At 31.9% G+C, this 72,089-nt stretch overlaps 3 protein-coding genes and 2 long non-coding RNA genes across 9 annotated transcripts; 4 read left to right on the forward strand and 1 right to left on the reverse strand.

Annotated features, from left to right (window-relative positions):
• Positions 1-2,312: 2,312 nt before the first annotated feature.
• Positions 2,313-4,119, reverse strand: LOC139527192 (uncharacterized). Its single transcript, XR_011665292.1, has 2 exons — positions 3,870-4,119; positions 2,313-2,929 (listed from the first exon to the last, which is right to left on the reverse strand). It is a non-coding gene; the product is annotated as an uncharacterized lncRNA (long non-coding RNA).
• Positions 4,120-15,162: 11,043 nt separating this feature from the next.
• LOC139527208 (uncharacterized) lies at positions 15,163-23,497 on the forward strand. 2 transcript variants are annotated; one of them, XM_071322534.1, is made up of 3 exons: positions 15,163-16,433; positions 16,814-16,861; positions 22,488-23,497. In XM_071322534.1, exons 1-3 carry the CDS (start codon positions 16,157-16,159, stop codon positions 22,847-22,849), a joined length of 687 nt encoding a protein of 228 aa, XP_071178635.1. In that variant the 5' UTR covers positions 15,163-16,156; the 3' UTR covers positions 22,850-23,497. The 2 variants fall into 2 exon arrangements, with proteins under 2 accessions (XP_071178635.1, XP_071178636.1); XM_071322535.1 differs by lacking the exon at positions 16,814-16,861 and having other exon boundaries at positions 15,267-16,433; positions 22,488-23,492.
• Positions 23,498-30,530: 7,033 nt separating this feature from the next.
• Positions 30,531-45,490, forward strand: LOC139527209 (uncharacterized). The gene is made up of 3 exons (XR_011665297.1): positions 30,531-31,738; positions 35,165-37,156; positions 45,302-45,490. It is a non-coding gene; the product is annotated as an uncharacterized lncRNA (long non-coding RNA).
• On the forward strand, positions 38,609-43,340 carry LOC139525990 (uncharacterized). 2 transcript variants are annotated; one of them, XM_071321176.1, is made up of 3 exons: positions 38,609-39,770; positions 40,673-40,720; positions 43,115-43,340. In XM_071321176.1, exons 1-3 carry the CDS (start codon positions 39,161-39,163, stop codon positions 43,144-43,146), a joined length of 690 nt encoding a protein of 229 aa, XP_071177277.1. In that variant the 5' UTR covers positions 38,609-39,160; the 3' UTR covers positions 43,147-43,340. The 2 variants fall into 2 exon arrangements, 1 of the variants encoding a protein (XP_071177277.1); XR_011665076.1 differs by lacking the exon at positions 40,673-40,720.
• Positions 45,491-51,461: 5,971 nt separating the features above from the next.
• On the forward strand, positions 51,462-65,961 carry LOC139527210 (uncharacterized). 3 transcript variants are annotated; one of them, XM_071322538.1, is made up of 2 exons: positions 51,462-52,671; positions 65,800-65,961. In XM_071322538.1, exons 1-2 carry the CDS (start codon positions 51,498-51,500, stop codon positions 65,871-65,873), a joined length of 1,248 nt encoding a protein of 415 aa, XP_071178639.1. In that variant the 5' UTR covers positions 51,462-51,497; the 3' UTR covers positions 65,874-65,961. The 3 variants fall into 3 exon arrangements, with proteins under 3 accessions (XP_071178639.1, XP_071178638.1, XP_071178640.1); XM_071322537.1 differs by lacking the exon at positions 65,800-65,961 and adding an exon at positions 53,611-54,104; XM_071322539.1 differs by lacking the exon at positions 65,800-65,961 and adding an exon at positions 54,761-55,942 and having other exon boundaries at positions 51,464-52,671.
• The last annotated feature ends 6,128 nt before the right edge of the window (positions 65,962-72,089 follow it).

The raw sequence follows: 72,089 nt of genomic DNA on the forward strand, positions 1-72,089 counted from the left end.
GAGACCTGATTGTGATGACTTTTTCTCAGTGTCCAGTTAAAGTTGTTACGTTTAGCCTTAATGGAATTCATGATTATTTTGAAGTTATGGTTCCAATTGATGAGTTGGGTTTCTAGGAGATAAAATATTACCTTTCAGAGATGTTTATGTTTAATTGTGTTCAAATCCGCAGTAATAACATGACCAGAGGGGCTGATAATGTAAGTCGAGTAGGAACAGTGGTCTGTCGGTTGGTTTTGTAGGTATTGTTCTTAAGTTAAAAAGATATCCTTAGTGCAATGGTGTTTGTGTAACTGTTGGATACAACAGGAACAGACTGGACAGTTAGGTACTTCCTCTTTTCACCATGTGAAGGTTCCGATCTTACCGGGTTAAAAAGGCAGAAAACAGCTACGCGGTATGGGGTTTGCTCATTGTTGAAGGCTTTATGATGACATACAGTTGTTAATTTCTGTGTCATTTTGGTCTCTTGTGGAGAGTTGTTTTATTGGCAAACATACCACGTCTTCTTTTTTTTATACATCACAAATTATACTGATAAGTCTGTATATTAGAGAAAATATATTCATAAATCCTTTGTCAAGCGAATGATCTCTCAAACATTTCCAATAATTAGCATGTACTGAAAAAAAATAACTATATATATAGTTAATCCATAGCGGATGATGAAGATAAGAAAGAAGGTCACCAAAGCTCTTAGAGGACGATCTACAATTTGCCGAAGGTAATGTTTTTTCAAATGACTACGTTTGAGTCTTTAGATAAGATAAGATAAGCTCATTTCATTTACATCACTACAGACAAATTTTCTACTGCTTTGATGTAATCATTGCAACCATATGACATTGCAGTACCTCGATTTCTTTTCAACATATTTCTCTATCTTTTCATAAAAGATCACTTAATATACGGTACTTAATATTGTGCTAATGGTGTGGTGATAATTTCTCCCGATGATGCGTACTGTCATAGATATAGACGGATGAGGTGAATTATTTATTGTAAAAGATCCTACAAATTAATGCAAGTGTCTACCGTTCAGTGTCAAACATTACATGTATGTTAAAGGACAAGAACATGGTAATGATAAATGTACATTAAACATACTTCGTATTTGTCACGTGATAGGCAAACAGAAACAAGCAAGCACAGTTTTAAGTCCATGGATTAAACTAAATACTTCCTATTTTGGAATACTTGATGCTTCCATGAGACCATTGAGATGACTGATGCACAATTTGACATTGATGAAAATATAAAAGACAATTATATGTCGGAAACTCCTTTTTCAAAATTAATTAATAAGAAGAGGAAATTTTGTTTCAGGCAAATCAGAATGAGGGAAAAAGACTGGATTATACGTCAATGACATAGCAAGTTAACATAGGCCGTTTTTACTATAAAAAAAAAACAAACATATTTTCGATTTCGACAAGTAATTTCAAGTGGGGAACAGTGTTTAAAAAAGATAAAAACAGCAAATAAACATCTAAAACTTGAAAACCATCATTTTAGAAGAAAAAGTACTGACAGTATTATGCTTTATATTTTGTATATGTTATGGTAGTATATGGGGACACCTTCCCAATTAAAAATGTCCGAACAAAGATTATGTTCCATTTATGGAGAGCCGTTTGAAGTAAAGTATATATATATTTTGCAATGGAAATACAGGTTTACATATCGGTATCTTTACTTCAAATAGATATTTTGCTAGTCTTTTTTCTACATGTTATATTTTTAATTATTTTAAACATGTAAAGATGTTTTTGTTGATAATAAATAGGTTTCGCCCAAACGCTGGGCAAAGGGTGCGTTAAGTTTTTTCCTTGCCAACCCGTCCGTCAGTCATTCTCTCCATCCTAAATTAAGTATTTTCACACAGTATAAGCAAGGTTTAGCACAGGCGTTCGTGTCATAATGCAGACTCTTTCTTCCTATATTTAGTATATATAAAAAATGATGATGTGGTATGATTGCCAATGAGACAACTCTCCACAAGAGACCTTATGAAACAGAAATTAACAACTATAGGTCACCATACTGCCTTAAACAATGAACAAAGACCATACCGCATGATTAACTATAAAAGGCCCCGGAATGACAAATGGAAAACAATTCAATCGAAAAACTAACGGCCTGATGTATGTACAATAAATGAACGAAAAACATATATGTAACACATAAACAAACGGCAACCACTGAGTTATAGGCTCCTAACAGGCAGAATATAAAAGAAGGGAAATCATTCAAAGAATGGACTGATAAACGTATTCGCTTTTAAGGGCCGAATGGCACATGAAAACAAAATCTGCTCATAACGATTGGTTTATTAAAATAAAACAATAAGTAAAGTGTTTTGATTATCAATTTTTAATTTCTAAATAGTTTCAAAAGTTCATTAGATGAATTTTCTAAGGAAAAATGTATGTATATGCCAGAATAATGCCTGAAATATATTTTAGCAAAAAACTTAAGATTTGCATTTCAAATTAAAGAAATAAATTCTGTAGTTAGGTGTGTAACAGTACTCCTGAAAAACTATTTCCATGGTCTGCTATAACGATAACGTCTCCAGAAGAACTAGCACTGGTACAGTATATCCAGGCCTGTTCACCTCTGGACAAAAAATCTACTCCATTTGCAGATACACATTGCCTACCAATTTGGTTTTTAAAATTCAGATCCCCGATCACATGTCCAGATTTTCTTACTTTGATGTGCATATGAATAGATGCCTTCGGTTCAGGACACAACTGCAAGCTGAAAAGATATACTCCGGAAACCGGAGCTGTAAAAACACCTGTGCGTCGGTTGTATCCACTACCATGGTTTACTATCATGTTTGGGAATACAAGACGTTTACCAATTAAATTACCATCAGTTCTCAAATCCCGCGCCTTAAACACAACAGTTGGTGTTTTGACTGCTGAAAAATTAAATAAATAAATTATGACAAAAATATTTTCAAAATGTTTCATAAAAACATTAAAATCTTGACATAATAAGTACATATAAATTTAATAATCTCACTTACGAAGCATCCAAAAAATTAACTATCTGAACTGTATAACAAGGTTTGGAATGGGATATTCAATGTGAAATGTGAGTTGTATATTTAAATCTGTGGTTTACCCTAGGAAACATATTCTGCGAAAATTGTTATCAAGCGAATAATAATGACTCTAAAGTACCTAATCAAATTATATTAAAAACGTACAAATTCTCCTAACATGTCAAAAAGAAGATCACAAAATGCAACTTTTAAATACTGAAGGACAATGAAAGAAAAGGATTAAAACGGTAGATAAATATACATATAATGAGTATCTGTTTTAGATACCTGTGTTATAAATAGAATTTATATGATGAGAATCACCAGGAACACTCAAAAGATTTTAAACCAGTGACTGTATTTTCCGAGACACATTTCCTAAAAAAATATTTTGTTATTACTTTGGATCGAAATTGTGTAGCTCATCTAGATGACCGTGACGTCATCAACGTTTTTTCATGGTTTTCTACGGTTTAAAATGGAATTTTGAATTAAATTATAAGAAACGACTGTAATATTTTTTCTGTCTATTCGAAATAACATAAAAAATGTGGTGCACACTGTGAAATAACCCGCTACGCGCGTTATTCAGTGTGCACTAAATGTTTTATGTTATTTCGAATAGACAGAAAAAAATATTACAGTCATTTCTTAAATATATCGCACATTTTCATGTCAAACAGAATGAATGATGCAACAAATGATTATCATCGTTCATTAAAACACATATATTTTCAAATTGATTTTTTCAATTGTGTTTATTATTAAGTGCATTTATTCATTATTAGCTTGTCAACTATTCTTGAAAACCTACCATCAAACTTTTTACTTTGTAATATTTTCTTAATCGTTTCAATTTCCTTATCCTTGCTGTTGTATTGTTTCTGGATGTCTTGGACTTTGTCTTCCAATCGGGCCAATTGTTTTGCAATAATCCACAGGAAACTGTTTCCTGAAGTTTCCCTCTGAACTTTTGCATTCTGTACACCGGAACAAAAACTCAAACCGCAAAATAGAATTAACAGGAACATAACTAGAATGTAGAATTTACCAGTCACTGATGTGTTTTTGCCAACCTGAGCGATCTTTATATAATAACACCTGTCGACAACCACGTGAAAATGTCGAAATACAATCTAAAATCAATTTCATTTTTTCCAACTATTGCATTTTAAATTTTGGGCAAAAACAATTTTTTTGTACTTTGAAATTTAGTTGTTCTATTTATCATGTGTATTAAAAAATTCAAGTTCGTTATATTTTACATTAAATTAAACTGAAAAAAAGATATTCAGATTTAGGTCGGGATTTGAATAATTCAGTTTTTCAGCATTTCCGTAACGTTTTTGTATCAAAACAGAGTTTGCTTCAAGCAAACCTGAAGAGCCACTTATTGTCTTAATGCCTATCTGGTATAATAGAATTGGAACTTCAAACAATTCTTGTTTTGGTTAGAATATCCTGTTTTTATACCGGACTACAAATAGGAGGATACTCGAAATACATAGATTAAAAATTTATAGATGTAGGCCATTATTGTTGAATTTTTCGTACGCGTTATTAATTCAGTGAACTCAATATGTGAGATTTGTCGATTTCTAAACAGTTATATTTATAGTAAAATAGTTTGAAAATCAATATTCTATATTTTGAACTCAGTTTACTTAAGATGGATATCCCAAAATGGGATCAGACAGAGAAAATGATAACAGTTTCACATTTGTTAGTAAAACACACTTTATTTTATCGACATTTTTTGTTTATTTTATCAGTTTTAACAATTTTCACCTCAACATAACATGTAAATAACTAAAAGTCATTACATATTTTTCAAAGAAATTTTTTTTAGTAACAAATACGATAATTCAAGATTATATATCAGTCAGCGGCGTTACTTAAACAAGTAACCTTTTTTAGTTACTTATATAGGTAATTTTTGTTTTAAAAAAATATTAAATTACTCAATAGAGTTATTTTTAATTTCAATAGAAGCAGGGACTAAATGTAGTTTTCATGAAATTTTACATCATTTTATATCATAAATTAAAGAATTTGTAGGATTTGAGAGGAGAATACACATAAAGGGTTACTTGAAAAATAATGACAACAATGTTACCTGAATAAGTTATTTTGTACATCTTTGAAAGAATTATTAATAACACTTTTTTAAGGAACATATGTAATTGTTTTGGGTTACAAATTATAAATAACTTCAAGTCTTAATTAATTCATAAGTTTCTATCTATTTATATCTGTCTACCTTCAAGATTTTGAAGGAAAACGTTATTTTGATAGTCCCAAGAGCAAGAAGCGTCGATATCAAAGATAAGTGCGTCAGAAAAGCAATTAGTGTTTCAGAAGGATTAGATTTTGTATTTCATGGGAAAAATAACCAGATGACTAAAAATTTGTTAAAACTAGTAAAATTTGTATAATTAGTCACCTATAAGTATTAGATTTTATATTTCATGGGAAAAATAACCAGATGACTAACAATTTGTTAAAACTAGTAAAATTTGTATAATTGGTCACCTATAAAAATAATATTTAGAAAAGTTACTTATATAAGTAATTTTCAAAATAGCCTCGTTTTCAACATAACTTATATAGGTAATTTTAAAAGTTACTTGTTTAAGGAATGCCCCTGACTGTATATTATGCAGTTTAGGGGGATTGTTGGGATCCCTTTAACATGTTTGACCCCGCCACATTCTGTATGTGTGTGCCTGTCCAAACTCAGGAGCATGTAATTAAGTGGTTGCCGTTTGTAGATGTGTAACATCATTTTTTTTCGTTTTTTTTTATAAACAAATTAGCTTGTTTGTATTGTTTAACATTTGTCATTTCGAAGCTTTTTATAGCTGACTATGCGGTATGAGGTTTGCTCATTATTGAAGGAAGAACAGTACCTATAGTTGTTAATTTCTGTGTCATTTGATAACCTATAGAGAGTAGCTCATAGGCAATCATACCACATCTTCTTTTTTTTATATACAAATGTTTAGCTCTTGTTTTAAGCGTTGAAACATACCCAGTTATCGTTTAATGTTACATAAAACTAAATAAGTCATTAACTAAATGTTGGAACATTTTCATAGTAGCATACTATATACCGTTTGTTGATGTGTTACATATTTGTTTTTCGTTCTTATTTTTTTGTACATAAATTAGGCCGTTAGTTTTCTCGTTTGAATTGTTTTACATGATCATTGTTGGGCCTTTTATAGCTGACTTTGCGGAATGAGGTTTGCTCATTGTTGAAGGCCGTACGGGGACCTATAGTTGTTAATTTCCGTGTCATTTTGGTCTCTTGTGGAGAGTTGTCTCATTGGAAATCATACCACATCTTCATTTTTTATATAGATTAGATTTCCAAATAATAAAAAAAAATCAAACAACGTATATAACTTCACAACTTAAAAATGAAATACTTGGTGAATCTGATCATACTCTTATACAAAATATGGGCTGTAATTATTATTACGAAACTGGAGACAACATCAAATTGTTCTTCGTAAAGACTATCACTCAGGAAATTGCTTTGAAAAGAGATGTCAGGGTGTTCAACCAAATGTCTTAACGAAGATGTACACCTCTGAGGAGCCAAAAATTGCTAGAATTAAACTTTTTTTCTTAACTTCAATTTTGGGTTTATATAACTGTAAGAAAAAATTGGGAAGAAAAAAATCATATGGTGGTCTACTTCTTTTTTTGCTACACCCTTTGAAAGAACCAAATTGTGATAACTTTCCAATTTTACATCAATGTATAACGATTTTTAAAATCATTTTCCTTACCCCTCAAAATTTTGACGAAAAAGACTGACTTGATTGGTAATGAAATTTCAAAAAATTAATAACTCAAGAACTATTCCTTATAAATACACATTTTTTTCACAGAGTTAAGTTTGATTATAACTTTTTTAACAAGTTTGTTTTTTGTTTCAAGTTCTAAGTATCTATATTATTTATATACTTCATTGCGAGGGCATGCAAAAAAATTAAAACTTTTCATTAGTAAGAATGCATGTCCGTGTATAGCCCTCACTCATTTTCTCTAATGAGGCTTAATGATAAATTTGTAGATTTATAATTGTTTGAATGGGCAGTGCAAGCATTATTTTAAGTGGAATAATATGATAATCAATGGGATATTTTGGGTTAACGTATATGTCTTTTAAAATAATCTTATTTTTTTCGTAGAAATCAGTGATTAATTCCCTATTGTAACTTTTGCACGCATATTAGAAATTTGAAAGTTGACATATAGATTCAGGATTTTTGTACAACCAATATTTTGTCCCCAACATGAAATACAAAACCGTAAATGTCATTCGATTGCAGACTTTAGAATTAGTTAAATATCCGGCTTTGTATTTTTTACAGCATTTATTTTAATGGTTCTTTCAAATCACCAAAATAAAACAGAAGCTACATCAAGATAGTATAGACAGTGTCTTGTCTTAAATATTCTGAATTATATCGAGATTTGCACAGGATTTGGTATTTTTTTATTTTAATTCTTTGAACGGTTTTAAAGTAGCTGGAGTATCTAAATTTTCGATGAAGATTTAAAAAAAAATTAAAAAAGATTCAGTAATGTACCTCTAAATTTCAATATAAAACTTTGGTTGACTGATATTTATTTGTTTAAATACATTGAAATTAAGGAAAATGTGGTTATTTTATTTTTTTTGCTTAAAGAAGAGATTTTTTCCTATTGAGATGAGACATAAAGCGATAGAATTAGCTTAAATTGACGAGGAATTGCTCTTCAATAATATTGTGAAACATCAAATAAAAAAGGGGATCACGAACCTTATTTTTTTGTAAACCCCCCCCCCCCACCCCCACCAAAACACAAATTGTCCTTTAAAATCAAATGTAATTATCTGACCTTGATTTTAAAGGGATTTTTTTTTCTGAATATCTTTAATATACTTTATCACAATTTATATATTAAGAAATGGATGTTTAAATTCAGGTTTCAGGTATTTTGTTGTACACCGAATAATGCCTGGTAAATATTTGTAAAAACCACAAAAGTATTTTTGCAACATGCACAAAAATCATCCTCGGAATAAGATATCCTCTCTACCTTTAAGAAGATGGAATTTTTGATAATTTTAAAATGTTTTATTTGGAGAGAAAATGAATCTGGTTGACATGTATAAGACAATAAACAATATGAAATCAAGTATTTAAAATCTACTATTTTGAAGTTCATCATAGTCAAAACACGATAATAACGATGATAATTAGACTCCGCAATATAATTTATGAGGACAAATGTTAAAATTTGTGAATTATGGAAATTCTAATTATTTTTAATCGGAGGGGCAAAAGATACCACAGGGATATTCAAACTCATAAATGGAAAATAAACTGACAACTCCATTGTTGAAAAAAAAGATAACCGACAAACAATTGTACACAAACCACCACTTAGAAAAAAAAATAATAAGGAACACAAACCTAACCAAAAATTGGAGTGATCTTAGTGGCTGCTGAAGGTTGAGCAGATCCTGCTCTACACGTTGAGCCCATCGTGTTCGTCAAGTAAGTACAAACCCGGTAATAAGTCGGTACGTCAAATTCATGAAAAGTGACGGATTGTCACTTTATAATTTCAAGCGACCCTCATTGTCAATACCACATCTTCTTTTTTATATTGTAGTTACGACATTAGTAACACATCTGCTATCAACTGTGAAACAGCTGGTGATGGCGTCTATCAAATTAACGAAGGAATAATTTCAACGTCACAATTTGTAACATTTAATTTGATAGCTTTCTTTTTAGCAGCAACCCACTATCAGGGAAATCAGGATGAGAAATAAACGCCCTGGAATATCGTTTCAATTGGGAGATATAGCTGAAATATTGGTACATAGAATAGAAACGTGCAACAATAGAAAGCTGCAATCATCTCTTTTGTCGATTTTATTTTATTTTCAAGCGACCCTCATTGTTAATGTCAAAATATAAGTTAATATATAAGTCAGATTTAACTGTATCTGTGGTGTCTTTTATCTCTAGTTTGATGTGATATATGCGTTCAACACAATCACCAAATTTATAAATTATTTAGTGTGGGATCATAATCTTTATAGGATACTTCTAAATTCTTTTTCTTTCTTCTTAAAAAGTTCATGAATGAAGTCAGTCTTATAAGAATACGGGAACTAGTGGAAATGAAGGAGGCAATGTTGGTTCCTATGTGAATGCCGATAGTTTATTTAAAAACGCGTCCTCAAAACAGGACAAATATGTTGTCAATTCAGAAATCGAAAAAAAGGTGGTATGATTGCCAATGAGACAACTCTCCAAAAGAGTCCAAAATGACACAGAAATTAACAACTATCGGTCACCGAATGGCCTTCAACAATGAGCGAAGCCCATACCGCATAATCAGCTATAAAGAAAACTAACGGCCTAATTCGAGCACCTGAGATCATCCCTAGTTTTTGGTGGGGTTCGTGTTGTTAATTCTTTAGTTTTCTATGTTGTGTCATGTTTACTATTGTTTGTCCGTTTGTCCTTTTAATTTTTAGCCATGGCGTTGTCAGTTTATTTTCGATTTATGAGTTTGACTCTCCCTCTGGTATCTTTCGTCCCTCTTTTATATAATTTATGTCAGTTTCAGAGAATTATGTCTTTGAATCAGATTAAATTTTTACAAAGTAGGATTTATCTTGTATCTACGTTGGGCAGTTTTTTTATGAAACAAAGCAATACCAAATCTTTCAATTTGTCTTATGGTTTCGAATTCGGAATACTTGTGTAAAGTATAGAAAAGTCAAATGTTTAAATATTATTACAAGATGAAAGAGTTTGGATGTGCTACTAGTCATGGTCTTCCCTGCAATAATAGTTACCAGGATTATAATTTAGTACGCCAGACGCGCGTTTCGTCCACATAAGACTCATCAGTGACGATCATATCAAAATAGTTATAAAGCCAAACAAGTACAAAGTTGAAAGCATTGCGGACCCAAATTTCAAAAAGTTGTGCCAATTACGGCTAAGGTATTTTCTTCCTGGGATAAGAAAATCCTTAGGTTTTCGAAAAATTCAAAGTTGGGTAAACAGGAAATTCATAAAATGACCACATAAGTGATATTCATGTCAACACCGAAATGTTGTCTACTGGGCTGGTGATACCCTCGGCGACAAAACGTCTACTAGCATCGGCATCGACCCAGTGCATTTGCAGTGGTGTAAATAGTATAAATATTTAAGGTACTAGGATTATGATTTAGTACACCGGAAGCGCGTTTCATCTACATAAGACTCATCAGTGACGATTATATCAAAATAGTTATAAAGCCATACAAGTAGAAAGTTGAAAAGCATTGAGGATCAAAAGTTTCAAAATATTGCTGTAAACAGGAAATTTATAAAAATGACCACACGATTGATATTCATGTCAACACCGAAGTACTGACTACTGGGCTGGTGATACCCTCGTTTAATAATCGTTTACCAAGAAAATTCAACAATCAAACGAACTTAAATATCAATGTTATCACATGCACAATATTTCAATTATCAACCTGAATTTTTCGTTAACGTATAGAATTATAATGTATCAAATGAATGCGTCCGAAGACCTTTCCTTGATCGACCTTCTTCAAGAATTTTCGTTAAATTCGATATAATTTGTTTTATTTCCATCTTTGTTATATGTCTTGTGTGAGGTAAGTGTACATGAAAAACTAGAATTCTTTTATGAATATTCATAGGAAAAACTCCTGTTGAATATTAAACAAGAATGTTTTATTAGTACACGGATGCCCCACTTATACTATCATTTTCAATATACAGTCGATCGTGAGATTTGGATCAAAACTCTAATGTGACTTTAAAATGAGAAAGACCATATCATAGGAAACATTTGTACTAAGTTTCAAGTTGATTGTACTTCGACTTTTTCAAACACCAGAGAACATAATGCACATCTAATCGTAGGTTGGGCATTAAAAGTATAATACTATAATGAATTGAGTCAAGAACCGATTTATTCTTTCAAAACACTTCTTGACTCATGTATTAATAAACGTTTAGGAAGAATTATATGTAACCTGAATTTTTACTTAAAGATATTATTATACAAAAAACTCATCATGGTAGAAAAAAGAGGAATTTTGTTTACTATGTAATGAACAAAATGCAATAATCCCGCGTAATCGAAATTTTTATCATATATTCGCCAAATGTTTTACTGCTTAAGACTGTGCTTACGTGGGCATGTACTTAAAGGTGGAGTGGAGTGTTGGAGTGGAGTGGAGTGGGGTGGAGTGATGGAGTGTTGGAATGTTGGACTTATTTAGTGGAGTCATAGAGTGAAATCATGGAGTCAGGAAATAGAGTGTAGTGGAGTTGTGGGTTCAATAGTTTTAAAATTAAACCAATTTATAAGATACTTTTGTATACATGTGTAGCTATAAAAATCATAGAATAAATGTTTCAACAGCGCCCAACAGCTTGCATGTACATAATACCAACATAATTCACCTTGGATGTGTCATGGGCATTTTGTAAGGTTGTATCTCCAAACAATATTAAAAAAATACGATTAATGTTAAATGATAAATTTCTATAACTAAAGATCCTTTTGGCAATTTTACCTTTGTTAACAACATTCTGGTATAAACAATTTTACATGCAAAGTTAAATTATCAACTGCTAGTATATACAAAACAACAGCATCAACAGAACAGTCTTTTGAAAGAAAAACGACACTTTAATTCTGAATGTTTTAACTGAAAAAGATATGCTTATTTGGTAAAAGATACATGTATCGTTTATTTTAGTTATTTTGGCCCCCCGCCTAACACAATGCGACGGGCATGGAAAAACCGGCCGTCCAAGTGTCTGTCTGTCTGAGGCGGCGCGACGGACTACTTTGCAAAATATAAATTAAAAAAGAACAGGGTAGAGATTTCGAAAATATCTAACTTTGGTTTGTCTAGAACAAGAGGACAAAATGCCTCAAGTGCGACACAAAAAAAGGAAGGGATCTGCTAACAAACGATCATTAGAGATGAATGAGTATAGGCAAGACACTGAAGTTCAAAGACCTTATTTAAATAAACAACCATTCCATCTAACTTTCATAGCTGGAATAATAAGAAAATGTTACGGCTTTGGACAATCATTTTCAGATAAACAATGAAATGTTCCAAATGATCTTGTGTTAAAATGATATGATCATAGAATGTAGTTAAGTCCAAGTTCTAAATTTTGAAACAATTTGTTTCTCTTTAAACTATATTTTCATTTAAATATTGACTGTGCAATGAAAAAAGGTTTCTCAGTTTGAATTTAAAGATTTTGAATTCATAATGAAATAAAGCAAAGTTTATCAAATGAGCCTTTGTTTTTACTAAAAATCGCTCGGAATTCAATATTAAATGTTCAGGACAATAGATAATATCTTCATTTTATAATGAAATTTGTTGAAAATGTTTTCATTACCTATATACTTATATCTAAATAACTTTGTTAAATTATATTTTTCACTTTTTGGTCTTTTGGAAAATGTTGTTTGTGCTGTATCTAGACCCCTCAATAACGAAATTTGTTTTACATGGACATGTATTAAAATTGCGATTTGTATCCAACGCAATCATAGGTTTGAACGTATACAAAAAGTCATGTATATATTAATTTATTTATGCTTTTCAGTCTTGTTTTCATAATATGCAAAATATGTAATGATCAAATTAATCAAAAACAACAACATTTCTCATCTATTAAAATTATTTACTTTCTGAGGTTATAGTAATGACAGTTTTATGGGTTCTATCGACAGGCGATGGTGGCTAGATACATTTTCCTTATCTATTTTTAATTGGAAGAAACAAACGATTTTAACAAGTCATTGAACTAACATGTAAGATGAAATCAAAGTGAAAATGTTGATTGACAATTTAATTTTATTCTCGAGCCTGCAACTTTTGTTGCAGAAAGCTCGACATAGGGATTGCGGTGTTGGCTAACTTCTTAAAAGCTGTATATTTTAGAAGGTGGAAGATCTAGATGCTTCATACTTTCTGTATAGATGCCTCAAGTTTCGAACTTTCCGTCAGTTACATGTCTAATGTCCTGGACCTCATTTTCATGGTTCAGTGAGTACTTGATAAAAGAGGTAAGATTTTTGCAATATTAAATTCTCTCTTATTATAAATAATAGGATAACTATATTTGGTATGTGCGTACCTTGCAAGGTCCTCATGCCTGTCAGACAGTTTTCACTAGAGCTCGACCTCATTTCATGGACCAGCGAACAAGGTTAAGTTTTGGTGGTCAAGTCCATATCTCAGATACTATAAGCAATTGGTCTTGTATATTCGGTGTATGGAAGGACTGTAAGGTGTTCATGTCAAACTGACAGGTGTTATCTGACCTTGACCTCATTTTCATGGTTCAGAGGTTAAAGTGAAGTTTTTGTGTTTAAGTCTGTTTTTCTTATACTATATGCAATAGGTCTACTATATTTGGTGTATGGAATGATTGTAAGGTGTACATGTCTAGATGACTGGTGTCATCTGACCTTCACCTCATTTTCATGGTTCAGTGGTTAAAGTTAAGTTTTTGAGTTTTGGTCTATTTTTCTTATACTATATGGAATAGGTCAACTATATTTGGTGTATGGAAATATTTAATGATTTATATGTCAGACGCACAGGTTTTTTTTTACTGTGACCTCATGTTCACGGTTCATGGAATTGCTAAGTGTTAGGTATCTGTGTTTTGATCTGTTTTTCTTGATTTATAAGCAATACATGTAGGTCAAGTATTTTTGTTACATGAAAGAACTGTTAGCTGTACATGTCTGACTGACATGGTTCATCTGACCGTGACCTCATTTTCATGATTCATTGATCAATATTTAGTTTTCTTGGTTAATGTTGAGTTTATGTAACAGTTGTAATAAAGCTTTATTTTTAGGACTATCAACATGATATCAATGATTAGTAAAGAAGGCGAGACATTTCAGCGTGTGTACTCTTGTTATATCATAGTCCATTGTTAACAAAAATATTAATAATTTAATATTTTTATCACAAGATGATTTGTCAGTCTCTGTTTGATTCTAACATATTTTGCAAGTAATAAGACATACATTTTTTAACTAGGGTCTAAACCAACCACGATTTGAAAATTCACATAAGCTCTACATGTATGTGTATTTTAATAAAAGTTTTGTGAGCTTGTCCAAAATTAAAGTTACTGGGCCTTTGCTCCCCCCATTCTTATTAGAAATCCACTACAATTCAGGACAGTAAAGACATAGACAACATTATCCCACCTCCAACTAAGCTGTCATAAAATGCTACCCAAAATATTGTCCAACTTTGACGAATAATCAAATGACAAATGAAATAATATGAAATCATTGTGTGCCGCAATTTAAAAAAAACAAAAAACAAAACAATTATAAAGGATCTTAAATTGATATTGATTTTTGGATTTGTTACGTAATTCACTCCATGACTCCACTCCAACACTCCAACACTCCACTCCAATACTCTACTCCACTCCCCCTCCACATTTTGGTACATGCCGCTTAAATGACATCTTTAACAAGTTGAAAGAACTTCGAGTTCATCCAAAAAATATATTTTGTTGAAGATATACATACCTTATAATTTACCCCCTTAAAACAGCTAAATAGTTTCTGCATATTGCCACCTTACTTGATAGAGACCATGTCATTTCAAATACATTAAACTAAATTGTAATAAACACAAAAATCCCCATGCACAGGTAATTAAAAAAAATATGTTTAATGTGAAAACAATGTTCATCGGACATGTAACATCAGCGTAATTGTAAAATATTTATATTACACAACATTTGGTGTGAAAACGCCCAAAGTAACATATTATTAAACGAAACAGGGAATTTTCAAAATTCAGAGGTAACATAAACAATGCAATAAAACATAATTAATAGCAAGATAAATCGCTGTAAACTACATTTTACCCACTACTAAAAAAAATCTCGTTTTTGACAAATCATCTTATCAGGTTTTGTAATCTAGAAAAAAACGTTTAAATCCTGATTATTTTTCCCTAGGTATCCTTCACAGCACCTCATGTTTTAATTTGTTGAAGAAAAACAGACATGATCTGTGTTAAATTTTCACGTTTGTGGTAACAGTTTTTAAAGTCATGGATATAGTACAACAAGTGTGCAAAGCAATTTCTATATTAGGTTTAATAACTAATAACTCTATGCACGGGTTTGCTGCAATGCAATCCGGATTATGGTCCAAGTGGGGTTTACGACTGTGTGCCATTAAAAGACTACGATCATCCACAGTATGCAACATGCATAACTAATTCCTATGCTGAGATGAAAACGAATTACCGATATGCCTGTAGAGAAGATGTGCATGGTGAACGTCCTACATACTGTTGGAATCAGTGTATGGTTGAATTGCATGATATGACTTATGGACATGTTTACAACGACTGTGCATGTACTCCCGGACAACATGTAATAAAATACTCAAGGACTACCTTAACTACACCTTTGCCGATATCAGAACAGTGTTACACTCCCACAGGACATGACTGCCTCTGGTTTCGCGATTGCTTGAATTACAAATATTCTTGTGACGGTACAGATTACAAGGAACTGCTGGAACTAGGTATTAACTTTTGTACAATTGCGCCAGAAACTAAAACGACGATATCCGAAAATGGTTCTTTATGGTTTGATAATGCTCAAAAATGCTTTCAGGTCCAAATGGCTCCAGTTTTAAAACAATGGTTGCATCTCAATTGTTCTACCGTTGAAAATAAAGCTACTTCTGTACGTAACCAGTGTCTTTCAACACCACTTGGCGTGATATCATTATACGATTTGTCCCATGATGATGTATGGACTATATTTTGGAGCATACGGGATTCTCTCAACAAAAATCTTGTTCCAAGCATTTTGCATGTCATGAACGTAATTCAAAATTGTTCAACATTAGATAAGGAAAGTAATGTCACGGAAATGAGACTTTTCTTCACGCCGACGATCAATACTCACGTTACAAATACTATGATCGAGAAGTTCCTTTCTAAAATTGTAAAAAAAAATGAGTTGGCAAAACGAAGGTATAGGTTGGTTTGGCATATTATCAGAACAAATGACTGTACATGTAAATCTAGCGGTACGACCAAATACCGACAAAAATCAAGAAAAACAGAATGGTACTAGTTTAGATAAGGCACTGATGAAATTTGCAAATGCCTTCGAAGATGGTGAATTTCAATTCAATATTCAGGGAACCGTGATACAACTTGACAAAATGTTTGTGTGTAAAGACATTTATTGTGAAGAAACGTACCTACACCGTAACGCCACATACCCAGGTAAATTATATGCGACTGTAGTTGAGATTTTGTATAATTGTTGCTGGCCTTTAACCTTTTCTTAATTTCAAGATTCTTAATATTAACATTGCTAGTTCAAATGTTTAACTGGGAACTTGCGTCAGTCCGTAAGTTAAATAAAATTTACAGTAATAAGTTTTTGCTGTGATGTTCTGTATATACATATATTCAAAAAAGTTGGCTTAAAATGGGAACTATAACTCCAAATTGCCGTGTTTAGTTACAAATGCAACAAGTTATATAGAAGGTATTCTCGGCTGCTTGTAAAAAGGCTAAATGTTTCCTTTTTCAAGTCTTGTTTATTTTTTTACATTGACGTTGACGTACTTAAACTAGTTTATGAATATTTTAAATTTTAGAATTGACTTTTACAAGCAAGAAGGAAACAGAAAACCAAAGAACCCCAGGTAGTGTGGGAATATGATATCAGGAATTCCAACATCCTTGTCAACAATCAGGCTCTCTAAAGGATAATGTCTATATATAAATGGTTATGGGGTTCTTTATAGGATAATGTTTATATATTAATGGTTAAAACTGGCAAAGATTTCTTTTAATAGTCTCGTTACAAATCGATTAATGGCATCCGTTAATTTGTGAAGACCAACTGCTTTAAAATATTTTTAATTTTACATAATATATAACTAGCTACAGAAAATGTAATTTTCTAAAAGTGATTGGTATTTAAAAAAAGTAGAAAATAAAGCTACTTCTGTACGTAACCAGTATCTTTCAAAACCACTGTGCGTCATATCGTTATGTGATTTGTCCACTGTTGATGTATTGAGTATATTTTGGAGCATACGGGAATCATTTGATGCAAATCTTGTTCAGAACCTCATGCATCTCATGAAATTAATCCAAGGCTGTTCAACATTAGAATAAATGTCAAGAAAATGACACTACTCCTAACGCCGAATCTTGATTAAGGAATATTCTTTACAACTTGCTGCAAAAATGAGTTGGCAAGAAAATGGCATACACTGGTATTGCGAAATATCACAACAACTGCATGTATATCATTTATGTCCATCTGTTCGGCCGAAAACTGACAAAGATAATAAGGAGCAGAAACATTAAAGTTTAGATGAGGAACTGATGAATTTCTCAAATTCTCAAAAAGGGTCAATTCCAGTTCAAGATTAAAGAAAATTTGAAACAATTTGAATTTTTGTGTGTAAAGATTATCATTTTCAACATACGTACTTGCACCGTAACGCAATATACACAGGGAAACTTAAATTCTAGTGTAGTTGAATATTTGTCTTAATGTTGCTAGTACTTTACTATTCATAATTTAGAAGAATCCAAATATTGATATTGGTCGTTCCAATATCTGAATGGATAAAAAAATAGTCCACCAGATTGACAAGGTTTAAGAAGAAATCCATTTCACTTTACTGGGTGGACACATACTCAGTTAAAAGTAAAATCACAAAACTACAGAACTCTGAAGAAAATTCAAAACGAAAAGTCCCTAATCAAATTAAAGCTATGTAACATATGAAACTTTCACCTCAAATGTTTTCCTTATAACCTTACATCAAGCAATTGTTTAGGTCTTGGGCAGCGGTTAAAGGTTACATATCTGTTCTAGAAAACACATATTTCTTGGTCAGAATCATTATGTGTTCATCTTTTCATGAAAGTGCAACCGCGAGGAAGAACTTATTTTTTTAATTATTAATTTTGTGTATCTGTCAAATCTTTAAGGATCAAAGAGCCATAACTTAGCAAAATTTGTTGTATAAAAGTATTTATCTAAATAACAAATTGCACATATTTTATACGTATCTTAATTATATATTGTCTAAAGTTGCGTATTTCAAAACTAGATGACAAAGGCCTATGTATATGTTAAAGTTGACGTTGAAAAATTATTAAAGAAAGAAAATACAACAGCATGTACTATGTTGTAAACAATGGGGCTATATAAAGGTTTTAAAATATCTATTTGTGACAGGTTCAGAAAATTTGTTTTACATATCACGACGGATTTATTCTAATCGACGTAATCCCATTCCCGTACTCCTTCAAATGTAACCTCAACATTAGGTTTATCACCTGGTTTGTACTTACACGAGGAACACAACGAGTGCCACATATATAGACGAATCTGCTTACTCTTTTGGAGCACCTCCCAGATTTGCGTAGGGTTCTTAACATGGAAGTTTTTAACGATAGTGACTGACTATACAGCAACTATGTATTTACAAATGGTGTTGTCAATTTACTGAACTTTAAATTTTGAACGTCTTTAAAGTGTATTTCAACAATCAACAATCAGGCTCTCTCAAGGATAATGTCTATATATAAATGGTTATGGGGTTCTTCATAGGATAATGTTTATAGTCGCCGTCACGTAAAATTGGCACCATGTTTTTTGTCAAAATTTTCTTAAATATCGACCGCGTTTACTAAAGATCATGTTTTTCAATTAGCGGAATCAAATATCATTCCAAAAATCAACTACTGTCCTACCTTTTATTGTGTTTGCACTGTATAATCCTGACCTTCACATAATCCAAGATTAATTTGTATGGTGGAATCCGACATTGTTATTACCGGAAGTGTTGCCGTGGAGTTCCACGTGCTCTCAATTTTCTTGTGTCTCTCGGAGCTTTTCGTCATCTTTACGTAAAAAGCGCGGGAAATTGTATCATCAATGACAATGATATTACCGGAGAGTAACGAATGTTATGGAATAAGGGACCCTCATAGAAACCAAGATGGCGGTTATACAATGTAAATAATCTTGAAAAATGTGAAGGTCAGGATTATACAGTGCAAACACAATAAAAGGTAGGACAGTAGTGGATATTTGGACAGGATTTTACTTCCGCTAAAAGAAAAACATCATCTTGAGTAAACGCGGCTGATATTTAAAATTTTTTTAACAAAAAACATGGTGCCATTTTTACATGACGGCGACTATATATATTAATGGTTAAAACTGGCAAATATTTCTTTTAATAATCTCGTTACAAATCGATTAATGGCATCCGTTATTTTGTGAAGACCAACCGCTTTAAAATATTTTTAATTTTACATAATATATAACTAGCTACAAAAAATGTAATTTTCTAAAAGTGATTGGTATTTAAAAAGAGTAGAAAATAAAGCTACTTCTGTACGTAACCAGTATCTTTCAAAACCACTGTGCGTCATATCGTTATGTGATTTGTCCACTGTTGATGTATTGAGTATATTTTGGAGCATACGGGAATCATTTGATGCAAATCTTGTTCAGAACCTCATGCATCTCATGAAATTAATCCAAGGCTGTTCAACATTAGAATAAATGTCAAGAAAATGACACTACTCCTAACGTCGAATCTTGATCAAGGAATATTCTTTACAACTTGCTGCAAAAATGAGTTGGCAAGAAAATGGCATACACTGGTATTGCGAAATATCACAACAACTGCATGTATATCATTTATGTCCATCTGTTCGGCCGAAAACTGACAAAGATAATAAGGAGCAGAAACATTAAAGTTTAGATGAGGAACTGATGAATTTCTCAAATTCTCAAAAAGGGTCAATTCCAGTTCAAGATTAAAGAAAATTTGAAACAATTTGAATTTTTGTGTGTAAAGATTATCATTTTCAACATACGTACTTGCACCGTAACGCAATATACACAGGGAAACTTAAATTCTAGTGTAGTTGAATATTTGTCTTAATGTTGCTAGTACTTTACTATTCATAATTTAGAAGAATCCAAATATTGATATTGGTCGTTCCAATATCTGAATGGATAAAAAAATAGTCCATCAGATTGACAAGGTTTAAGGAGAAATCCATTTCACTTTACTGGGTGGACACATACTCAGTTAAAAGTAAAATCACAAAACTACAGAACTCTGAAGAAAATTCAAAACGAAAAGTCCCTAATCAAATTAAAGCTATGTAACATATGAAACTTTCACCTCAAATGTTTTCCTTATAACCTTACATCAAGCAATTGTTTAGGTCTTGGGCGGCTGTTAAAGGTTACATATCTGTTCTAGAAAACACATATTTCTTGGTCGGAATCATTATGTGTTCATCTTTTCATGAAAGTGCAACCGCGAGGAAGAACTTATTTTTTTAATTATTAATTTTGTGTATCTGTCAAATCTTTAAGGATCAAAGAGCCATAACTTAGCAAAATTTGTTGTATAAAAGTATTTATCTAAATAACAAATTGCACATATTTTATACGTATCTTAATTATATATTGTCTGAAGTTGCGTATTTCAAAACTGGATGACAAAGGCCTATGTATATGTTAAAGTTGACGTTGAAAAATTATTAAAGAAAGAAAATACAACAGCATGTACTATGTTGTAAACAATGGGGCTATATAAAGGTTTTAAAATATCTATTTGTGACAGGTTCAGAAAATTTGTTTTACATATCACGACGGATTTATTCTAATCGACGTAATCCCATTCCCGTACTCCTTCAAATGTAACCTCAACATTAGGTTTATTACCTGGTTTGTACTTACACGAGGAACACAACGAGTGCCACATATATAGACGAATCTGCTTACTCTTTTGGAGCACCTCCCAGATTTGCGTAGGGTTCTTAACATGGAAGTTTTTAACGATAGTGACTGGCTATACAGCAACTATGTATTTACAAATGGTGTTGTCAATTTACTGAACTTTAAAGTTTGAAAGTCTTTAAAGTGTATTTCGCCACTAGTTACAACTGATATATATGCATAATTATATATATTTAGTCTCATTACAAAGTGTAATGATAGAGCGTTTTGTTATTATTATAATAACATGATATGCACTTTGTTATCGTTTCTTATAGACATCAGGTATCAAGAACAATAGCCATGACTTTATGGTTATAATGTTTTTCGACAACTAGTTTATTGTATAAAATGAAAAGATACCACAGAGTAATTTAAACATTATAAACGAGTTAATATATGAAATGTTTAAACAATAATATAAGACGCAGCAATACAGTTATACAGATTACTAACGCTAGTAACTCACATATCAATTGTTATTTTACAAATTTTAAAACCAACTTGACATTTTAGGTTTTTGCAATTCGTCTACAATTTTATTACTTCAACTTATTTGGTAATGCAACGTTGTCATTAACTGTATATGTTCACTGTGTTTAAATTGATATTTTATAATGTGGCTTTCAATATTGTGATAATACAGTATTGTTTCAGATGAGAGTAAAGGTTTGGTACCATTAAACCGTATTTACCAGCTACAATTGTGTTCAGGAATCTGATGTTCAGTAGTTGTTGTTTGCTGATATGGTTCATAAATGTTTCTCATTTCTGTTTTTTTATATAGATTAGACCGTTCGTTTCCTGCGTTTGAATGGTTTTATACTAGTAATTTTTTGTCCCTTTATAGCTTGCTGTTAAGTTTGAGCGAAGGCTCCGTGTTGATGACCGTACTTTGACCTATAATGGTTTACTTTTATAAATTTTGACTTGAGATGGAATTTGATATATGATACAATGTAAATACAAAATCAATGAATAAATCAAATAATAAATAAAGTAACAGTATCAAACCGCTATGAAATGTTAAACAATTGCAGCAAGATTAATCTTTCTTTTTTCTTTTGATTCCTCATTTTAAGATTTAAAGCTGGATAAAAGACATAACATTAGTTTAAAAGAGGGACGAAAGATACCAAAGGGACAGTCAAACTCATAAATCTAAAACAAACTGACAACTTTAAAATTGTCTGATTGAGGGTGAAAAAAAAATTGCATGGTGCTGCCTTAATACAGCAAATAAAATATGTTTGAACTAAGGCAATATGATTTCATTAGATAGGAAAATTGCCAGATAATTTGATTTTTCAATCGTTTATGGTAAATGTGGAATGTAGGTTTAATGCTCGTAATCACTCATAGATAGATGTGTTACTCCTATCTATTATTTACCTGTAGATGTGTTGGTAGATTGGATAGGTATTTTTTCCATAATGTCGAGTACCCCCATATTCATTGATTCATATGAAACTGTAATTTTCTAAAATAATCTTTTTCAGTAATACCTAGCAGTCAGGAGGAACAAGAACATGAAAAGCAAAAACCTAATTTTGCTATCATGGAAGTCGGATTGTTTGTAGGAATAATAGTAGCTATTTCATTTGTCCTGTGCTTTGTTAGATGGTTGTGCAAGGTGTTCAATAAACAACGTGATACAAAACACTCCAACATGGTAGAAGACAAGGATAAAAATCGGAGAAAGATCGTAAAAAAGAAAATCGGGAAAGACACTATAAAGGTCACCATTATACATGAGAAAATCCAAGCTTTTTATAGGATATCAGGTAAACAAGGAGAATATAGACCAGGTTTCCTAAATCTTTTCAAATCTGAAGTGAAATACCGCAATATGGAAGAATAGAAAAAAGACATGACTAAACATTGAATTTATATTTTAGTTGATGATGTTACAATATGCATATTTATATATGAGTTGATGATGTAACAAGATGCAACATGGATTACTAGACTCTGTGATATTTGTCAACTTGATAGTGTGTGGTACTTTAACTGTGCTGTATATGGATATATACTAAATCAGGGGGAAGTTTGAAATTTGATATTAATGATGAGATTGATAAGCGACTGAAGTAGCTTCAAAATGTCAGATGGTAACGAACTGAGTAACATATCATTCATTATCATTATGGTTAATAAAAAGTAAAATCACAAAAATACTGAACTTCGAGGAAAATTCAAAACGGAAAGTTCCTAATCAAAAGGCAAAATCAAATAATAAAACACATCAAACGAATGGACAATAACTGTCATATTCCTGACTTGGAACAGGTATTTTCAAATATAGAAATTCTTGGATTGAATTTGGTTTTTTAGCGCTAAACCTCTCACTTGTATGACAGTCGCATCAGATTCCTTGATACTTACAACGATGCGTGTAAAAAACAGACATAAAAGGTAAAATAGTCAAAATATGGGTACATCAGTCATAACTGTGTTACAATCTAAAAATTCAAAGTATTTAAAAATGATATATATAATTTCCAATCGGAAATTGTGGTATACAGGTTTAAACAATCAAAAGTTATATAAGAGTTTATTCTAGAAATAGACCTAGATATAAAATTATCCTGAACTTCTTTAGGAATTTTTTTAGAATTCACATATGGTTAATACCACTACAATTTTGTCGTTAGTCGTTCGAAGTTTTTTCAAATTTATAATAGAACAAAAACATAACGACATATAATAGAACAATACCATAATGAAGGGATCTATAAAAGTACAGAGTCATGTCATATGAACCAAAGAAACACAAAACCTCGCACATAAATAACACACCAGCAAAAATTAACAATAATACAAACATATCGACGGGATTTATAAGTAACAAGCTTCGTCAAATGGATATCACGGAAAACAGACCAAACAGTAAAAGTAATATTAATAATTGAAAGAAGACAAATAAAAGAACAATATAACATTTTAAAATTATAAACAACGTCAGTACGCAGAATTTACACATCAAGACTATCATGTATTATTTGTGAAGTTGATACGGAATATTTATCAACAAGATCTTGGTACCTTCCGATGAACTTGTTTTTAGAAATAAGACAAGACGTTCTTTGACATACCCCCGATTCATCAACTTTCTGCCCAGGCACTTGTGACATTTTACGAAGTCTGAGAAGAAGCTGCAAACTCTTGAATATCGAATAAGTTGGAAAATGTATATCCCATATGCAGGTGAAGTTGGTGTATTTCCACTAAGGTGGGGGAATTTATAATTTCAAATTAAAATCGTCTCGTTTGTCATAGATTATCGTACTGAGATGACTGTGTATGTAAAATTTGAGATATAAACCTAAGATTAAGGCGGAGGAAGCCGTGTCTGTAGTTTCTTTAATTTCTAGTTCTGGTTGGATTTATTACTGGAACCCAATCAGAAAAGTTCGGATTGTTTATGGAAATAACATCATCAATATACTAGTATCTGAAAGTGAAATTTAATAATCTGGCTTCTTTAATCTTCTTGTTTTTGAGAAGTGTCTGAAGGAAATCCGATTCATATGAAAATAAGAAGAGATCGGCAAGGAGAGGCGCACAGTTCGTTCCCATAGGAATGCCATCAATATGTTGAAAAAGTGTACCCCCAAATTCAACACAATTTTGATAATATTATAATTATATATTTTCATCTTACTTTTTTACTTCGAACTATTATTCTTAAGCACTTAAGGATTCATTGTGACATTCAATTCCTTTTGTTGACATATTTGCTTGGTTGAGCTTTTCGTATACCCCTTGTTTTTAATTTTTAAATCGATTAGGATAGAAGAATTTCATTTCAGTTTTAATAACATGCAGGGAAAAGGACAGAATCAGAGAGACAAAAGAGAGATTATGAAAATTAATTGTATATATGATGTAAGGAAAATACAAAAGCCTGACTGCTGAAAAAAATCATGGTGGAAGACTTAAAATAACTTTGAACAATGATTGGATTTAGTTCTGCAAAGTTCACGTTCCACTCTTATTAAAAATTGCTCCTTATCTCGTTTCATGTTTAAAAGAGTGACGAAAGATGCAAGACGGACTACAAACTCATAAATTGAAAATGAACTGACAGCTCCATGGCTAAAAAAGAAAACAAAAACCCAGACAGACGAACAAATAATAGTACACAAAATACTACATAGAAAAATAAAGACTAAATAACGCAACATCATCAGAGGAGCTCCAGAAGGGAAAGCAGACCCTGCTCGACATATTGCAACCGTCGTGTTGCCGGTATTAGTACTAACCCGGTAAAATTTCATTAAACAAATGCGGATTCCCCATATGCGGAGGAATTATGAGAATTCCCTTGCTACATACTTATCATGAACTAATAAAATACAAAATCCACATGGATATAATTTAATGAGGACTTTATAAAAAGCAGACAATCGAGATTCAAAGAATATTATTTTGGCTTCATTCCAGAAAACAGGTACGCCTGTATGCGTGTTTAAGTTAACTATTTTGTTCTTGAAAATGTATAAAGCAAAAATGTGGTACATTATCTCATTTCAGATTCTACAATATCTTTTGGTATATTTAGGCTACAGGTTGCTAAAATTTTTAAAAATAAATTAATTTTTGTTACCATCTACTATACTAGAATCGCACACAGTTCTCTGCTATTTTCAAAGGTAAAAACATGTACTTTCATTCAAAACATTTATATTAAATGCATTGGTTGGCATATAGTAGATTAACTTTGTGTTTCCTCAGTGAAATTGTACTTTAACATCCTTCCTGTTACTAGTTGTGGCTATGCTGTTACTTTTCGTCGAGAAACATGACAAAACTTAATACAAAGGATATACACAGTACTTTTTGTCCTTTTATTTGAATTGTGTGGAAGTTGACTTCTATCTAAATATCAATTTAAAAAGGTACTATAAAACATATTTAATGTTATGATGATAGTGTTGACAATCAAATATTCTCAGAAGGTACACAAAAATGCTGTCACAGGAAAGAACAGCAAAATTATTTTCACTAAACTCTTATCTTGGGTGGGATTGGATATTTTAAACTGGCTGCCATCCAAACTATGCATGTGAATTAATACATTCAGGCAATGGTGCTCTTCTCAATGCATTATAAGAAATACAATTTTGGCCTTTCAAACGTTTTCACAGGTGAAAAAAAACCAGTGGTAACAGGAGGAAAATAAAGGCAACAGTAGTATACCATTGTTCAAAACTCATAAATTCATGGACAAATAACAAAATTGGGGTAACAAACTAAAACCGAGGGAAAAGCATTAAATATAAGAGGAGAACAACGACATAATACTAAAATGTAACACACATAGACAAAATCCCACGAGAATAACAAATATAACATATATATATAACATCAAAACCAAATACATGAATTTGGGATAGACAAGTACCGTGACACGTCTTATCGCAATGTGAATTTACACTCAAAAATAAGAGAAAACAAACGACACAACGTTATAATGTAATACACACAGAAACGAACTATAATATAACAATGGCCATATTCCTGACTTGGTACAGGGCATTTTTAAAGGAAAAAATGGTGGGAAATTACCCCTTGGGACAAAATGGTATTCCAAGCTTTAGTTATAATAAAAACATACTAGTAAGGGACAAGTTTATTATATGAGCTCTAATATTCGTGCAAATCGGAAGCCTGTTTAATTAATTTCGATATTCTTTGAATGATTAAGTTGTCAGAAAAAATTACTGAACAACATTTCATTGGAAGAAACATAAGAAGAAATGTTTAATTGCAATAGTTGGTTCAAAATATACTCTAGTTAATACTGAAACATAAGGTTTTCCAAAAAGTTGGTTGAATAAAAATAATAATTTCTATTGAAAGATTGAATCTGGAAATTATCATTTTTCAGATATTGTCTCATATGTAAGTGAAACACATTTCTGATGTGTTTTTTAAGAACATTTTTAGTCTGAATACCCTTGAAAACAAACCTTTCAAGTGGATAATAACAGTGCATATTTTCAAAACAATCAATGTTGAGTGTGTATTATCTATGTTAGGTCGTCTTCAACCTCTAACAATTTTTAGTCTGCCTTTGCATGGAACATCTATTTGAATTCTTTTTGTGTTTTTAATATTTCGAAAATCACCCCTCACAACCGATCAGTCGATAGTTTAAAAATGATTAAAAGCTTACAAGTACATTAAATTAAACAATGTTTAATATGTAGTAGAAACATTTTTCTTTTAAGTCAGCTTGCAAATACGTATCTTAATTCTGCTATGACCAATGAACAGTGCTCTCTCTAATGTTGACAGTGTATTACTTGAATTAAGTTTTGGCAAACGCCTTCAAAAAATTATTTCCCCTGTGTTATACTTCGCATAGAAAGAAGGAGGAGGACATTACACGTCTGTTTAACAATTTGAGTCATGAATTTTAAAGTAATGGCTCGATTTTGTTCAGCTGAAAAAGTTCAAAAACTAGTATTTCGGAAGCTGACCAAAAGAATTAAAGAGCCGTTGAACAGAAAATGTCGATATCTTGCTAATGAAGTGTCCTATAATTTCGTTATAATTTGCCCTATAAGAAGAAAACCACACCGTTAAACTATTATTGAAAAAGCGTAGAAGCGATTCTGTTAATTTTCACTATTTTGTAATAGAAATGCACTGTGAACAAACCCGTGTTTGGGGCCTATGTGGATACACAAGTCGGGTTTCAATTGCTTTCAATTGTTAGATTGACAAATTATGGGGCGTCATTAGAAGATGTTTTTATTTACTATAAGAAAATGCCTGTACCAAGTCAAGAATATAACAGTCAATCGATTTCTTACTTTTGACCAGCGGTATACTGCTGTTGCCTTTATGTGTTATCTATTGATTTGATGTATTTGAACTTTTGATTTTGCCATTTGCTTAGGGACTTTCTGTTTAGAATTTTTCTCGGACTTCGAAATTTTTGTTATTTAAGTTTTTTGCTGTGTTTATAAGGGTCTTTCCTTTTTGAATATTTCTTTGAGATCAGTATTTTTATTTTTATTTTTGTTTAATTTAAAAGACGACAAATACGAAAATACGTATTCAGAAGTTTCAAATAACAAAACGATTGACAATATTAGCTGACTGTTACATCTGGTGTTAGTGATCATTTTTGCTGCATAAATATAATATAAAAGCTTAATTTTTTATAAAAAATACAGAAAAAGGACAAAACTCATCATTTACGGGCAATACCTTTACAGAAAGTCATCTGACAGCTGTTTCAGAAGAAATAATTGTTATAAAAGTTAACAGACGACGGACGACATATAACTGACAACAAAGGATGTCAATATCTGTCACTACCACTCCGGTCAAGGTTGGGTAAACAGGATATGCAAATTAGATTACTTCAATCAGTTCAAACTCTTAAAATGCAGAATAACTGTACTTTTTATTCAAATATGGCTGTTCAATCATGAGTTAAGGATCTGTCATGCGTAACTATTTGAAGCATATTGCAGTTAATTTTTTTGGTTTTAAAATATTTGTTATAATCGACATGCTATTATGACAAGCTTCTTGCTCTTCAAAATATTCGATATAAAAGATGAACTATTCCTTAATGCAGTCGAAAAAGTGAAGTCAAAATAATGTTGAATGCAGCAAATACTACTAGAACAAGATCTTTTAATAAAGAGAACAGAAAACAATCAATGCTCTTCAAAACAAAAAGTGCCACATACGTAACAGGATCTGCTTCCAAGAGTTCGACCCGATTTAGTTATGTACGTGTTGTCCGTGTTGCCTGTCGTAATATTTTGTTTTTGTTTTGTATATACATACTGTTGTTTGTCTTTTAATCATTTTTCGTCATTGTTAGTGTGTTGACTTAGTATTGGGAATATCTCTTTGGTATATTTCGCTAAACTTTCTCAGACAAACAATTGTTGAATTTCAAGGATGAAAGACATGTTTGTATTTCGATTTTTAATATTGACATGATTGTGGTCAAATTGAACATGTGCGTATCACTTCCATATACCGTCAATATCCTGTTTTACCTGTTAATATAATTTAATGTGTTTTTTTTATGCATTGAATACTACGCGGGTTATTCAGTGTGCACCAAATTTCTGATGTTATGTCTTCATATACAGAAAACATATTACAGTCGCTCCTTAAGAATAAAAAGATGTTTGATATATTCTATAGTCAGGAATATGACAGGTGTTTTCCATCCGATTGATGTGTTTAAGCTTTAGATTTTACCAATCGGTTAGGGACTTCCGTTTGGAATTTTCCTTAGAGTGTCGTATTTTTTTATATTTGTAGATATAAGATATTTATATATTATATATATAAGACAGACACCTAGTGACATAAATAACGATAACTATATGGAAAAGGCTCATTTTATTCGCCAAAATTGTCACGTCCCGATTTTTTTTCAAAAAATAAAAATAACAATATATCACTTTTTCTGATATTATTGACAGTTAAGGGGTATTAAAACAAGCATAAGAATTAAAGGTGCACAACTAGATTGCAATAATTTACTATTAAATAAAGTCGATTTGACAAATTTGCTCCCATTAGTTTTTAAGAATATTTTGATATAATGATATATTTTCTATTAAAGAGGGACGGAAGACACCAGTAGGACAGTCAAAATCACAAATCGAAAACGCCATGGCCAAAAACAAAAAAGACAAACAGACAACTAATAGCACACATGACACAACATAGAAAACTAAAGAATAACTAACACGAACCCCAACAAAAACTAGGAGTGATCTCAGGTGCTCCAGAAGGGTAAGCAGATTCCGCTTCAAATATGGCAACCGTCTTTTGCTCATGTTATAACGAATCCGGTAAATAGTCTAATTCAGTAGGTCACATTCATGAAAGGAAAGGTAATTTTGGTTACGACTTAAGGAACATATCCGATATCATATGTGAAACAGCTATGGTCAACCAACTCGTGATGGCGTCCGTAAAATTTACGAAGGATTTATTTCAACTTCAACATATAATTCATGGCATTCCATAATTATTTCATTATTCAAAACATTTGTTTAGTTATATATGAACTATATTGCCTCTATTTGGTTGATTAATTGACCCTTTTAACTTTTTTTATTTGAGGATCACTGATTAGTCTTTATCAACTATGTTCCTGGTATCTATGCTTGACAATTGAACTTAAGAAATGTTAAACCTTGAGAAAGAAAACGTATTGACAAACGTTATATTCGAATTTGTATCTTTTGTTATTTTATCCCTGGTACATGTTCTTTTTGTCTGTGTTATTTGATAATGAAATACATATATGAAAACAATGTAAACATGTTAAGTAAATGATAATTCTATAAAACAGGAAGTTTTAGTGATAGAAAATAATACAGAGGTTTCATAACGTAGAAATTAATATGATATAATTTTTATCAAGAAAAAACATTACATTTTACTCAACACTTTAATAATATATATCTAATAATATCTACCTATGAGATTTAAACGCTAGTACGCTAAAATTCTGATTGTTTTCTCCGTAAAAAACCTTTACCTTTACCGTACCCCTTTTTAAATTTGTTTACACCAAAAGAATTTAAAAGCCATGTTAGATAATCACATTTGTAGTTACAGTTTAAATAGCCATGGATACAGTGCAAAAGGCGGGTATAGCAATTATTATATTCGGTCTTATTACCATTTGCCTGGGTTTTCGCAAATGTAATCCTGATAATGGACCGAGCGGAGTTTACGACTGTGTACCATTAAAAGGCTACGATCTGCCGCAGTATGCAACATGCCTAACAAATGCCTATGCTGAGATGAAAACGAATTACCGATATGCTTGTGGGAAAAATCTGTATGGAATACGTCCTACATACTGCTGGTATCAGTGTATGGTTGAGTTGACAACATGTAACAAAATACCCTGGGTATATCTCGACAACACATTCGCCTATACCTGGACGATGTCACACTCCTACAGGATATGACTGCCTCTGGTTCAGTACTTGCTTAAATTCCAAATATTTTTGTCATGGTAGGGATTACAAAGAAGTGATTGAATTGGGTTCAAACATTTGTAACTTTGCGTCAAAAACTAAAGAGAAGATTTCCGAAAATGGTTCTTTATGGTATGAAAGTGCTCAGAAATGCTTTCAAGTTCAAATGACTCCTGTTTTGAAACAATGGTTGCATCTCAACTGTTCTACTGTAGAAAATAAAGCTACTTCTGTACGTAATCAATGTCTTACAGAACCACTTGGTGTCATATCATTATGCGATTTGTCCAATGATGTTCAATGGACTATATTTTGGAGCATAAGAGAATCATTCGACAAGAATCTTGTTCCAAGCATTGCGCATTTCATGCATTTAATTCAGAATTGTTCAACACCAGAAAAAAAAAGTAATATAACGGAAATGAGACTTTTCTTCTCGCCGACGTCAAATATTCACGTTACAAACAAAATGATTGAGGATTACTTTTCTAAAATTGTAACAAAAATGAATTGGCAAGACGAAGGCATACGTTGGTTTTGCGTATTGTCACAACAAATAATTGTATATCTAGCTGTACCACCAAAAACCGATAAAAATCAAGGGAAGCAAAATGGTACAAGATTAGACGAGGCACTGATGAAATTCGCAAATGCCTTCGAAGATGGTGAATTTCAAAGGAAATTGATACAACTTGACAAAATGTTTGTGTGTAAAGACATTCATTGTGAAGATACGTACCTACACCGTAACGCCTCGTATCCAGGTAACCTTATATTTTAATCTAAATGTTGCTTGCTTTACACTGTTGTTTTAATTTGAAGATTCTGAATTTTACCATAATAAGTTCGAAAATTATTTGCGTCCAATTTAACAAAATTTACAGAATCATACGTTTTACTGTGCTGTGCTGTGCTTGATGTACACATATTTATTTAAATTAAGTTCAAATTAGAAATTTACTCCAAATACTCGTACCTTAACGTGTTAAAGTATATCAACAACAGGTCATTTAGGAGGTTGTTGACGGCTTTTATTTGTTAAAGCTAAAATACATTCATTTGGTCATTAACAGTTTGTGTTTCGACTTTTTATCAAAGTACACAGACTTCAAAAAGTTTACCTATTTAAAGTATAGGTATTTTTTTTGTACATAAAAATCCAACTATTTAAAAAAAACACAGGTAATGTTGGAATATGATATCGGGAATCCCAACTTCCTTGTCAATAATGGGGTCTTTAAAGGATAATGTCTTTATACGAATGGTTATGGGGATCTTTAAATTATAATGTCTATATATGAATGTCTAAAACTGACGAAGATTTCTTTTATTATTCTCGTTAAAAACGTATTTAGAGTTCGTTATTATTTTAAGACCAACTGCTTTTACTTTTAACACAATACTTTTAAATAACTAGCTATTTTCTAAGAGCGCAGTTATATGTGGTTGGCATTCTAAAGGTGATGAGAAAGATACCAAAGGGATATTTCACACGATAAGCGAGTCATTATGGTTTTTGGTGTATTTGTCCGTTCTCTTGTTCATTTTCCCGTCTGTTCCGCTCCAAGTTAAAGTTTTTGGTCAAGGTAGTTTTTGATGACGTTGAAGTACTGTCAAATTGAAACTTAGTTAGGACACATGCATGTTCCCTATGTAATGATCTTTCTAATTGTAATGACATATTAGAGTTTGTACAGCAATTGCGTATAAAATGATAGAGCGGATGGCAATTAGTATCCTACGTTATATTCTTGTTACTAGTACTACGAACAATATTTCAAAGGAAACTGAATAGAGGGGAAATGTGAGAAGGAATATCTGAAGATTTATTAAAGGCAAACGAGTATCCGAGTACATGTTTATATAGATTAGACCATTGGTTTTCCCGTTTGAATGGTTTTACACTAGTAATTTTGGGGCCCTTTATAGCTTGTTGTTCGGTGTGAGCCAAGGCTCCGTGTTGAAGGCCGTACTTTAACCTATAATGGTTTACTTTTTAAATTGTTATTTGTATGGAGAGTTGTCTCATTGGCACTCACACCACATCTTCCTATATCTATATAAATTCGTGTACTCGGCCTTCTGATCGAGTACCCGAGTACTCGGGTACTCATTGCCATGACTATTATTTACAAATGACAAATCAATTTGACAGTTTACACTTCTACAGGATAGTGTGTACGCTGTTGTTATATTTCAACTTGTTTTGATATGTCAGATATATTTACCTTGATGTTTTGTCACGAAATAATTAAAAATATGGTGACTAAGCTGAATGCATTTATCCCACCGAATTAGAGATGGCAAATACAACAGGTACGGTTAAGTCTGCCTCTTATCATTCTAAGTTTTTGGTGGGGTTGAGTGACTTATGCTTTAGTTTTCTATGTTATGTATTGTGTACTATTATTTGTCTATTTGTTTTTTCTTTTTTAACCATGGCATTGTCTTTTTCTTTTCGATCTATGAGTTTGACTGTCACTCTGGTATCTATCGCCCCTCCTTTATTATATTTCATTGTATTGGCATATCAAAATGACTTTGTAAACCTATCACTGGGGTGTCCTTTGTCCATTAATTAGTTCTAGCAAACAAACAAAAAAACAAAAAAAGATAAGTAAAAAATTACAGGCGGATAAAGGAGACACATAGAAAAATAAAAGAAAACAATAATGAATACAATACAATACAATAATTTTGAAACGAAAAAATGTCAAATCAATGCGATCCAAGTTTAAGTTTCTGATTAATAACAAAAAGTGAACCGTACCTCTCGAAATCAAACTATACTGAAATATCCTTCTTGTAAATCTAAACCAATTAGTTAGATAAAAGCCTAGTTAAAATTTAAACCGATGGGATTGGGAACCGATGTAACGTCTTTATTCTAAGATCATACATGACTAAGATGATAATGATATTCCTTAAAATTCTGGGGTTTAAAAATGAAATATTTTTTTTTATTTTAAGCCGTTTTTATTCCGATGATGATTCGATGTTATGATTAATATACCGTCTAGTTTTGAACTATATTGAACGGTTTTGTTTGCCAATCAATTATTAACTGATAATTTTCTTGATAACCTATCCATGTGGTATATTAAGTGTGCAATTGTTGCATTAGGAATAATCATCAATGATTTGTATCGTTGTCAATATAATGAAATTTGATGCGACTGTATACAAGTGAGCGGTTTATCTATCTATATAACCATGTTCAATCCATCATATTCTACATAAGAAAATGCCTGGACCAAGTCAGGAATATGGCAGTTGTTATCCATTCGATTGATGTGTTTGAGCATTTGATTTTGCCATTTGATAAGGGGCTTTTCCTCGGAGTTCAGTTTTTTTGTGATTTTCCTTTTTTGTTTCGATTTTTGAAATATATGGCGCGTTCCCTGTCGTCGCAGCTGATCTAGCTCCTTTTTGGATGGAAAGGCGATTCCCTTCATTTATTTTAATTAGAATTTTCTGTCATAATTGACTTAGTTATACTAGATTTCCAAAGCAGTACACTGCTGTCGTCTTTATCTAAAGACAGGCCGTCTTGTTGAATTTAATCAAATGATAGCATGAATAATGTGATAGATTACAATATTGCACAACATGCAATCATGACTTTTTAACGCCTTTTGAGTTTAATGGACCAGAGAATTGCCTTACATTTTAATTTCAAATTGTTATCTAGATGTAAAAAGATGTGATATGAGTGAAAATGAGAGAACTCTTCATCAAAGTCACAATCTAAAAAAAACCATTATAGATCAAGGTACGGTCTTCAACACGGAGCCTTGGCTCACATCACATAGCAAGCTATAAAGGGCCCCCAAAAAATAGAGTGAAGCCATTCAAACTAGAAAACCAATGGTCTTATCTATAGAATAACGAGAAACTAAAAACACTTATGAACCACATCAACTAACAACATATATGTAGTCCGTTTAATGTTCGATATAAATGTATTCCGTTTAATGTTCGATATACATGTATTCCATTTAATGTTCATGATCAGATATAGCTCAGAACATGAATAATGCTAATGTATTGTCAATCTGTCGATGCATTTATATATTATGATTTAGTTATAACCTTACATATGCATTGATGCGTATCATAAACATATATATTGACAAACTTTTCCCAGATGTATATGAAATAGCAATGATGATAATATCTTTTTTTTTCAGAACAAACAAAACCTAGAAAGCATGAGGAAAAGAAAAACAGCCATGTTGGTATCATGGGGATAGGAATCGGAGTGTTTTTAGGAATATTTGTTGTTGCTGTTTGTGTCATGTGCTTAGCAAGATGGGTACGACTAAACAGACCACGTGACATTAGACATTTCATCCTAACGGAAGACTAGGAATAAACTTGTACATGGATTTGATTTCAATATGCAACTCTGGCGTTCACTTGTTTATAAATCATTGCTACCCATTAAGTATAATTGTTTAATAATGTACATAGCTCGATCAGTAATTCATTGTTACAAAATTAACGAAATACAAAATTCCCATGGATATTATTCTGGGAAGAATTTATAAAAAATCATGGATCCTAGATTTACATATTTTTTTCTTGGGCTTATTTTAACAACATAAATCGAGTACTTACAACCATTTGAACGATATTTGTGTGTATGTGAGTATGTGTGTGTTTGTGTAGATATATTTTGTATACACATTTGACAGTTTTCATCCAATAAAATTTAGAATGAAAATGGGGAATGTGTGAAAAAGACAACCACCTGACCAAAATCAGAAAATAGTCGAAGGGCATGGGACTTGAACACAGCAAGAAAATTACACACCCGGAGGGGTGCTTCAGCTAGTCCCTAAACAATAATGAGTACTAGTTCAGTGATAATGAATGGCATACTTAACTCCTAAATATATAAATGAACAAAATTATAAATCTAACAAGACTAACAAAGAATGTTGTTATGTTATAGTTTTGCTTTTGTTTTGAAAGATATGTTTTGTATGTGTCAGTTTCGGCCTTAAAAAAGTGTAAATATTCATTATGGCTAGTCTTCAACGGGTTATAAATATTTCTTTGGACACTGATTGTAGTCCTTTAAGTATTTTTGTTTATTTAAAATATTGAAGAATTGTCTTGATATAGACCCGGAATTTACCAAGAGAATGTTTTAAAACAAAATTAAAAATAGAAATCAATTACTGTCCTTACTTAGACTTAAGTATTTCAATTGTTTACTAAGGACAATCTGTACTAAATTTAACGATACAAGGAACGAGAGTTCGTTTCCGTTTGTTAATTGTCACTCTTTTTACCATGAAATATTTTTGTCAAATTTTAACCATGTTAATATATCCAATCTCGTTCATTTTGCTCTTGTTTCTAGTGATGTTTGTGTATGTTACCGGTAAATTATGAAGTGAGGAATATTTCCCCGACCAATTACTTAAAACCTATATTCATGTATTCTACAAGATACAAGGATTTTGTTTGAATGGTTGGCTGTATCGATAGCGTCCACAATTATTTTGACGTTATTTTCCATGTCAGTGCATCATTAATTTCTTTTTCATATCAAAACACAATCCATAAAACACTGTAATAAGACTTTTACATATTGTTTTCTTTGTTACTAATATTGATTTCCCTATCAATAAATAACATATACCTAAATATCTATTGTTTTAAGTTATTGACATTTGTCCAGACGATAATTAACTTATGGCAATGTACAAGGTTTGATAGACGTCAATTGATATCTCGTTGATAGTTGTTTCATATACCATCTAACCCTATTTCCTTTCTTATGATTAGTTACTAACAGTATTTAATTTATCAGTTATGCTTTGTAATATAAATTTGGAAAACCATTATTGAATGGTTTTAGAATGTGATATTTTCAAAGATAATGGAGTTATGTATTTTTAGAAAGTATAACCACGAGTCTCCTAAAGTTGTGAATAAACCGAAACGAAACAATAAAAAAAGATTACTTCCACTGAAATAAACACACCGTGTGGAGCGACCGAGGAAAATTTATCGTCCAAATACGATTAATTTGAAAAAGAAAACGATAACCGGCCTTTTCAGTCTTGATTTGTTTACGTTTTTAATTTACCTAGCGAAACTGAAATATTAAAATCCAGGAACATACAAATTACTTTCTAACAAAGGTTAACCGAAGTATACAGTAGCACGTATTGATACCTTGATAATAGTTTTTGTTTTTTAATAATCATGCATTTTCAGATTATACAGTAGAAATTGCAAAAATGCATACCTAAAAATAGATCTAATATTATCAACAATATTTTTTCAAACATGTATTTTAATAAAACGGCATGAAAAAATATTTCTGATAATATTAGATCTATTTTAAGAAATTCATTTTTTTGGTCAATTTCTACAGTATAACGGGAAAACTAATGATTATTAAAAACATGAAAAACAAAAAAATATTATCAAGGTACTGATACGGAATACTGAATTCATATGCTAAATAGGTGTCATAAATATAAATTACCGAAGCATTTTGCAATTATATCTTCTTTTAGAAAATGATATGTATGTTTTTATATGATGTAATGTATTTATTTGCGCCTTTGATATATGTCTTGTGTAGGTTAAGTGCACATGAAACTATGTATTAAGAACTAGAATTCTATTATGAATATCATTTGGGAAAACCTTATTGTAAACTAAAACGTATAAAATTATTATGAATTGAGTCATAAATCTTTTTTTTAATTTTTTATCTTAAACACAAAATATGACTCATATATTAATAAACGTAAAGTTATCACATGTAACCCAAATTTTGACTTCAAGAAATATTTTTGCAAATATGTCAATTAAAAACGTTTGCCCATATTAATTGGATTTACCTTGCAAATAAGGCTTTGATAGATTTTAAACAAAATTACAATGTACAGAAACTATTTATAACATCATGGCAGGAAAGGAACAAATTGGTATTACATTGATGTACAGATACAGTAATCCCGCGTTAATAAAATAATCTGATCATTTTATTCTTTATTTGGCTGATTATTTTACGGCTTTAGCCTTGCTTTTCTTATTGCTTTATCATGACATCCCTAACAATAATAAAAAAAAAAAACCAAAAAAAAACCAAAAAAAAAAACGTCGTGTTTTTCAAAAACATAAGTTGTTTTCAAGATATCTTATTCCTCCCTTCTATAAAGATAAATAGTCGCTGTATAAAGCCACCAAACTGGCTATAAAGATCATGTTATTTCAAATACATCAAAATTCTGTTTACATGGTAATGAGATGGTGTTGAAAATCCCCATGCCCATATAATTAAAATATTATAGTTGATGTGAAAAACAGTGCTCATTAGTCATGTTATATGGCTTTAATTTATGTTCGATATTCACAGGTAACACAAAATATCAAGTAAAACATATATTTTTGCAAGATAAAACGTTTTCAGTACGCCTTACCCACCACTCACCATATCATCTATTCAGGTTTTACACGGGAATTCGTTTAAATCCTGATTATTTCCCCCTTGGTATCCTTCACAGCACCTCTTGTTTTAATTTGTCAAAGAAAACAATTATGATCTGTGTTTAATGTTCACTTTTGTGGTAGCGGATTTTAAAGTGATAGGTATAGTACAACAAGTGTGCTGAGCAATTTCTATGCTAGGTTTAATAACTCTATGGACAGGTTTGCGGCACTGTAATCCCGATTATGGACCAAGTGGGATTTACGATTTACAGTTGGACAAGTACGATAAACCACAGTATGCAACATGTCTAACAGGTTCCTATGTTTTGATGAAAACGAATTACCGTTTTGCCTGTGAAGAAATCATTTACGGCCTACGCCCAAAATACTGTTGGTATCAGTGTATGATTGAATTGCATGATATAGATAATGGACTTGTTGTTAACGACTGTGCATGTACCCCTGGACTTCATGTGACAAAATACTCAAGGACTACTTTAACTACACCTTTACCGATATCAGAACAGTGTTACACTCCTACTGGATTTGACTGTCTCTGGTTTCGCCATTGCTTAAACTTAAAATACTATTGTGATGGAACAGATTACAAAGAACTGTTGGAATCAGGTTATAGCTTTTGTAATATTGCGTCAGAAACTAAAAAGAAAATATCCGAAAATGGTTCTTTTTGGTTGGATAATGCTCAAAAATGATTTAAGGTCCAAATGATCCCTGTTTTGAAACAATGGTTGCATCTTAACTGTTCCACTGTAGAAAATAAAGCTACTTCTGTACGTAACCAGTGTCTTTTAAAACCCCTTGGTGTGATATCATTATGTGATTTTTCCCATGATGATGAATGGACTATATTTTGGAGCATTCGGGATTCTATCGACAAAAATCTTGTTCCAAGCATTTTGCATGTCATGAACTTAATTCAAAATTGTTCAACATCAGATAAGAAATGTAATGTCACGGAAATGAGACTTTTCTTCACGCCGACGATCAATATTCACGTTACAAATGCTATGATCGAGAAGTTCCTTTCTTACATTGTAACAAAGATGAGTTGGAAAAACGAAGGTATACGTTGGTTTTGCGTATTGTCACAAGAAATAACTGTTTATCTAGCTGTACCACCAAAAACCGATGAAAGAAAAGATAAACAGAATGGTACACGTGTAGATAAGGCACTGATGAAATTTGCAAATGCCTTCGAAGATGGTGAATTTCAATTCAATATTCAGGGGAACATAATAGAGCTTGAGAAAATGTTTGTGTGTAAAGACATTCATTGTGAAGAAACGTACCTACACCGTAACGCTACATACCCAGGTAAACTTATATTCTACCGTAGTTGAGATTTTGTACAAAAGTTGTTTGGCTTTAATTTTTTCATAATTTCAAGATTCTAAATATTATCATTGCTAGTTGAAATATCTAACTGGTTATTTGCGTCTGTCCGTCAGTTAGACAAAATTTACAGAGTCATAAGTTTTTACTGTTCTGTTCTGTATGTTCACATATTCAGATAAGTTGGGTTAAAATGGAAACTATTACTTCAAATTATCGTGTATAGTTACACACACAACAACATATAAAAAAGGTATTCAGCTGCTTGCTGAAAGGGTAAATATCTGCTGAATCTAACTTACATTCATTATTGAGTGACATGCGTATCAACGCTTGATCAAATTGCATCCACTTCGAAAAACCTATCTTCTTAAAGTACTGTTTATTTGAAGATCAACTTTGACATATTTAAACTAGTTTACGAATAATTTAAATTTAGAATTGACCTTTACAAGACGTAAGAAAGAAACAGAAATCCAAAACACCACAGGTAATGTTGGAATATAATATCGTCAATTCCAACTTCCTGGTCAACGATGGGGCTCTTTAAAGGATAATGTCTATATTCAAATGCAAATGACACAGATTTCTTTTATGAGTCGCGTTACAAAATGTATTATGACATCGTCTGTTATTCTGCTTTAAATGTTTTTAATTTGAAATATTATATAACTATCTAATTTTCTAAAAGTGAAATTATATGTGATTGGTATTTTAAAAGAGAACACAAAGATACCAAATTGAAATTCAAACATGATAAACGAGGCAAAAAATGACACACAAAACAAGTATTAACAAAACATTGGAAAAGACAGTAAAAAAAACCCGAATGAGGCAACTATTTTAACACATTTAAATTAGTTTATTTACATGTTAAATTGTAGAATCGATGTTTACAAGCAATAAAGTAACAGAAAGTCAAAATGCCCCAGGTAATATTGGAATATAATATCGGGTCATCAATGGGGTCTTTAAAGGATAATGGATATATATGAATGTTTTAAACTTACAAATATTTTTAAGACAGACAGACAGATAGCATAAACTTATTGACATATAAACATGTCAGCCAGAGTTTGAGCTTGTTTTGCTTTATCTATAAAAATAAAATTGACAAAAAAAGGTCATTTATTCAAAATCATAAAATGCAAAAAAATACAATTTGCAAATAAAATATTTGACATAAAAGTTCATAATTAATATGCAATTATAATACATAATTAATACGAAATTACATCAACTAAAATCATATCAATTTAATAAATGACAAATAATAGCAAAGGTAGGGAGAAAAATCTGCCCAACTTAAAAAATTTATTTACAAAACTACTGGTAAAGATAAAATAAAGGGAAGTTTGCGGGTGGGAAATTTAAATTTAACGCAATGGTTTAGAATCACAATAGTGGAAGATATTAGCGAGCAAAATCGAGGGATTTGTGCAAATGATGATACAAGCATGAAAATTACCACAAAGCAGCATTATTATATACTTTGTAAGAAATAACTGCTGGCCAATAAAAAAAAATATTTTTTTTCAAGATGACCACGGCCATTTTCTAAAATAACTGTTTTCTAAAGTTTGAAAATACTGATTTTTCTGCAAAACTTTTCTTTGAACTTCTTTTAGTAAAAACTAATTACCAGGTTTGGTGGCTACCATCCTTACATCACATATTTATTAAAAATGAATATTTGACATATCCAGTAAATGAATTTTTTTTCTGGCCAGCAGCGGATTTTTTTTAAGTATCATTTAGTCAACCTTTATACCAAATTTCATGCTTGTATCACGATTTGCACAATTATGTCCATAATATCTCCCACTACAATTTATCAAGACGAAAGTGAATGATAAAAGGAAGTGCACACATGGCACGTAAACTTGTGCTGACCCCGCAATCTATTCCCTTGTAATCATGAAGAAGCAGATACACGAATATTTGTCCATGTTCGGCATGATTATGAAAAGTGTTGTAAAATGTAATTTTAGGAAGGATTGCCACATATGTAATAGTATCAATAATTGCAGCAATCGGAAAATTAGGTAGAACAAATTGTGGATAGGTTATGGAAGGAATAACGAATTTTGATGGTTTTCTGTACGTGACATATTATATGCTTTTAGTCCTTGTGTAGCTACTCTTACTTCCGTCCATGCATTCAGTGGATGTGGCAACTTTGTCGAATTGTCGTGAGAAAGGGAAGAGGTCAGCTTGGCTAACAATGGAAGTTTTTCAGTTGTCTTAAATTATTTTATTCTGCTTCTTAATTAGCAAATAAAATTGGTTCTTTTATTAGTCTTGTTACAAAACATATTTAGACATCCGTTATGTTGTTGAGAGTAACTGATTTTACGTTTAAATAATATGGTTCGAAAACCAGCTAATGTTTTAAAAGTGAAATTATATGTGGTAGGTATTTATTTAGAAAAGAGAAATATATCAAATGGATATTCAAACATAATAAACAAAGCAATAAACGAAACTCAATACAAGCGTATAATGGACACAAAAATGGATAGAAAAGACAGTAGAAATAGAAAACGAACGAGGCTATTTTTTTAAAAGGAGTAAAGTTGTTGAATGTGTTTTACCATCAGTAATCCAGATCGATGCTTAAATATTTACAAATGAAAAATGAACTTAACATTTTACGCTTTGGCAGGACAGTTTGTATACAGTTGTATTTCAACTTGTTTTCATAAAAGGCAGTTAGGTGACCTATTTAATCAACGAAATTAGATTATATTCTGAAGGGATTGGGACGGCCTCTTCCAATTAATAAATGTTATGAATGTTATGAATGTTGAGATATTAGCAATCCTTAGTATTTTCACTAAAAACTGGAATGTTCATTCATAGTGCCAACGCTAAACAAAGCCATGTGTCGTCGCGGCCAGTCTCTTTTTAAAGAAAATGCGATTCCTTCAGTTTTCGTTTTTGAATTTAATTTTGAAAATCGCTACACTACTTTAGTTTTTGTCTCAAGTCATGGCGTCGTGTCGAATTTAAATTAATGATGATAGGAGCAATATAATATATTGCAATAATGCACAATAACAAATCTTGACTTTTAACGCGTATTAATTTCAATGGATAGTAGAACTGCCTTGAATTGTTATTTCAAATTGTTAATGAAAGATCTGTGATTGGATCCCGTTTAATTATCGTTATCAATTATAGATTTGAATATGGATAATTCCTGTGAATTGTTTACCTGTAGATGTATTAGGTCAATGCTTCATAACGTTGTTTTTTCTCAATGAATAGTACTTCACATTTTCATATGAAATAGTAATGATCTAGATATAATCTTTTATTCTCAGGAAAAACAACACCTAGAATTCAAGAGGAATAGAAACACAGCTATGTTGTTATCATGGGAATAGAAGTGTCTGTAGGAGTATTTGTTGTTGCTGTATGTGTCAATGACTTGTTTTTGAAGTTTTGCTGTATCATCCACATTTTTCATTGACTTTTTGAGTTCGAAAATTTTGCTACGATCGATGTAATCTCATAAATACGTTGATTTTCATACTCAAATTTAATCGATTTCACACTGTAATAAGATATTTACATATTGTTTTTATAGTTATTATCATTGACTCGCTAATCAATAAATAACATATACCTAGATATATATTGCTTTAAGTTCTTAACACTTGTCATATCGAGACATAAATCTACATTATTTTAATATCTGGTTGACAGCTGCCTCATTTACAATCAAGCTCCAATTTCCTAATAATGAATTATCAATCACTTTGCGATAGATCATCTATCAATATGGTTAAGGAAACGTCAATGAATTATCAATCACTTAGCGATAGATCATCTATCAATATGGTTAAGGAAACGCCAATGAATAATCAATCACTTAGCGATAGATCATCTATCAATATGGTTAAGGAAACGTCAAAGAATTATCAATCACTTAGCGATAGATCATCTATCAATATGGTTAAGGAAACGTCAATGAATTATCAATCACTTAGCGATAGATCATCTATCAATATGGTTAAGGAAACGTCAATGAATAATCAATCACTTAGCGATAGATCATCTATCAATATGGTTAAGGAAACGTCAATGAATTATCAATCACTTAGCGATAGATCATCTATCAATATGGTTAACGAAACGTCAATGAATTATCAATCACTTAGCGATAGATCATCTATCAATATGGTTAAGGAAACGTCAATGAATTATCAATCACTTTGCGATAGATCATCTATCAATATGGTTAAGGAAACGTCAATGAATTATCAATCACTTAGCGATAGATCATCTATCAATATGGTTAAGGAAACGTCAATGAATTATCAATCACTTAGCGACAGATCATCTATCAATATGGTTAAGGAAACGTCAATCAATCAGGAACCCAATGACACAACGAATAAGAGGGGAAAGACAATTGAGATGTGTATAAACAATATATTGATCTTTTATGTATCATCCTGAGTATTCCGAAAGTTGTGAATATCCGAACCGAAACAATAAAATTAACAAATCTGCCATGTAAACCCCATTTTCAAAACAATCATGGGGCGGTCGTGCCGAAATCAGGTCATAGTAGAAGTGAAGTGCGAGCGCAGTCAGGTTGTGTGGTCATATCGCAAAGATAGATGTATCATCGTAGCGAAAGCGAGATACTAGACGGGGAGACCTTTCTATGATCACCAAGTTCTCACCGCGACCCAACCACGCTTCCACTACGACTATACCACGTTTATACCACGTTGTTTATGATCATAGTACGATTCTAGTACGCCCATGTTGTCCTCATCACCCTCTTCTTCTGACCTGACTACGTTCATACTACGACTACCATTCTCATCGTTTTATTTATCACATGCAATACATATATAAAAGCTCCCCGGGATTGTTTATCTGTATGTAATTTTGACCTCTTGTCCTTTTCACCAACAGCTCAACCATGTTTGACACATCGGTATCATCCGCACTATTGTTCACTAAAGCATCGTCATTTGATCTTGATGGACTATCAATACCTTTGAGACTCAGGTTAAATTGGTCAGGTCCGACATCTCATCCGAATCAGGATTCGTATCAAAGTCCATCAACCACTACCATCGCGTTTACGAGTTCTGGTAGATTTTTGTGGCATGACAGTGTTGTTTTCTAGAATTCTACGTATTAATTAAAATCAGAAGGAATTGAACAGTATGTATATGGAACACAATGTTGCTGAGAGCGTAGTTAGATCTCAAAATGAACGTGGTATGATCGTAAATATGAGTGTGCTATAATTGCAGAAGAAGCGTGGTAAGATCGTGGAATGGTCGTAGTAAGATCGTGATAATCGTAGTGAGTTCGTAGACTCAGCGTGGTGAAAACATGATATAAGCGTAGCGGGGTCGTTGTAGAAGCGTAATGAGAACGCAGTAGCAACGTGAAAACATAGAAAATTTACATTTTCATGCCGCTCATAAATTTTTTTTTAGATCGCGGGGAGCGTTGTGTCATCGTGGTCTTGTTTGACTAAGGCTTTATATATGACAACCAACGCATAATCATGTGTTCCAAAATGCTCTTTAACACGACAAACGTCACATGTTACCTGCTTACCTTTCCGTTTGTGTTGTATAGTTATAACATGATAATGTTGGTTGTCTTTTAACTACTTCAAACAAACCATCATTGTAAGGTGGCAAAAAGAACGTTTCATTTTGATATATGGACACATTAAAGGTTAGCCTTATTGGATATATTCGGAAACATTTTGCAATTCCGCAAACCGTCTGCCATTTCTTTTTTCATCTGTTTATAAAGTTTTATTGTCTATATATTGAGCGAAATAATATTTCAGTAAAATGCGTTAATTTCGCACACCTTATCGTAACTTGCGAAAACTGCACGATGTCGTCCATGTAGCTTTTTCTTTTATGGAACTCTATAGATATGAGGCAATGTGGTAAGAGTGCTCATAAGAAAACTTTCCATTCAAGTCCCAATTTGTCAAAAATAACCAATTTTAGGTCAAACTACGGTCTTCAACACGGAACTTTAGCGTACACCAAACAGCAAACTATGAAGGGTAAAACAGACAAGTGTAAAACCATTCATATCTCTCTTTTATTCCAATATATTATTCATACAAATATATTAAATCATGTTTCATTTGTTAAAAGATACACAATCAGAAGGAATGTGTGATATATAAAGATAAAATCACAGCGACACAAATAACCAAAACAATATGGAAAGGGCTAATATTTTTGGCCTTATATTTCATGTCCCAATTTTGGCAAAAATAGAAATTAATATATTGCATGTTTTCTTAATTCAAAAGTAAGTTAGTATTTTAAGGGTTATTTAAACATTGTTTTAGATTTAACATTATACAGTTAGATCGCAAAAAGGATTCAAACATTGAATGCATTCAACATATGGTGACCTATAGTTGTTAATGTCTGTGTAATTTGGTCTTTTGTGGAGAGTTGTCTCATTGGCCATCATACCACATTTTCTATTTTAATAAGTCGTCCCCTATGTGGAATTTTAAATGTAGACATCAATCGTTGTAGATGAATGTGAACATATCGATATAATTGATCGATAACTCCAGGGCTTGGTTTTGCTAATAATAATTCCTTGATAGGGGGTTGCTGCTCATAAAGAATCTATAAAACATAGAGTTCGAAGTGATAAATCGGAATTGTCCATCCGGGTTTGTTGACCGTTATGGGATATCCCAAATGAGCACACATATGTTTCAATTGCTGTAACCACAATCCTGTTCTTCTTTCCACCGAATATGGCCTATGCATTAGACTCTTTTTAGGTCTGTATATACATAAGCAACACTGATCAGATCAGATCACATTTTCGGTACCAATTACAATGCATGGAAAGTGTACTTAGGCCATTCATATGTTTTTCAGTGATTTTCTAAACCAAAATATTTAAAAAAAAAGATAGACCTAAAATTCATTAAAAACGTTCAAAAGTAGATAAGAAATTAAAAAGATTTATAAAATCACTAATCGAAAAATTCAAATAGAGAAAAATATCCATCAAGTGACCGAACATTACATTGATTCATATAATTAAGGTCAATCATTTTAACTAAAACGAAACCCAACCTGTAGCTATTCTAACGTCCGTATAATTGATGTCTGAAGTTCCGATAAATTAGCAAATTTGGTTAAGTACAGCAAACAAATATAATAGGTTAATGTGACATAATTGTGATTCAGAATCTAAAAACTGTAAACATATATCAAAGGTCATAGGGTTGGTTGAAAACAAAACGTTACGACAAAAGAAATGATTTCAGCTTTCCAATTGTGAACTTTCCATTTCTAAGTAGCAACATTCAAGAAGCCACTGCATACGGGGTATATATCTCCCAATTTATACGATACTTCCGTGCTTGCATTTGCTATCATGAATTTCTTAATAGAGGGTTGCTGCTCACGAGGAAGCTATTAAACCAAGAGTTTCAAACGGTGAAAGTGAAATCATCCCTTCGTAAATTTTACGGACTCCATCACGAGTTGGTTGATTGTTATGGAATAACCGTTTCACAAATGATATCGGATATGTTGCTTACGTCGTAACTACATTCCCCTTCCCTTTCATGAATGTGACCTACATCGAACAAATAATAATTCTAACAAAGACGCAAACAAAAACGTTTATGTAATTTAAAATAAATATAAAACTATAACTTTAATGCATCCACCAGTTTGTTTTATTGTCATATATCTTTCCTTGTCATTTTTGATATTTTCTTTGATATTTTTGATATTTTCTTTTGCTACTATTAGTTACATGGTGTTTTAGTGACCTAATACGATATATATGGGGTCAGTTAATGCCATATGGGGTGAGGGCGCAGCTGGAATCCATATATAGAATTTACTGTCCCCGGTCTTCAACACGGAACTTATATAATTAGCTGACACCGAACAGCAAACTATGAAGGGTAAAAAAGACAAGTGTAAAACCATTCATATCTCTCTTTAATTCCAATATATTATTAATACAAATATATTAAATCATGTTTCATTTGTTAAAGGATACAAAATTAAAAGGTATGTGTAATATATAAAGATAAAATCACAGCGACACAAATAACCGAATCAATATGGAAAGGGTAATATTTTTGGCTTATTTTTTCATCTCCCAATTTTTGCAAAAATAAAAATTAATATATTGCATGTTTTCTTAATTTAAAAGTAAGTTAGTATTTTAAGGGTTATTTAAACATTGTTTTAGATTTAACATTATACAGTTAGATCGCAAAAAGTATTGAAACATTGAATGCATTCAACATATGGTGACCTATAGTTGTTAATGTCTGTGTAATTTGGTCTTTTGTGGAGAGTTGTCTGATTGGCCATCATACCACATTTTCTATTGTAATAAGTCGATCTCTATGTGGAATTTTAAATAGTAGACATTAATCGTTGTAGATGAATGTGAACATATCGATATAATTGTGTGATCCATGTGCAAAACGTTTAATTTTAATATAGAAAATGATGTTAAATGATATTTCATACTAAAGAGTATATATCTCCAAAATAAATCAATACTCCAGGGCTTGGTTTTTCTATTAACAGTTCCTTGATAGAGGTTGCTGCTCATAAAGAAGATATAAAACCTTAGAGTTCGAAGTGATAAATTGAAATTGTGTCCCGGGCATCATCATTAGTTGGTTGACCGTAATAGGATATCCCAATGAAGGACAAATATGTTTCAATTGCTGTAACCACAATCCTGTTTGTCTTGCCACCGAGTATGACCTATTGAATTAGACTGATTCTAGCTTTGTATATACATAAGCAGCACTGATCAGATCAGATCACATTTTCGGTACATTTACAATGCATGGAAAGTGTACTTAGGCCATTCATATCTCTTTCAGCGATTTTCTAAAAAAAAAAAAAAAAGAAGATAGATCTCAAATTCATTACAAACGTTCAAAAGTAGATAAGAAATTAAAAAGATTTTTAGGACAGACAGCTAGATATCATAAACATACTATGTATACACAAGCCAGAGTCTGAGCTTGATTTGCTATATGATATAAAAACTAAACTGAAGAAAAAAGGTCATTTATTCAAAATCATAAAATGCAAAAAATACATTTTGCAAATAAAACATTTGACATAAAAGTTCATATTTAATATGAAATAATAATATATAATTAATACGAAATTACATCAACTAATATCATGTCAATTGAATAAATGACAAAGAATAGCAAAGGTGGGGAGAAAAATCTGCCCCATAAATAAACATATATACATATCTACTTCAAAAGATGACATTAAGGGCGGTATGTGGGTGGGAATTTTTAACAAATTATTTGATAAGAATCACAAGTTAACACATCAAATGCTGATGATAAAAGGAAGTAACCACAATACACTTACACGTGAACTCGTACTGACCCGCAAGATCATTGACCAATAAGAAAGATGCATTGGTCATAAGTGAAATTTCTCTGCACGTGAAAACATGCTATCTAATTTCAACAATTTATCGTTTAATTAAGTAGGGCACTCTGACCCTTTGACCAGACTAGAGACATCATACATTTACAGTATTAATAGCTCACTCTTTTATTTAAGTCGGTTAACCAATTAAAACAGAATTATCTTCTCTGCTGTATTAAATTATTTTATTCCGCTTAATTTCCAATTAGCAAATAAAATTAGTTATAAAATAACTAATTGAAAAATTATCCAACAAGTGACCGAACAACACATTGATTCATATAATTTATGTCAATCATTTTAGCTAAAACGAAACAAAGACTCAAACAAAAACGTATATGTAATTGAAAATAAATATAAAACTATAACTTTCAGGCGTCCACCTGGCTTTTCTGGATTGTCATATATCTTTCTTTGCGATTTTTTATATTTTCCTTTGCTTTTTTTTATATTTTCCTTTGATTCTATTAGTTATATGGTGTTCACGATATAGATATTGGGTCACTAAATTCCATATGTGGTGAGGGCAAAATTCGAATCCCCAAATGGAATTTACTGACTCCATATATATCGTATTAGGTCACTAGCACACTGTGTAACGAATTTATCTTACCGACTGTCTTCACATGTGATATTTAAACTATCGGCCTATCAAAGTGATTAAGTTTTTAATACTTAGTTTTAACATGTTTAAGAACCTACTTCCGTTTGTCTATACAAAAAACAAATGCCAACAATAACAACGTTTAAGGTTTAAATTTGTTTTATGAATGTATTTCAATCGTTCATTATCAGTTTTGTCGTCTGTTTGAACCTTTCAGATTTCTTTTTTGTTTTGAAAGGGGAGTAACTCCTTACTAACCCCATATGGTTACTAACCCTATATAGTAAATAACCATGTATTGCTTAGGGCACCCTATACAAAATATGTAGAGTCACCACGTGTAGTCCGTTAACCAATCATATCCCCATAAATCTATAGGAGGTAAGAAACTTATATTAATTGCAAGGATATATATACTGTTATCAAGTTATGTCCGTGGATACTTAATTTCGCGTTTAGTCCTTTCTAGCCCATTGCGCGGCGATTTAATTACGCAATTCTCTAATTTACATGATGAAGTTAATTAAGATACATTCCAAGTTTTACCTATTCGCGACGATTTCTACTCGCGAAAGTCGCGATATTAAATCTGTCTCGAAAATTAGTTGGTTTACAATATATGATACAACCGATATCTTACAGAAATAATAATATTGATAATGTACGATATTGATATATGCTTTAAAAATTTACACTTATCCAGTTTCTACATTGAAATGTACAGATCTCCAAGCACACCTTTTGTTTTACCAATTAACCTTAATTATCCAATAATTTATTGTTGTTTTATTAACGCTAAGTGCTTAAAATTGCATGCATGTTTAGACTAAAATAATTCAATGCAAGTTCTACGAAATAGCGAGAATAGTTATCAAAGGTACCAGGATTATAATTTAATACGCCAGATGCGCATTTTGTCTATACAAAACTCATCAGTGATGTTCATATCAAAACAGGTACAAAGTTGAAGAGCATTGATGATCCAAAATTCCAAAAACGTTGTGCCAAATACGGCTAAGGTAAACTACTCCTGGTTTAAGAAAATCCTTAGATTTTCGCAAAATTCAAAGTTTTGTCGACAGGAAATTCATAAAAATGACAGTATAATTGATTTTAATGTTAACACCGACGTGCTGACTACTGGGCTGGTGATAGCCTCGGGAACAAAACGTTGATGAGGGTTTTGATATTCATAACCCGTTCCGTCAAAGTATAATCAGGTGCGTCTTTATCCATCTAGAGTTTTATGTGAATTTTATTTTTACTGACGCTCTTCAACTTTGTAATTGTTTGGCTTCATAAATATTTTGATAAGAGCGTCACTGATGCGTCTTGTGTAGACGAAACGCGCGTCTTGCGTACTCAATTATAATCCTGGTACCTTTGATAACTATTTAGAATTGTCTGTCAATCAAAGTATGTAACCTGAATTATATCTCTCTATCTTCGTTTCTCTATACTCGTTCTAATTAAATTTCCTTTCTGAAAAGTATTTACTTGCAAGACAAGCCTGTAAAACATTACTGATTCAATTGAACAAAAAGAAAACACAGATCTACCTTCACCTACCCAATGTAAAGATAAAAATATGGTGATCGATGATGCATGAACTAGTAAACACATTATAAAATGGAGACGACAAGAGGTGCGTTGAAAATTATAATTCTAGGAAGCGTTTTTAGTCACGTAAGGAGTAGTTGTAATCCAATGCTTGGACCAAGCGGAAATGTCGCGTGCGTTCTTTTAAAACCATACTATAAGAAGTACCAATATGCAACATGTCAAACCAATGTATATATAAAGTTGAATTCCAATTATCATCACTTTTGTCGCACGATGACAGATGGAACACCACCACTTCATTGCTGGAACCAGTGTATGATAGAACTATATGAACTAGCGGAAGGACCTGTTTATAGTAATTGTGAGTGTAATCCTGGAGACTCGTTAACAAATAATCCAATGACTTCGTACATCAAATTACCAGGGAATTGTTACAGTCCGAACGGAGTTGACTGTTCATGGTTCGACACATGTTTGCGCGCGAAATATTCGTGTAGTGGGAATAACTTTAACGATATGATAGGCTTTGGTTTAGCCACATGTCATACTCAGGAGAAAATAAAGGACGCAAAAGGATACAAATGGATTGCATCTGTTACTGCATGCCTGCAGGTACAAATGGCCCCTGTTTTAAAAGAATGGATACATTTAAACTGTTCCACTCTCGAAAAAAAAGCGAATGCCGTTCAACAAACATGTCTTAAAAATCCACTAGGAGTTGAATCACTTTGTGAATTAGAGCCTACAGATATATGGTATGCATTTTGGGCAATACGCGAGTACTTTACTACAAATATTGTTTCCGAAATAACCGGATTCTTAACAAAAGTTCAGGACTGTTCCAATGGAAAGATGGTGAGTGTGTTGAGAAAGGTGAAACTTAACCTTGGCAATAAGATAAAACGGATTAAACACTCTGTTGTCGAGAAATATCTCACTAAAGTCGTAAACGAACTTAAGTGGAAAGAGAAGGGCGTTTTTTGGCTTGCAACATATGAACAAAACCAGCACATAACAATACTTATAGCTCTTAGACAAAATGTCGGTTTATATCATAACACTACGGTTGACAGAAGTCTTGATAATATATTGACAAATCTGGCCGATGTATTTGAGAATGGAACATTTCAGTATGTCGTTGACGGGGAATATGTCGAACCAGATACCATGTTTGCATGCAATGATTATATCTGCAGTGATACTTATTTACATCGGAATGCAACATACCCAATGCATCAAGGTAAATTAGAAATAAAAAATCACAAAAATCACAAAAATCCTGAACTCTGAGGAAAATCAAAACGGAAAGTCCTTAATCAAATGGAAAAATCAATATCACAAACACATCAAATGAATGTATATATTTACTGTCATATTCCTGACTTGCTGCAGTCATTTTCTTATGTAGAAAATGATGGGTTGAACCTGGTTTTATAGCTTGCCAAACCTCTCACTTGTATGACATAAAAGACATAAAAAGTTTGTCTGTAGAATATTTTGAAATCAAAATAGTGAAAGGAAAAAAACCCATCAAAAAACAAGAAACAAAAATGAATAAATAAAAATACAATGGAAAGGTAAATATTCAGTTAAATTTCAAAGAAATTAAATGTGTTTTTGTTTTTTTTGAGTATTTAGTACCAGAGATGAATTATGCCATTCTTTCTTATGTTAGACACAATATATCATATCAAAATTATATTTCTACTAATTTATGTACACATATACCATGTAAAAATATCTGATCATTCTCTAAAAAAAAATGGCAAAAGTATTTCAACTTTTGTCAAAAGATTTCTGCTCTTTTATTTTTAACAGCAATTAATTTTTCAGTGCCGTATACAGATTTTATTTTTATAGATTCTTCATAGGAACTTTGTGTTTCGCAAATTTCAAATTTATGTCTTTAGATTATCAAGACAATCCTCAAATATTAATTAAAAAAAATATGTGTCAATTGTAACAGGTAATGTGTGAATACAATGTCGGGAATTTCAACTTCCTTGCCAACAATGGGGCTCTTTAAACGATAATGTCTTCATATGAATGGTTTAAAATGTCAAAAACTTTTTTTTATTAGTCTCCTTACAAAGTATTTTAGACATCTATTGTTTCCTGAAGAACGATTGTTTTTGTTGTTATGTTTTCGATACCAAACTTTGTAAAATGTAATCTGTAGGTGGTCGATATGGAAAAAGAACAGAGAAAGATACCGAAAAATATTCAAACATGATGAACGATGCAATAAATGAAACATAAAAAAGTAAATAATAGACACAAAAATGGAAAGACAGTAGAAACAAAAGTTACGAATGAGGCAAATTGTTTAAAAAAGATAAAGGTTATAATATAAAAAAAAGATGAGGTATTATTGCCAATGATGAAACGCTCCACAAGACCGAAGGCACATGAATTGACAACTATAGGTCACCGTATGGCCTTCAACAATGAGCAAAGCCCGTACAGAATAGTCAGCTATAAAAGGCTCCGAAATGACATTGTAAAATAATTCAAACGAGAAAACTAACGCCCAAATTTATATACAAAAAATGAACGAAAAACAAATATGTAACACATAATCGAACGACAACCACTGAATTACAGGCTACTGATTTGTTACCAAAAAAATAAAAATAAGGCGGGGTTAAACGTGTTAGCGGAATCACAATCAGAGGTGTATTGTTGTCATAGATCGAAAATAAACATAAACAACTAAACGCTCAGCAACACGAACCGCACAAACACTCTGGGTGATCTCAGGTGCTCCACACGGGTACACATATCCTGTTCCATGTGTTGCACCCGTCATGTTGATTATGTTATTACAAACCCTGTAAATATTCTTATTCGGTAGGTCACATTCATGAAAAAGGAAGTGGATTGTAGTTAGACGTTAGGAACATATCCGATATCATCTGTGAAATGATTATTCCATAACGGTCAACAATCTCGTGATTGTGTTAGTTAAATTTACGAGGGATGATTTCAACTACACCATTTGAAACTCTAGTTTTGATAGCTTTCTTGTGAGCAGCAACGTTCTATCAATGAAAGCATAATAGGAAATTCAACACGGGGATAGTGTATCAATTCGGAGATATATACTCCGTATGCAGGCGCTGCTGGAATGTGCAATATAAAACACATTTATATGGAAAGTTCAATGTAAAACATATTTAATGTATATTGTTTACCTGTTGGTGTATTTATATATTATGATTTACGTATAACCTCACATTTGCATTGATGCATATCATATACACATATATTTACATACTGTTCCCAGATACATATAAAATAACAATAATAATAATATTGTTTTTCTTCAGGAAACACAGAAACTAAAAGCCACGAGGAACAGAAACACAGCCATGCTACTATTTTTGGTATAATAATCGCAGTGTTCGTAGGATCATGTGTTGCTGTTGTATGTGTCATCTGCTTAGTAATACGGGTACGACTCAGACCAAGTGACATTAGACATGTCATCCTAACGGAAGACTAGGAATAAACAATACATGAATTTTATTTGGATTTGTAACGTTGACTTTTACTACTTTTTAAAATATTGCTAAAACATTTAGTATCATTGTTTAATAATGTGCATAGCTCGATTAGTAATTCATTTTTCAGGATTGTCTTGATAATCAAAATTAACGAAATATGAAATTCCATTGGATTATACTCTGTGAAGAATTTATAAAAAAATTCCTGGATCTTAGATTGATTAATATATTCATTTTCTTAGGTTAGTTTTAATAACATTAATCGAGTACTAACAACCATTTGAACAATTTGTGTGTGTGTGTTTTTTTTGGTGTAAATGTGTGTGTTTTTGTGTACAAATATTTTTTATAGACATTTGACAGTTTAATTTTTTCCCCTATAAAATGGAGAATGGAAATGGGGAATGTGTCAAAAAGACAACAACCCGACCAAGCTTAGCAAAAAGACAAAATAGCATCGGTTTTCAACGTAGCAAAAAAAAAAATCCAGCATCCGGAGGCGTGCTTCAGTTGACCCCTAAAAAAAGGTGTACTAGTTCAGTGATAATGGATGGCATGTCTTGCTATAGACCAAAATTTACCAAGGGATTTTTTTTAACCAAATATGAAATAAACAGATATTACTGTCCTTACTTAGATTAAGTTTTTCTAATTTTTTACTAGGGACAATCTGTACTAAATCTTACGATAAAAGGAGCGAATTTTCGTTTCCGTTTGTTAACTTATACTCGCTTTACCATGATATAACTACTTTCAAATTTTAACCATGTTAATATATACCAACTCGCTCACTTTTCGTGTCCCTGGTGATGATTTTGAATTTCAAGGAAGAAGAAGTTTGACTGAATCGATATCATTCACATTTTTTGACGTTATTTTGAGCTCATCAATACTATCGTTTTCATATCAAATATTATTAATTTAACGTTGTAAAAAAGTCTCTTAATATTGTGTTCATTGTTACTATTATGAATTCCTAATTAATAAAAAAGAAACATATACCTATACATTCGTTTCTTTGAGTTATTTACACTTGTCCTGTCGATACTTATATTTAAGCACTACACAAGGTAAAATATATGTCATTTGGTATCAGATTGATAGTTGCATCATTTACAATCAAGCCACACTGATGGCTAACAAATGCTTAATTACAGTCGGTATTCTATATGCTTGGTTATACAAATTTTAAACACCATAATTGAATGGTTATAAAATGTTATATTTCAAAAGATAATTAAATTATGTGTTTTCAGAACGAATAAAAAGTTAAATAACAAAAATACTGAACTTCAAAAAAATTCAAAACGGAAAATCCCTAATCAAATGGCAAAGTCAAAAGCTCAAACACATCAAACGAATGGTTGACAACTGTCATATTCTTGACATAAACAGGTAGATAAAACACTACTGTTGCAAATCAAAAACCGATTAAAGAAACAACGAGGATTGATTTATCCGAAGAAAGCAATGCAAGACAGGTCTTTTAAGCTTTTCAACTTTGTACTTGTTTGGCTTCCTTACTATTTTGATCTGACTATCACTGATGAGTTTTATGTAGACGAAACGCGCTTTATAGGTCAATGAACGGCCTTCAATACGGAGCATTGGCTCACACCGAACAACAAGCTATAAAGGACCCCAAAATTACTACTGTAAAACCATTCAAACGGGAAAACCAACGGTCTAATTTAAGGGTTATTTAAACATTTTTAGAATTTACGTTATACAGCTGATCGCAACAATGATTAAAACGTTGAATAAAATTGAGTATGGAAATTAGGAAAGTGGCAAAGCAACCCGACCATAGAGCAGACAACAGCCGAAGGCCACCAAAGGGTCTTCGACGAAGCGAGAAACTCTTGCACCCCGAGGCGTCCTTCAGCCTTCATACTAAACTCCGAAGTATATGAATGCAGTCATGTCTTCCTCTAATTTGGATTTCGAAATAGTAGGTGACAATCGATATAGATAAATGTGCAAATTTCGAGAGAATTGTGTAATCCATGTGGAAAACGCTTTATTCTAATACAGAAAACGATGTGTTTAATGATATTTCATGATAATTTACACAATATGTAAATACAATATATTTGACACAGAATATCTTTAGATTATAATCGTAAATCATTACAATCTGAGTTTTCCTCTTTATAATCCTTCGTAGTACCTCTTTTCTTATCTGTAAAGTGTTTAAAGTCTGCGTCATATGTTTACATTTGCTGTTACAGTTTGAATAGATATGAACATATTTGGAAGAGTGTGGAAAGCGGTTTTTGTATTCGGTTGAATTACTCTATGTAAGGGTTCTGTGCACTGTAACCCGGATTAAGAACCAAGTGGGGTTTTCGTCTGTGTACAGTTGGATAAGTACGATAAACCACAGTATGCAACATGCTTAACAAATTAATATGCCGAGATGACATCGAATTATCGATATGCCTGTGAGGAGTATCTCGGCATACGTCCAACATATTGCTGGTATCAGTGTATATAAAAAAGAAGATGTGGTATGATTGCCAATGAGACACCTATCCACAAAAGACCAAAATGACACAGACATTAACATCTATAGGTCACCGTACGGCCTTCAACAAAGCCCATACCGCATAGTCAGCTATAAAAGGCCCCGATAAGACAATGTAAAACAATTCAAACGAGAAAACTAACAGCCTTATTTATGTAATAAAAATGAACGAAAAACAAATATGTAAAACATAAACAAACGACAACCACTGAATTACAGGTCCCTTACCTAGGACAGTGGTATAACAGTACAACATAGGAACGAACTATAAAAATCAGTTGAAAAAGGCTTATCTCATCAGATGGACAAAAATACAAGTGGACGTGGCCCGGTACTTATAAATCCCGACACAAAAAGACACAATGAACAGATCTGAGAGTACTCGCAGTTATCTGACAGCTATTTCAAAGCCACTAACAACTAATAAAAAAATATTACAACTAAGACTAAACTATCAATCTGTACACATCCAACATTCAATGGATTTAGTGTAAAAACGTCATAAACAGACAGAGAAAAACATGACCTTGTGCAATGCCAAATTACAGGTATCGAAAGATTGTAGATACATGAATATGTATATACATATAACATACTAGTAATATTTAGTTAGCTTTTAATTTAAGTATGCATTTAATACTAAGACTGAACTGTGTCTGACGATTGTGCATGTATCCTTGGGAATATAACAAGTGCAACCATACCTGGACGATGTTACACTCCTACAGGATATGACTGCCTCTGGTTTCGTAATAGCTTAAACCTAAGATATCCTTGTCATGGAAGAGATTATAAAGAGATAATGGAATTGGGGTCAAATTGTTGTCACTTTGCGTCAAAAATTAAAAATAAAATTTCCAAAAATGTTTTTTTATGGTCTGAAAATGCATATTCATATTTGCAAGTCAAAACGACTCCAGTTTTGAAACTGTGGTTGCACACGAACTGTTGAACTGTAGAAAAGAAAGCTTCTGTACGTAACCAATGCCTTTTAAAAACATTTGGTGTTATAACAGTATGTGATGTGCCCGATGATGATATATCGGACTATATTTTGGAGCATAAGGAAATCTTTTTAAACAAATTTTGTACCAAGCATTGAGCATTTCATGACCTTGCTTCAAAGTTGTTCAGCATCAGAGAAGCAGAGTAGTGTCAAGGAAATGAGACTTTCCTTCACATCGCCTCTTCACGTTACAAATGATGTAAGTGAAGAGTACTTTTCTAACATTATTGAAAAAATGAATTGGAGATTAAAGGGCCTACGTTGGTTTTGCAAGCTGGACAAACAGATGACTGTTAATGTAGCCGTACGAACGGAATCCGATCAGGATAATAAGGAGCAGACTAATGTGCTATTAAAATGATGTATTAAGTGCCAGTCTCTGTAAGAATCGGTCAATTTAGAAAAATTTCAAAACATGGCCGAAAAAAACCCACCGACCTAACCGTCCTATTTTGAAGTTATCTTCATCCTGAGTTAGAAATGGTAGGTCTTTTGTTTCTGTGTGTCTGGTAATTCGAGAAATCTCCAGATAACATGGATAACTTTTAATTAGAATGATAGCAAATTACGGAGTTAGCTCCTCTTAATTTTTATTTTCTAGTGCATTTCAACCAAATTATATCTTGAATTACCAGAACAAGAAAAGGAAACGAATGCTATATTCGTGCACCATTATACAATTTGAACATAAATTAATGTCAACTTGAGTGGGTTTTTGTTTGTCATGTTTTCACCACTGCCTGATTCTTAGGCAGATTGGCACTTAATGAAGTTTGCAAATGCCTTCGAAGATGGTGAATTTCAGATAAACATTATGGGGAACTTGATACAACCTGATAGAATGCTTGTGTGTAAAGACATTCATTGTGATGAAACGTACTTGCACCGCTCTGTCACATATCAAGGTAACATTATTTACTGTACTTTCGTATAAATATTGCTTTGATATAGATTTTACATTTATCTATTACTTGTTAGTTCGAACTGAAATCCTGATAACCTGATGATGAAATGTGTTACATTCAATTTGTTCATGTAAAAGCAGGTTTAGGATAAGGAACAAATTATATTTCAACTTCCTTGTAATCAATGAGGTTCTCTAAAGGTTAATGCATATTTGTGATGATTTACAACTCACAAGGAGTTCCTTTATGAGTTTCGTTTCAAATACAAGTGCAATAAAATCTGACATTAATGAATTTTTATGACCAAATATAATCTTATGACGTTCCTATTATATTTGATAATGTCAAATGTACAGCAACTGTTCGCTTACCTTAAGCATAAGAGTAGCAATAAACAGCTATATGACTTCGTGTTAAGACATCAAAACAGTGAGAGGTAAAGCATGACATTACGCAATGCCATAATATAAGAACATTTTTTCGACTAAATGCACGACCATGATACGTTTTCATTTTTGTAAAGCAATAATTTATTTACGTATACATTAAATTATTAGAAACAGGAGATAACACAATATTCAAAGATCTCTCTACGGTGTTGATTTGATAACATTTTTAATGACGGCTCAATATTCCCTTTGTACATGGTGTTTTACGAAGTATACAAGTCGAAAAAAACCGACAACGCCTTGGAAAACAAAAAAAAAAAACAAAACAAAACAAAAAACAAAAAGGCCAAATACCCAATAACAGTCTAAAACCACAATATAGAAAAAATAAAATAAACTAAAGACAGAGCAACACGAAATCGTATGACACATAATGTGATATCAGGTACGTACTGTGGAAGCGTAGGCATATCCTACTGTACATGTGGCATCTGTCTAACTACACTGAGAGAAAACAAGTATTCATGTTATTTTGGAGTTAGAAGTTAGATGCTTCTTGGACATATTCTTGTCATATCCATCTTTAATTCAATCTAACAGCATCAGATGAACTTAATGTGGACCCTTTTGTAACTGAATATAATCAATATTTTACATTAAAAGAAATTTACTGGTAAATTGAACTTCTCTTTTGGTATTGTTAGAAAATCCCACGAAGAAAAAAAAGGAGGTTGAACAAAATCAGAAAGTTATACAATTTCTGTACAGATATCAGGATATATAGCGCTATATAAAACCCCGTTAAAACCAAATCTTTTGTTTTTCGAATACGTGAATTGTAGTAAAAGAAAAGCTTTATGCTAGAAAAAAAGAATATCAGTACATGTACCAAGATATACATTCTTCTTTTGACTGTTGGCTCTTTGGCTTCAAAACGTTACGGTTTAAGGCCTTCCTGATGACGATTATTCAATAAATGTCCTTGGACACACGAAACAGAATGTTTTATGTTTCCTTTGGACTGGTTACAACACATTTTAAATTATGTATGACTAAAATTGACCAGGAAATTAACCCAATAAAACTGAGAAAGAAAATGGGGAATGTGTCGAAGCGACAATAACCCGACCATAGAGCAGACAGCAGCCGAAGGCCACCAATAGGTCTTCAATGTAGCGAAAAACTCCCGAACCCGTAGGCGTCCTTCAGCTGGCCCCTTAAAAATATGTATTCTAGTACAGTGATAATGGACGTCATACTAAACTCAAAATTATACACAAGAAACAAAAATTAAAATCATAAAAGACTAACAAAGGCCAGAGGCTCCTGACTTAGGACAGGCGCAAAATTGCGGCGGGGTTAAACATGTTTATGAGATCTCAACCTCCCTATACATCTAGTCAATGTAGAAAAGTAAAAGCATAACAATACTCACATTAAAATTCAGTTCAAGAGAAGTACGAGTCCGATGTCGAAAGATGTAACAAAAGAAAATAAATAAAAAGACAATAATACATAAATAACAACAGACTACTAGCAGTTAACTGACATGCCAGCTCCAGACCTCAATTAAACTGATTGAAAGATTCATCATATGAATATCAAGCACAATCCCTTCCGTTAGGGGTCTAGTATCATACTTTTATAAAAATATATGAGAAGAACATAACCCGTGTCACTACTATTTTGATCTGAGCGTCACTGATGAGTCTTATGTAGACGAAACGCGCGTCTGGCGTATAAAATGATAATCCTGGTACTTTTGATAACTATAATCATGCCAACAACTGTTTTTTTTTAAATAAATGTGCAAAGTCCCTATAAGTTAATCAATATTACAACCAACATATGTAATCTTTCATGACCTGACACATTGACATATATCCCTTCTTAAGAAGTCTGTTTAAAGGTTTTGTTAGCTTTTGAGGTGAATACTGGCATTTTTGTGCTTTGTAAAGAATATTACCATAAAAGATTGGATGTGAAATACCTGAACGTATAAGATGTCTGCATGTTGAGTTATATTTACGAATTACTTCCTTATACTGATGATAACATTTAGTAAATGTTTTGACTAGTTTGCGAAAACCCTGGTGTAATAATTTTTCAGTAGTACATAAATTTATCTCGTTAAAATCTTATACGTTGTTACATACACGAGCGAATCGTACATAAACACCAAGAGATGGTGACAAGGGAACGTCACCATCTAAACATAGATAATTAAGGATAGGAAATGAAAAATCAACTCTTTTATTATAAATTGTGATATTAAGTTTCCCATTTATGATATAGATATCAGGATCGAGGAAAGGGCAGTGGTCATTGTTAGTATTAGCTTTATTTAAAGTAAGTTCAATCCCTTCGTAAATTTTACGAACGCCATCAAGAGTTATGGAATAACCGTTTCACAAATGATATCGGATATGTTCCTTACGTTGTAACTACAATTCCCTTCCCTTTCAAGAATGTGACCTACCGAATTAGACTATTTACCGGATTTGTTATCACATAAGCAACACGACGGGTGCCACATGTGGAGCAGGATCTGCTTACCCTTCCGGAGCACCTGAGATCACCCCTAGTTCTTTGGTGGGGTTCGTGTTGTTTATTCTTTAGTTTAGTATGTTGTGTCATGTGTGCTGTTGTTTGCTCGTCTTTTTCACTTTTTCAGTTTAAGCCATGGCGTTGTCAGTTTGTTTTAGATTTTTGAGTTTGACTGTCCCTTTGGTATCTTTCGTCCCTCTTTTTTTCAACAGGATAATTGTTTTTAGTATACATACGGAAGTCGTCATTATAGAGAGCCAATATATCATCCAAATATCTAAAAGTATTGTTAAATTTTTGTATCAAATGTTGTTTCGATGGCTCTTTGCTAATTTTAGTCATACATTGTAACTCATAACAATACACAAGGAGGTCAGCAATAAGTGGTGCATAGTTAGTCCCCATTGGAATTCCAATAACTTGACGATATACGGAATCTCCAAAGCGAACACAGATTTTATCAAGTAAAAATTTAAGCGCATATGTAGTATCAAAGCATGTTCAATTGACATAGTTCTTTTGTTTATTGCTACAAACAAATGACCTAAAAGAGTTTAAACATATGTATTCGCATTCAGACTTTTTAAATGCCCAGTTAATTAGGGATATGAACTCTTTCTTAATAAGAATATGAGGGAAAGTGGTATATAGGGTAGAAAAATCAAAATTTTGGACAGATTCAAAATCTTCAATATATGCATGCAATTTATCAAGTACTTCCAACGAGTTTTTGACACTTTAAAAGTAATTAATTCAACTATTTCCAAAGGCCTTATCTGAACAATTTATTATCAGTTATCATATTTATTGTACCTAGTATTCTAGTAAGAACAATAGTAGAATAGACAATTTAGTAGTGTTTGTTACAGTTGTTGTTTTCTAAAATGAAGTCGGAATGTTGGTGAATTCGTGATTTCCTTTTGCGAACCTCAATATATAATTTACGTCAAACAATAATGATATTATTACCAGCTTTTTCAACCGGGACAAAAACAAATTCCTTGGCTAGTTCTTTTAGCTTATGTTTGATACGCGAAATAGGGTTTTGATGGTTGTTGTTGAGAGAAAAATAGATATAGGAAGATGGTGTGAGAGCCAATGAGACAACTCTCCATCCAAATATCAATTTTAAAAGAGTAAACAGTTATAGGTGAATGTACGGCTTTCAACACGGAGCCTTGGCTCACACCGAAAACAAGCTATAAAGGGTCGCAAAATTACTAGTGTAAAACCATTCCGTATATCGTCAAGTTATTGGAATTCCAATGGGGACTAACTGTGCACCACTTATTGCGGATCTGTTTTTGTATTGTTATTTTAAAATGTTCTTCAAAATGTTGTATTCGAATATCAACTATTTTCATAACTGAATTAAAAAAAGAGTCCAAAGATTTTTTGCCAGCTTTTTCCCGTTTTACCCATTTCAAACAGTAAGTACGGAGTGAGTCGTGGATAATATTACGACACTCATTCCAATTAATAATTGACGGGGGACGATATTTAGGTCCTTTACTGAGGAATGATTTTAACTCTCGGTTGCGAACGAAGTTAAGGTCTCCTGTTATGACATGGGAAATGGGGCCATAAGTGTATTTGGAATACTGCAATTACATGACATAGGTGTATTTTCAATGATATTTATATCTTTACACAATTGGCTATAATTAAACCCATATGTCCAGGTAGATTTTTGTAAATATAACAAATAAGAGGGAGTGCAGTATTATCAAAATATCCAGGAATTAAGTCTTTAACAGAATGGTCGTTAAAAATACCGGCAATATTTACAAAATCAAACCTTTATTGACATACTTTATTTTAAGAAAATGTTTATTTATGCTACTTTTCTTATATCCATCATATTGTTGACCCCTTGTATATTTGTAAATTGTTTCTGGTTTTGTGATTCCTAGAACAATAACAGTTTCGTACGAATCAAGTTTAATAATTTAAAATATCTCTAAGCAACGTCAGAGAAACATTAAACACGTTTTCGTTTTTTCTTTTATCAGAAACATGTAAGGAATGACTGTAATATTTTTTTCTGTCTATGAAGAAATAACATAAAAAAATTGGCGTAGCGGGTTATTTAACAGTGTGCACCACATTTTTGTGTTATTTCGAATAGACAGAAAAAATATTACAGTCATTTCTTATAATTCAATTCTAAATTTCATTTTAAACCGTAGAAAACCATGAAAAAACGTTGATGACGTCACGGTCACATGACTAAATTATGTCTTTGGGCTCATAACAAAATAACGTCAGCCAATCAGAAGACGCGTTACATCCAAAATTAAATTATTAGTTCAAAATACAAATGGACGTTGCTACTAGCGAAACTGAAACTTGGATCGCTTTTAAAGCACACTGTATAACTTTAGAGCAGTCTTGTTGCAGGGTTATTGTTCCTGCTATCCGTCTTAAATTGTCTCATTGTAATACTTCGTATATTATGTTTGTCGTTTAGTTTTTAAAAAAATAATATCTATCGTCTGTCGTTTTTCTTTTAAATTTCAAATCCTTTCTAAAAAATAATTCAAAGATTGACAATGAAAATCTACCTTCAGCTATGTAAGTTGGTACAATCATTGTACACACGATCCCTGGAGAGAGTGTATTCTTCTGTTATACATTGGACACAGCAATGGTTTGCATGGTCTCTGATGATAATTATTCGTCTTTGCTTTGAAATACGCATTTGATACACACGTTGCTGATTGGTAGTCATGGTGATAACTTAAACGAACGCAAGCATGAGATCCTCTTGAGATCCTCTGATGAGTTAAGCATTTTGATGGTTTCTTCTTATGTTGTACTGTTATACCACTGTCCCAAGTTAGGGTTGGGATCCGGTTTACTTGTTTAACCCTGCCACATTCTGTTTGTATGTGCCTGTCCCAAGTCCGGAGCCTGTAATTCAGTGGTTGTCGTTTGTTGATGTGTTACATATTTGTTTTTGTTTATTTATTTGTACATAAGTAAGGCATTTAGTTTTCTTGTTTTTTATTTGTCATTTCGGAGCCTTTGATAGCTGAATTATATATCCCAACACTGAACTAAAGGTTTTACAAATGGAAAAGCAATATTGCTTTTGATGTCTAAGATAAAAAAAAAACGTTTATAGATACAACAAACAAAAATAAACATACTTAACTAAACCAGAGGTTATAAGGTGAAGGGTGTTTTATATCCGTGTATCAGAATAATGCAAAATTTGCGTATTAAAATAATTACCTAAAACGTTATTACAACAGATAATATCTTCTTTGTCAACAATATGTCTTTGTGCAACTAGTTGGGCTTGTTGTTCTCCGGAATGATGTTTTATTCAAATGTACAGTATCATGGAAGCAATTTTTATTTTGAATTTCAAACGAGAACTAATATCTGTTACGATGTGAGATTCTTGGACGATTATTTTATAATATTTCGCAAAAGTTGGTTGTATTTGTTATGTTGGGTAATAACCTCCTTCATTTTTTCAGGTGTGATCGTGAAGATTAGACTTGAAGTAGTCCATATTAAGATCCTGCAACACATTTTTGTAATTGCGATTTGACTAAGGTAGAGGCATGCGAAATAGGGAGGTACATGTATTCGAGTGAAGTAATTGATGTTGAAGAATATTCCTTAAAATACAATAGACTATAAAACACTACGTAAAAAACTTAATGTTGACCACGACAAATTACTGTGTTCCGAAAAGTTTAGCTTGTTTTACTTGAACAACAGTCAAGTTACAACTGATCACATTAATTGATTAGTCAAATAAAGTCAATTTACTTACAAAACCTCACAATGTCGACCATTTAAACTAAAAACACATTGTGTACGTATTTTGTCCGATATCAAGTGAAATATTACAGAAAAATGAAAAATAACATAAAAACCGAACATCGAGAAAAATTAGAAATGGATTTTTCCTTAGCAAGTAGCAATATCAAACAAATAAAATATAGATTTCATAATCCGAACTTAAAACAAATATTTCCATGCATAGAAACAAGTTATTTAAACCTGTTTTTTTATAGCTAGCTAGACCTCTTATTATACGTCAGATGCATACAATTCCATTTTATTGATAACAATGTGGGAGCAAAACAAACAGACATAATATGCAAAATTTGGGAACAGTAGTTAACATTGCGTTATAGTCTTTTTAAAAACAAGTGAAATTGCCAGCATAGATAAACAAAATGGTATTTATACTCTATACAAAAAACGCATTACTAACACGACGAAAAGTCGAGAATACAAAAAATAACAATACCACAAATACACCATTACAGGTTGTATAAATATCAAGTCGTCCAATGAACGTTTTTATAAAAAGAATTATACGTTTTTTTGACATAACTCTAGCTCATCACATATCTGCTCAAACAATGGTGACGTTTTATAAAGTCTGAGAAGCAGTTGCAAGCACTTTAATACCAAATGAAATGGCAATTTTTACCATTACTGAGTTATCGCCCGTTTATATCCAAAACTGGTTATATCATGCATTTAACTCGCAACTATCTATTATATCTGTATCCCGACATTGCTGGCAAAGAGTCGGAGATTGATAAGCACTATATACAGGAAACGGTCCATTTTATCTCTTATATACTGTTGTGCTACATCAATTAGACATGTACGATGTTAACTTGACGCTTGTTTTTATCATCCCCAGCTATTGCTATCTTTTTCTCAGATTTTTTTTAACTGTGTTATATGCAGGGAAGGACAGCAAATGTCTTCATTCGACAATTCCTTATTCGACTTTTAGTACATTAAGGTTTTTCTTTTTCTTTCTTGTTATTGACATGAACTAAGGTTTTATCGTCTCTAGTTGTCGATATCTTTGTCTGTCTAAATCTCTTCTAAATCTTCTTCTAGTGTGGAAGTAATGGATAAGTCTTCATTTAATCAATCTTCATTCAACTATTACTGCTTGAAGTCTTTTTTTCTTCTTTTTTTGTCATTGATGTATGTGTTATCCTCCCTAGCTATCTTCTTTTCTAACTTTCATTAAAATTTGTTTTTTATGGTTCTGGAAAGGAAATCTCTTCTTTCAAATATTAAGCAAGGTATTTATTCTAACGTTGCGTAAAAAACGTAAGAGATTGTAAAATGGTTCCAAATTACAATGCACAATGTGTGCTATCGTGTACCTAATTGACAGGGGCGAATGGCAAGAGTTGTTTATTGGTGTACACTTTTTTAAATGGATGCTGTACGAAGTTGTCATTTTTAAAATTTGCACATTAATGCTTTGCGGTACTCTTTTATTCGAAAGACATATAAGACAGGTTCTATAATTGGATTAATCAATGCCACAATGTTTGTAAAATGTTTAAATTGCGGTAGATCTATGTCATCGTTACTAACCAATATAATGTTCGTCATAAGAGACGGTAAGACAAGTAATGTAAGTATCATTATCAGTATACCTAGAGTGATAATTGATCGATTGTATTGTTTCATGTGATTTGACAAACTTGAACGTTCGGATGAGGCATCTTGATGGTGAACCGTGGTCATTTTTTCTCTCAATCTGAATATCACGATTCCATAGAAAACAACGATAAACGCATACGTTAGTAGTCTACAGGTGGCAATTGCGACTTGATATTTCCAGTAGTTATCTGTAAAAATAGCGTCCAACATGCATAATGTTGATTCTGGTTTACCATATAAACCAAACATAATACCATTGTAAGCAGCAACCAATAAAAAAGAACCTATATATGAGAACGTTAGTCTCTCTCTCCAATTACTCGTTTCTTGTGTAGAACGGATGGCTAAGAAACGCTCAATACAGATGAAAAAGACTTGCACCAGAGAGAATGTATGTGCTGTCGATGAAATTAAAATAAGAACGAAACAAATACATTGAGTATATATATTGAGGGAATTCATAACTGTATATACTGCAGTCGCAATACCAGATGTACTAGATATGATGTTACCAATGCTCAGACATAATGTGAGGCACTTAAATTTCTGCTTCCGTGTTTCTTTTGATTTAATGAGGATGACCATAGCAAGTAGATTTAAACTCAGTGAAACTATGGAAACTGCGAGATACAAAACTACGGCAGTAGTTGGTAGTGTTTTTCCTTCCATTACGTTCAGTTGACTGATATTCATGACAAGAAATCTACAGAACAATAATACAATACGATTATGATGTAATGCAAAATATGATCAACACAAATCTAGAATATAATAATAAATAGATATGGTATTATTGCTAATGAGACAACTATCAACCAAATGTTCAAATAAAGCAACTATAGACACACACAAGAAAAGACCAAACGGTCAAAATCAAATGAATGAATGAATGAATGAATGAATGAATAAATGAATGCATGAATAAATAAATAAATAAATGAATGAATGAATAAATGAATAAATGAATAAATGAATAAATGAATAAATGAATGAATGAATGAATGAATGAATGAATGAATAAACGAATGAACGTATGTATGATTAAATAAATGAATAAACGAATGAACGAATGTATGATTAAATGAATGATAAATAAATAAACGAATGTATGATTAAATAAATGAATAAACGAATGAACGAATGTATAATGAAATGAATGATAAATGAATGAACGAATGTATGATTAAATAACTGAATAAACGAACGAATGAATGTATGCTTAAATAAATGAATAAACGACTGAACGAATGTATGATTAAATGAATGATAAATGAATGAACGAATGTATGATTCAATAAATAAATAAACGAATGAACGAATGTATGATTAAATAAATGATAAATGAATGAACAATGTATGATTAAATAAATGAATAAAGAAATGAACGAACGTATGATTAAATAAATGAATAAACGAATGAACGAATGTATGATTAAATGAATGATAAATGAATGAACGAATTTATGATTAAATAAATGAATAAAGGAATAAACGAATGTATGATTGAATAAACGAATAAAAGAATGAATGAAGGTATGCTTAAATGAATGATAAATGAATGAGTGAATATTTGATATGCTACTGTAATTTTTATAAAATGCAAAATTATTCAATATTGAGCGTGCTTTCCAGTTTAAGATTCATCAATGGAAGATTCATTTATATCTTTTTTTCAAAATTCCTTTAGATTTATTAAAGCTCTCCTTTTGATGTAAATCGTTGAAAGGCACTGTTGATTCGATTATACTTTGTCCGATACGATTTAAATCTAATAATATTGTTTATCTTCAAATAAAAGACAGAATGCTGACGAGCAAAATCCTGTTTTTCATATATGTCATATATGGCTAATATTTACTTTATGTTAACTCCCCGTTAACTTTGATACATATTAATTTGAAAAAGTAAATCTTATTACTTATAAATAATGAGTGTTCATGTTTTTTGCAGACATATCATATTTCAGTAAATGTTTTTTAGGCATCAAAAGGATAAAAAGCATACGACAAGTACCATCAAAAGTCGTCTTAAACATCAGTATTTACCTGTGATTTGCATTTTATTATGATAATGAGTATACATTATATGGTCTATTGTTGAAATGTACACGAAGAACATTATGGAAACTGTTTTATATTCAGGTTACAAGTAGTTTTATGTCTTTAAGATTATAAGCTCGTTCTAAAAACATAGAAGTTAGTAATAGTGATTCATTAATCTCATTTCTTTTGTAAACACTTTTATATTTTGAACTTGTTGCCTTTTGTTGGCAGTTGTTCGTGTGATTCTTTGTCAATTGTGTTCTCCAATTTATGTATATTGTAGTCCTGTGTTGTCATTTTGATGTTATATTTCACATGGCCATAAAAGTGCGAGGTTTGGCATGCCACAAAACCAGGTTCAACCCACCATTTTTCCTTTAAAAATGCCCTGTACCAAGTCAGGAATATGGCCATTGTTATATTATAGTTCGTTTCTGTGTGTATTACATTATAACGTTGTGTCGTTTGTTTTCTCTTATTTTTGAGTGTAAATTCACATTGCGATAAGACGTGTCACGGTACTTGTCTATCCCAAATTCATGTATTTGGTTTTGATGTTATATATATATGTTATATTTGTTGTTCTCGTGGGATTTTGTGTGTGTGTTGCATTTTAGTGTTATGTCGTTGTTCTCCTCTTATATTTAATGCGTTTCCCTCGGTTTTAGTTTGTTACCCCGATTTTGTTTTTTGTCCATGGATTTATGAGTTTTGAACAGCGGTATACTACTGTTGCCTTTATTTATCGACAATAGCTTATAACTTTTTAACTGTTTACAAAACTTTTTATTTTTGAAATACTTAGGCTTTTCTATCTCAGGAATAGATTACATTAGCTGTATTTTGCAAAACCTTTTGGAATTTTTGTCCACAATGCTCTTCAACTTTGTTTTTTATTTTGTCATTTTAGCTTTTTCTGATTCGAGCGTCACTGATGCGTCTTTTGTAGACAAAGCGCGCGTCTAGCATAAGTACGAAATTTAATCCTGTAATCTAGGATGAGTTTAATTATATTGACTTGCATCATTTGTCGTTGTTTTTCCGCCATATCTCTAATAAAGTTTAAACAACAAGAACTAAGTTATAATTAAAAAGGGCATATTGTATATATTTTGAGAATAATGAATACATTGGAATTATGTAGGTATGAGTGATTTATAAATCTGTTTACCTTTGTAGAATTATTTATTGTATATGACACATTCTGAATTGTGTTTTTAATGTTGTGTTCTTCGCCATATCTAATTAAATTAATTCACATACAGTATTCGTAAAAACAAAATGGCCGCCAGTCAATGTAAATCTGCACCTAAAAAAACTTGGAACTATTTAACAAGAGACAAAATAAAAACATCCTACTTCAATACTTTGTCATGTTTCCTTTGTCCTCATTACTCGTAAAATCTCGTAAAGTTTTATGTAAATCCCCCCTGCAATATGCCACTCGTTTTTTCTTGTTGACCTCACGGATACAAATTTTTTTTCTTTACTGACCGCTTGTGGAACCCATGTTTAGAGAAAGGTCAATCAATGTTCTCATTAAAAATATTAGTAATTTCAGATAAAGATTTACGGCGATGTTTTTTTTACACAAGTGAAAAGTTTTCTCATGTCCCGGTCATGAAAGGATTTTGGTCTTCCTGTTCTCCGAATGTTTTTTATATAACCCCGGTGTTCATACCTCTTAAAAAACTGTAAACAGTACTCTGTTTATTGCCCGTCAATTTGACGATGTCACTTTTTTGTAACCTGCATCATTTCATGCAGCGAGACTACTTTTCTAATCAGATGTCAGTTCTGTTCCCTTCTGACCCATTTTATTTACATTAGCTACAACGTTAGTGCAGCCGCCTCTGACTTCATCACGCACGTGTCACATGACAATCACACGTTTTCTTACATGACCATCTATATATATATAGATTCATTGCAATCCCAGCTGTGACTTGGACGAGGAGACGATGGTCAAATCTTGTTTACCCTTCCGTGACGTGACAGCCGTTGTTGTTTTGCGAATACTTATGGTGGAGTACTGTACTAAAACTACGTATAAAAAAAAGGGAATAATTATTATATGGGGATCAGTACAAGTGATTTATAAATCTGTTTTCCTTTTTACCGAACTATTGTTCTTGTATGACACATTCTGACTTGCGTCATTTAGTGTGTAATTCTCCATTCCTCATCAATTATATTCAACTACAAAAACTAAGTTCCCATTGACAATTTTAATTATGTGGATTATCCATGATGTCATATTTTAAAGAATAATCCACTAACAAGTTTATCCT

The sequence above is a fragment of the Mytilus edulis genome, chromosome 6 (assembly GCF_963676685.1).
Source record: "Mytilus edulis chromosome 6, xbMytEdul2.2, whole genome shotgun sequence".
NCBI lineage: Eukaryota > Metazoa > Mollusca > Bivalvia > Mytilida > Mytilidae > Mytilus > Mytilus edulis.

Coding starts and splice junctions, on each gene's coding strand:
- LOC139525990 (XM_071321176.1), top strand. CDS start 39,161: ATGATCCCTGTTTTGAAACAATGGTTGCATCTTAACTGTTCCACTGTA. Junction 39,771..40,672: donor CCGTAACGCTACATACCCAG/GTAAACTTATAT, acceptor GTTAAATTGTAG/AATCGATGTTTACAAGCAAT. Junction 40,721..43,114: donor AGAAAGTCAAAATGCCCCAG/GTAATATTGGAA, acceptor TTTTATTCTCAG/GAAAAACAACACCTAGAATT.
- LOC139527210 (XM_071322539.1), top strand. CDS start 51,498: ATGGAGACGACAAGAGGTGCGTTGAAAATTATAATTCTAGGAAGCGTT. Junction 52,672..54,760: donor AACATACCCAATGCATCAAG/GTAAATTAGAAA, acceptor GTTTTTCTTCAG/GAAACACAGAAACTAAAAGC.
- LOC139527208 (XM_071322534.1), top strand. CDS start 16,157: ATGAGTTGGCAAAACGAAGGTATAGGTTGGTTTGGCATATTATCAGAA. Junction 16,434..16,813: donor CCGTAACGCCACATACCCAG/GTAAATTATATG, acceptor TTTAAATTTTAG/AATTGACTTTTACAAGCAAG. Junction 16,862..22,487: donor AGAAAACCAAAGAACCCCAG/GTAGTGTGGGAA, acceptor AATCTTTTTCAG/TAATACCTAGCAGTCAGGAG.